Here is a 62911-nt window from a genome sequence, read left to right on the forward strand (position 1 = left end):
TCTATTTGTCCTACCATGCCCAATACGGTAGAGCTACTACTGAGACTATCATAAGAGATAGTTACCCTATAACAAACACACTGTGACAACACTTTATTGTTCCAATTTCAGTCGCAGATTTGCTTAATTTTATCAACTTTGCCTTTCCAGATTCAATTAACATCGTTTAGGTGTAACCAAAATGTGATCAAACTGTTTGTTCCCTCATAAGCTGTGCTAATGAACTTTTTTTTGGGTCCCCTTGGATTACTCCTTTTCGGGTTTATTTTAAAGCTTGACTGATATAAATGTTATGTAATTGAACTGAAAATGTTCGGTAGTTCATCTAAAAACTGTATTAAGACAGGAAGTTTTGTGCTGAAACACTTTATTTTTAATAGGACCTTATTTCGACCCATTTATCTAATGCCGTTTGTCAAATTAAACGACTAGTTTTCGGGTGTAACTTGTTAATACACTCATTATGTTTACCTACTGTCAGAAAAACATGTACTATTACGAAAGCCTGTCGCTAAAATATCATTTATAGAATAGTGCGTCAAATTTACAACGCAAATTGAAAATAACGCTTACTTTTAAAGCTCAATTTTGGTGTTTGGCATGCCAATTATAAATAATATATAATTTTATTGTATGCGTTGGAGTTGTATCTTTCATTTCTAGAAAAGTTCACTTGAAGAGATTGAAGAGAGTTATGAGGTTCGTTCCCACTTACCCCGTATTCCCATTTGCCCCGATGTACCTTATACTTTTACATTAAGTTAAATTCGGTACTACTCGGTTTGTTTGGATATGGCCATTTGAAAAAGAACTTTGGAAATATTGAATAACTTTGACAGCATTCATTGCCGCTCTTAGGTTACTTTGATCCTGTTGTCTCCATTTCTATTTTCTCGACGAGTCCAGTTGAATCTGCAGCGTCTTAGCGCGGTAAGCAATCACGCCGGGCACACACATCAAGCTACCGATCGCTCGCGACTACCGTAAGCCATCCTCGAAGTAGATCTCCCGCGCCAGTCCCAAAGTGTGCACTTTCCGAAATTTGCACTTTGGTGGTTCCTTCAAGCTGGGTCAAGCTGCTCTGCTCGCCTTTAAATTAGCATACAACGTATAATAATCTATTCAATTCCGAGCACAGCCATCTGTCCGGATGGATGGCTCCTCCGCCCCGCTGCGCCACCGTTCTTCTTCCACAAAAGTTTTCCGGCAATGAACGTCAGCAACGAACCGATTCCAGAGTGGCTTCGAACTGTGGCAGCAGACACGCAGCTGTTTCCAATCTCCTCTCTGCCATTCTTCTGTGTGTACTTCAGCCTCTCGGAGTACGTGTGTCTACCAACCTACCCGTGTACATACCTCTGTTTTAAACGTATTCCCCATTGCACTTTTTGTTCCCCTGTGCGATGTGTAGTACCCATAACCGATCAATACCTTCCACTGACTCTGCTCGCTTTGTTCCTAATTTATTCGGCTCTTCTATGCTGCCTTTTTCGCAGGAGAATCGAAGTAAGAAAGCCAAAGGACAGACAAACCGCGCTTATAGTTACGTACGTAAGTGGAGGAAAATCAATAACAATAAATGACGGTACGAACAAGTAATTACTTCTTCCTTCGTCGGCGGGTTTTACAATCGCCTGCCGCAGCGTACCCTTTCCCACCTCGCCGTGTTTCAGTGAAACCAGGTGCGTCGGAAGCTCTCAACACAAGCCAAATAAAACACAACATAAACTGAAGTTGAAAGATGAATCTACATCATCGGGTGTTAAGAGGTGTCATTAAAAAAACACTTTCTCTTTGACGCAAAATTGATGCTGTCCTCCATCATAAGCAAACATCCGATCAATCTACGCTGAAAGGATGCGAAAATCGTGTAGAACCATCAAACTGCATCCTTATATTCATTGCATTGACAAATTTGCCTCGTTAGGCTCGCACTAACCGGCTGCTGTCAGTTCAACGTCAACTAATTTTTTTTCTCTATTTCTCTCGTTACAGGTAAGAATTGACAACTGTAAACTTGAATCGTAGATCAACAATGTTGCACCAAACACCACCACCATGCACCTTCTCGCGGCTATTACTTCCTTCTAGCATCTATCGCGGCTGCCTACATCGTCAGGTCAGACCAAAACCTACCAAAGCATCATAACAAGAGGCTCCATTAGCATATACGATTCAGCATCCACAAACGATGGACAACAGTTAGACAAGCATACAGGATGATTGATCTACTTCTCGTGCCTCGTTTGTGAGCCGCGTGCTCGTTACGAGATGCCTTTTTGCGCTACCGGTATCTTCCGATGAGTCGCCGAAAAAAAAGAAGCAATTGGTAAAATACAAAACCTCAGTGGACACACAGAAACAACTGCCAAAATCGGGGTCGGTTGGTGCTATAATCCGAGCTCGCCAATACTTTAGGGGATAGAATTCTGCGCACGGTTCACGCAGTGGAAGAGGGTGCATCACGGCACGGCTAAGGGAGAGAGCATGTGCGCTTCTTACAAGCCACCAAATTTGTTCGAGCGGGGATGGTATGCGACGTAATGCGCTAACAAGGAGAGTGGCCACCGTTCGGTGCTTTGAGTGGCTTGGCCGACACTAAGACTACCACCCGAATGCACCGGAAGAGATTCGGGAAGCAGCGAGCCACCGAAACGGTTAGCAGCCGGTCATCATATACCAGCCAAGGAGGTCTATCTTCTCAAGAGGAAAACATAGAACTCGATTTTGATGGAACGAGAATGTTTCTGGTCAACTTTTGTACTGTGAAAGTTCATATTTGTCAAAGTAAGATTGAATTTTGTACAAATAGTTACTTTACGTGGGATAAAACGTTATCTTTCAGATTAGAACAAAAAAGATTTAATTAAGTTTTATCCGCTGGGACCAATTGTTTAATGCATTTTTGCACTTGGAAACTCCAGAAATCGCTTGGAAAACCCAGAATCACAAATGGGCGACTACTTTTCTAAGACTGAGGGGTCAGAATTCAACGAAATGCTTTTTAGTCGAGAAAATAGTTTCGGCGAGTTTCAGTCAATTTCGGTCTTTTGTGATTAAGCCCGCCGTGACCGACAGTTAGTTAAATTCAGTCATTTAGATTTCGGCCTTTTGTTATTCGGTAGGAAAGCGAAGTTTTGTAAATTATGCCTAACGTCCATTATGCCTAACGTCGATTATGCCAAAATTACACCCAAATTTTATTTTCAATTTGTAATGTTTAAAGAGCTCGCCAGTCAATGTTACATAAGAATACATTACAATATAAGAATCATTCAACGGGAAAAAAACAAAGTGCAAGGTGATGGTAGTCAAGAAAAAGCTCGTGGATGTGAAATGATACCAACCTCAACCATTGAGCAAATATATCTTGAGAGACACTCCTTCAAATATTTCGGGATGTGATTCTCGATGACCGTAAGTTCGTCTACAGATAATGTTTCCCCATTGGGGAATCATCAAAAATGATGACCTCAGATGCTCCAGTCATTTATGCGGGGATCTGTAGTCTCTTAACTCCAAGACTAAGACAATTTTTCTTTCTAATCTAATCTCACACTAACGCAGTCAATTCTAGAAATCATCCTGGAAAATGACGATTACTTGAACCAATAATTTTTTTTTGTCAACGGCCATCAGGCCAACTACGCAGCATGTACCGCAAAGAGAATGCCAAGTAATGAAGTGTAATCACCCAAGTAACACACAAAACAAGTTAGAAAACAATATTCGTGGAAAGTAGTCGTTTAGGAGTACTATAAACGTACTTTGAAAACATATGTCGTTATTATTCAGGTTTTGAGATGTTTTGGGATAACATGAATTTATTTGACAGCTCATATCAAATGTATAATGTTTGTTTTGTCAACATGTCAACACGAAGTTTTTATTATGTCTCCATTACTAAATTTAAACTACTGGAAAAACAAGTTGTAGCTTACGCTATAATAACGTTTTAAATTAGCATGAAATAACCTGATACATACTTCTTTCAATTCTTGTTTCATTAGACTTCAATTTTTTGCGCTTTTCAGGTAATAGAGAAGTTCTGACATATGTAATATTATACTGTTCTATAACAAGCTGTGTTGCTTGGGCAGAAATAATGCCTAATTCCATTAAACTCCTTGAAAAGGGGAAGGAAGAAAGCGTGGACCTCCCGTACCAAACGCCTTCCATATAGAGAATGATTTATTTACAGTCGTTGGGAGTATCTTTGCTAATAAAGGCTAAGTGACACTCCGGACCCTCGGGGATGAACTAATGGCATTTAGACCGGAAGCAAGGCTGCAATTGGCTAAGGATATAGTGCTTTATTTCGCTCTCTGTAAATAGATTAGTCTATCAAAAATATAAGTTTAACTAATATAATACTTGAAAATAAAGTCGTGCGGTTTAATGGTTGCCTAAAACTGTAGTTGTAAGGTTAGAAGCTGAAACCCTCACGCGTCCGGCCCTCCTAGCTTGGCTACTCAATTTTACAAATTGAAGTATTACCAGATAGAGCCACGTGGAGGCGCTAGGAAGGAGCTTGGGATGACTAGAGCTATGTTAGGCGCTTTTTCCTAGATGCCTTCCCCATTTCATACCCCAAGACCATTTTTCTTTCGTCAAAAAACTCGGAAAAAAGCGGTCACAAAAACCAATAGTTCCTGTTGAATGAAACTGGCGCAGTTCTGCTGAAAAATCGAATCATTATTGCCGAAAAGCTGTGAGGTCCAGGAGATTAATGACTTAGTAAGTAGCTTCTTATACACTACTTGGTTCACTTTCACCCCTTTCGCCATGAAAATCAAAAGGATTTTGATCCATTCGGACACCCTGTAGAATTCATCTAGAAATGTCGTGCAACACGTGCTGAACAATCTATTTTTAACGTAGTCGGTTGCTTGGTCGCGCAGTAGGCCATCATTTATAACATTTGACAGTGTCACAAGAGGCGAGGTTATCCACAATTTCACTAACTAATTTAACTACTGCCAAAAATCACCATGAAAAAACATTCATCTAAGAAATCGCTTCGCTATGTTATATATGATCAATGAAGGCAGCGTTCTACGTGTTATGTGATATTACTCTACTTAGTGGCATGTTTCGAAGTACACCACATGACGAGAAAAAACCTTTTCTTGCAAAACTATACCTATTGCCTTCTCCCTCTCTCTAACAACTAAACATAATCGAACCGTCTAATAATCAGGCCACGTTCATAATTACACCTTTCGCATCGTAAAGATCAGCAATATTCTTACACACACAGTCTATTTCCTGATTCATGCAAGAGGAAGCAGTTATCCGTCGACAACCACAAAAACAAAACAAAAGTTTAAAAAATCATGAAAGGAAATCCATCACAGTTGAAAGCAGCAAAAACAGAGCATGAAAGCAACATACCGCACATATGCGCTGCAAGCATAACCACCATCCTTACCATCATATTCCCCGGTCGTAGTCGTAGTCGTCGTCATCAGCCAGCGGCAGCATCACCACCATCATCATCATCATCATCTCATCTCATCTCCTTATAACACTCTCTCAAGCCGTTCGACGATCGTAGAATATGTATGTGCAATTTATTACACATAGAGGAACAAATTTCTGCGTGGACAACAGAGGAAGCGAAACTAAACAGGATTTATAATAGTGAGCTCCCTTCCGCTAGCCACTCGGACCGGTCAACCCGTTGCCTCTCTGCTCGACCCTGCTAATGCTAACATTTTTCTCCCACTAACCCTTGGCTGCCCTGGCGTTTCCTACTGATCATACCGTCGTGAGTCGGCACGCCGCCCGGGCAAGTGCAAATGATTGACGACCCGGTTTGGTCGGCGGAAGCAACCGGCTAAGTTTTCATTTTCGCTAAGATGCTAGAGCAGTGAATGCCGGTGGCGCGTTGGGACATGCAAGGGTTTTGCCGGTTTTTCGGAAGGTTCTTTTTTGCCATTTGCTCATTCAACTTTTGGTTAATTGTTCCTTCTATTCGAGCGAGCTCGCCCCATGCGTTGTGCGGTTCCCGCTACATACGTACATCGGCATGGATGTACATTCCGTTTAGATCTGCTTCTTGCTTCCAACTTTCGGGATAGATTGCCTCTTATTTTGTGCTTTCCTGTACTCTAAACTCTTGTTTTTCCACTTTGGTTTATTTAGAATTGTGTTGTTAATTTCGAGGGACTTAACGCAGTCTGATTTATTGAAAGAATATAATTAAAACTCTTTCATTCGGTGGTTGTGTTTTGCGAAATGATTTTGCTTTGAACGTTTATGAAATTATAGATTTACTGCATCTTGTTCCCAAACTTTGGGATAACTTGCTTGCATAAAGATCAACTGCTCAATCTGTTCACACAACCTAGTTTCACCTAGCCAAACGGCTACCCACCATATGAGATGTATAAAACGCTTACCAATTAACCAACCGCAGCCAATTTCCTGCTAGGTAAACACGTGCAGTTGCATTGCAAGCGATCAAAAACAGATTGACCACCTAGAAGTGACCTCCTCCCCTCAACCCTGTCTAGGCCAATGAAAATTGCACTTTTGCTGCACCAATACCATGACGCAATTGCAGCATGCATGCAACAGTTTTTTGTTTTCACTCTCTCGCTCTTAAATGCCAATTTCGTGTGCAAGTGCACTGAAAAAGGCTATAGCGGTAAACAGCAGCCGATGAGGGAGGGGAGGGGCGTATTTTTTTATTGCTACAACCACACGCAAACCGCGTCGGAGCTTTTTTTGCAGCCGCCTATGAATGAATATGTGGCAATCAGGTAGTGATAAAATGTAAACAATTTTTTACTACTTTCAACTGGGGAGATACGCGTTGGCTACCAACACAGTTGCAGCGACCGCGACCAGAGCGGTGGATGCACTTTTCGCGTGCATCCAGTTGATTCTTCATTGGTTGCGCACCGATTGCGAATTAACAACGTTGCCCTAGCTCGGGTTTCGTGACCTGCGATGCGGAAGATGCGCCTTCGCCAAAATCGGCCACTCGACAGAAGGGGGAGCCGCGTGGGTGGGGAAGTTTTCCCGGGGTTACAGGAAACGAGGGTGTGGCCACAAGCAACGGCAAGTGCATCCGGACGGCGATTTCGATGCCGACTTATTAAATTGTGCATCCGATAGTTTGTGATGAATTTTCAATAATTTTTGGTGTTTTATTTTTAGTTACGAACAAGAATACGCCTAAAAAATTTATTGCATAAATAATATCTCACTTACGTATACTTTAGCGATTTTATAAACTTTTTTGAGTAATTCGTCGGTTGCTACTATTATTTGAGAAATAGTTTTGCAGCTTTCTACATAATTTTGCTTTTTGAACTTTAATATAAATTCAACGTGCCACCTCTAAGAAACCGTTGTACACCGAAGCCTTCATTATTCTAACGCGAAAAATGAAAATGTTACAATTTTATTATCTGCTTCGTTGTGTCTGTGTCTGTGTGTTATTTATACTGATTTGAAAGCAGCATTTGATCAAGTCGACCATCAAATCCTTTTAGCCAAACTTGACAAATTGATAGTTTTATCCAGTATGCATCTTCGTAAATGCAAAATTGTCGTTAAACTCAGTTTTTGTCAATCACAGTGGTTTTGGAACGATTCCGTAGTACCACAAAGAAGCATTTTGAGATCTTTGCTGTCCTACCTATTAACCATACGCACTCTTTACTGTTCCTTGGTTCGATCCACTCTCGAAACAATCTTGTTTGGAATCCGCTATTTTTTTGGATTCTTCGTATAGAGCGGATACAAAAATATTTCATCCGTTGGACCTACCGAATGTTGCCTTGCAAAATCTCGGATGTCCATCCACCGTACGAGGATCTCTGTCAAATTGTTGGCTTTGCACCTCTTGCGTAGCGTTGCAATGATATCATGGCTAAGACTGCCAATAAGATTCTGTCGGGTTCGTATGATTACACTGCCCTCTTTGGCCGCAGCGAATCGTCAACTACTACGGCTCAGTTAGCACCGCACCAATTACAGCCTTCCCGAATCAATTCGTCAGATGACCCTGAAGTACAGTCGGCTTGAAAACAGTTTAATTTTTCAGTAATTTTGTGTGTGACTATGTGTTTATTGTGTTTTATGTGTTACTATTATTTATCTAAGCCCGATCAGATGATTCTAACAAAAATATTATAGAATTGTAGCTCCAGTTCATATTTCTATCAAAGTGTGTTATAAATGTGATAGCAAAACTTGCGACACAGGAAATGTTTACAAATAATCTATCTCATTCTACTACTTCTTCTGCTGGGCAGAATGTTGGTTATTGTTACTCATCTTAAAATAAACTTGCTCAAATTATATGATAATTTGATATAATTGTGATATGCCTAGAGCGGATCTTGTTACAATTTTTATTATTTTAACTACTTACTAACGAGACCAAGTTTATATCAAAACGCAAAGGAACTACTGAATATTTGTATTCAAGGGTTTTTAGGGCTGAATAGGTTCTTATGATCTCTTCCCCTCTGGAAGGAGGGCTCCCATACAAATGAAACACAAATTGCTGCATAACTCGAGAACTAATCAAGCAAATGGAACCAAACGTAAGGGTCTTTGGAGGAAGGAGCTTCTTCTGTGGTGGTTCGTGGTCCCTCCCTCTCTCTAGAAGGGGGAGGGGGGCTAACGATTATGAAATTCTAAATCCTTTCAGCCTATTTTGAGCAATAATTTAGAAAAATGTTAATGGATAATTAAATATCTTCTGTGAGATCTAGGTTTTGGTACTGTTATTTTTGATCAAAAAATCAAAAAGGCATCTTCTGGGTGACCAAGACTTGCACTGTACTAAATTTAGCAAAGTTAACCGCTTGTAAGCATATAAGAAACGCTTACAATTATTATTCGATGGCAGCAGCACATCGTTACCGTTTGCACCGTGTGTTGTACCTAGTTCCGAAAAAGCGCTCTCCTTACAAACCCCGCGCAAGTCATAATGATATTTTGGCATTTGTTGTTGTTCCATGCCTTTCCTTGCTGGCTCATCCATTAACGCCGGAGCCCGGTCGGTTCGATTCTCCGCGAACCGTCCGACGGCGCGTCTTCGGTTAACATTTCGGAGCACCATTTGTACGCGGTGTGGCGTTTCATTCATAACTCTTTTCGGTAGGTTCCTAACCCGCACCAACCGGGGTACCTCCTGCAGCAGCAGCGGTCGCAATCATATCTTCTGTAGAATTGATTGCGGCACAATAACGCCACCGTAAACCATCGGCACCGAATTTCACTCAAGCCGCGAGACTGATCGCGTCTTTTTGGAGCTTAAACCGGGACGAAATACCCCATTCATCGAGCCATAAAGAGAAGGATGGGTCCAGTTTGGCGGGGCGTTGCCCGGATCACCACCACCAGACCCACTCCTCCCGATTATTGGTACGAATCTGGTAAAAGCCATAATTAGAGCGAAAATGTTTCCTTTACCCCGGGCCCATCCATTCCGATTTGGCTCATCGAGCTGACCGGCAACAGGGACGTCGTTAGGACTAGTGTCAGAAAATATATCAAAATAAAATTACAACAGGTCTTCGAACCCGGCACCTTTACATACCATCTTCAGTACGCCACTGCTCGCTTATGAGCGAGGTGCAAGTCATTAACCTTTATGGCTCCTCGTCTGGAGTTTTTTTTTCGGAATCTACTGTGCACTCCACGGGAATTAATTGGCTATCGCACCGAACCGTAAAGTGAGCCAGCATTTCAATTACCTTTTCAGTCCAAAATTTATTTGCACTATAAAAGCAGTAGTTTGTAGTTGCTGTCTTTGCGATAACTGATCACGATAACTGTAACTCCCAGTTCATCTGTACGGTTCACGTGTCGCTCGCCTGCCTCCCTAATCCAGTGTCCAAAAGATTGAAACTCACGCAAACGTTTCGAACGATAATAATTAAGTCATGATCGAGTAGCACATTGAGAGCTTTCCGCCTCTCGCGCTACTTTCGATAGCGATGATTCAGTGCTTCCCCTGTGAAGTTCTTCGGCGTAAACCAGAAAAGCGAAAAACGGCAAAAACGGGTGGCAGAGGCTGAACTGAAGTCGCGTACTTTGTATGCAGGTTTGCGAACGTGATGTTATGCACTATTCTTCAACCCACACAACACTACGACCTACCGCGATCACAGCAGGAACGGCCGGAAAGCGAACCATACATGCTCCCCGGAAAGCTCGCCGCCCGCTGCTACTGCTGCTGCTGTATGTGTTTTGTCTGTGGTGCGCTCCTCTAGTGGTAGTAGATAGCAGAGCGTTGTTTGCTCGCGTTGCGACTTGCGAATGCAGAAATATGACACTTGCTTGCAGGTGAAGCTGTGTGCGCCCGGTTTGGTTTTGCAGTCGTTGCGGAAAGCTTCATTTATTTATTTTGCTGATGGATTCGAGAATTTGCTGCTCGTGGATTCACAAACAACGGCGAGCAAAAAAGGGAAGTCAGTCGGCTCGGGAAAACCGTGCGAGTGCGAGACGGTTCAGTTGATGAGAATATTCGCAACGCGAACGTATCGTCGATGTTGCATCTCTTTGACGTAATTTTCGGGTTCGGTAATATTAGACTTTTAAAGCTATTCCGGCGAATCCACAGTTGATTTTTTACATTACCAGTGCGCTGGATAGTAGTTAAATTGTCCCGGTTTAGCAGCTAAACTGAAATAGACCTTTTCTTGATTGGACTGATAGTGGTAATTCCAGAGCGTGTGAAAGCGATCCTACTTCAGTGCTAATGCGCTGATTTTACACTATTTTGTGTGCAGTGGTGTACCGTAAGCTTGTTTACTGTCTTTTACTGTATTGTCGAAGCATCGACTCTTTGATGAACGTCGCAGAAAGCCGAAGCGTAGTGTATGAAATCGGACAACTAGGTGACGATAGCAGAGAAACCACACGAACAAAGCGACAAACGTATAGGTCAATAAGCGAAACAGCATTCTAATGGTGTTAGTTGTTTTTTCGAAACAAGTGATTTTTTGTTTAGCATCTGTGGCCAGGTTTGGAGACGTCAAGCAGTCGTGCCGTCACATTCCGCAGCTGGAGAAAAGACGTACGAGGAACAGATAACACAGCTCATTGAACTCTTGTTGTAATCTCCCACAGAGTGTGAATGATTTCGTCGCAATGATTAGAACACCACGAAGCCATCAACGGTAGGTTCTCGTTCTCGTCCATACTGGCAGCACTGCAGTTGTAGTCAGAATGGCGCTAACTTATCACGCTCCTACGGTTGATCACGTTTCCCTGTGCACTAATCCTTCCGCTCTTGCTGCCTTCCCAATTCCTTCCGAGTCCTCAATCACAACACAGACCAGGAAAAGATAAACACCGAAAGCGTTGTTTACCATGTCTCACACTCGCTGGCTAGCACTGCTAGGTTAACCGAAGCTAACCGAATGCAGCCGAGTGATCGCTCGGAAATTTAATTACGATTTGTTATCAGCGTAAATAAAAACCTAAACTAAACATCATCAGAGTCAAGTACAAGAGCGGTTGTACTTATTCGCTGCTACTAACATTTTTATACGTTTATAGGTTATTTAGTGGCTAAACTACCGTCTAATTCATATTACTATTTATCAATGAAACGTCCGTCAATACGAATATTGACCAACGTGTAGCAAGCAGGAAAAATATCTTCATTTTCGTATCATTTCGGAATACCTCCACCTAGCTAAATCGTTGTTTATCAAGCATCAAAAGCGGCAAACCGAACCGATCAGCACCCAGAGAGCAATCCTTACCGGTTGCCCAACCCGACGGTAATGCGCGATCCGGAAGTCGCCGTGTCATTGACACTTTTTTCCTCCCGTGTATTGCACTCTGTGTCACACACGCGTCTGCGTGTTGACTTGACAGAAGACCCCACCCCGCGCTCCAGGCGCGTTTCGAGCAGTCAATTCCGAAGTAGGCCATGTGTTGACACTTTGTTTCCTCTATCGCGGCAGCAGTTAGTAAACAGGCAGCAGCATATCGGCCGAAGCTGCTGCATGGCCTGGGCAATACAGCCAGACCGTAGATTATTATGTTTGTTCCCTTCAACGTGCTCAGGGTTGTGCCCGTTGCAGGTAGAGGAGGAAATTTTCAATTGGAGAGTTGAGAAAATGGTTGCTTTACTTAGTAATATGCATATTTTCGAAGCACCATGAAAAGTCTATTTAAATTTACCATAATTATGGTACAAGCAATATGTTTTCAGTCAATTTCACTACCTTTATTGTAATTTTGACCTCGATTTTGTTGTCAATAACTAGATAGCAAAAACGATCCAACGAAAATTTGGCTTCCAGCGACAACCCTGTAGAGTTACAGTGAAGATAGTAGCAGCACTACCTACTACAAGCCTAGCGGCAGCCATTCCGACATGGTGTGTCATAAAGTAACACCTTGCCTCGAACCTAAAATCCCGAAATGGTCGCCGCTCCAAACGCAACCGGAACGGCACTGAGTCAATATGTTTCAACACAACAAACTTTTGTTATCAATATAATTCAAACAATTTCCGGGTAGAGTGTAAATTTTATTTTCATTCATAAAAATATCTGCGCGCCGTCGAACTAATGCAAAAGAGAACATCCGATTGATAGTGGAATCCGGAGGGGGGAAGTTGTGGTGGCCAAGCGCAGGGAACGGGTGACGGCTGGAGCAACAGAATTACCCGCTGTCGTACAGAACGGAGAGCAAGCATTGGGACTGTGCGCGAGATGTTGATAGTAGTACTACACATGCAATGCATGCGCATGTAGAATTTTAGCCGGTCGATCACCGTGCACCTCCATCAGCCGCCACTTCTGCCTGCGCCACGCTGCCGATCGTACCCAGTTCGCAGTTCGCATTAGTTTCATCTTTCTTCCTTCTTCTACGATCGGATTCTCGCGCCAGCGCCTCACTTCAACCCACACGATGCATTACTGCCCAACCCCTCCGCACGATCCACACGTTCGGTTCGCGTGAAAAGCCTCAAGAAGTCGACAAGATCTTTACGCGTTGCGCCGTCTCTTTTGGGATCATCTTCGCGCAGCATCCGTCCGCAGCGGCTGTGGATTGCTCAGCTCTCCCAGTACTTCTCTTCCACTTTATCCGCACCATTGGAGACCATTGGAATGTGCGCCTCACTGCTACACGATTCATATCGCAGAGACCGACCGAACTGTAGTGAACAAATGAGTCCTCCGAGACATTCTCATACCAACCGGTCGTGGGACGGGGAAGACGAAACTGTAGTCGTTTTACCACCGCGCGGCCACGACGACGTCCAATTCTCGGAAATACGGTTTATGAATGTGCCCCGGAATGCACACGAAGAAGCCTGTTTTAGCGAAGCAACGCAACGTGGCGCAGACTATGGCTTGCAATGTTTGGCAACACTGTCGCCACCACTTTAACCAGTTTTGCTGACCATCATCGTTGCCGTCGTCGTCGTCGTCGTCGTCGTTGTACTCGTTGCCGTCATTATTTGCACTCACTTCTGATGGAAACAAGTACTCGATGTTTGTAAACAAATCCTGCTTAACGAATAACTCTCTTCGGCAACAAACTGCATGCACACGAGTGTGTACGATACACAAATGTACTTTTTTCCATTTTCCATACAACCGATCAGAATGCTCAACAAGCAAAATGAAAGGTCGCAAATAACAGCAACCTCGAACAGAGTGTACCTACTACAACCTAAATGAAACAGCGTTGCTTCATGTGCTGCTAGAGAGGTGATTTTGCGCGCCGTTTCAAAGCCGTATTTGTCTGATGCACTTTTTCCTCCGCGTCGATGCTGCCACGGGACGAACCGCCACGTACAGCCGACGACCACGACATGTTCGAGGCTATTTATGGCGTCATTTGTCTTGGGATTGCCGATTGCAAGCAGCATTACGGTGGACTGGACGCACAGTGTCCGGTCTCCTACGCACAAATTGACCGGACTAAGTTATGAAGCGGTTTTTGCTCCTAATATGTATTCTGTGTTCGAATTTTTCACCGGTATAAATGATCTTGAGTAGATTTCGAACTACTTAGAATTTTAATTCTGAGGCAATTCTAACTGATTCTAATTTTTACTTTCTTCATTTTCTCTGTGAGAAGTTGGAGAAAATGTAAAGAAAAAAAAATAAAACAAATTACAAATCTTCACACAAAACTGTCACTTCATGTGTATAAACAACAACATCCATAGCCATCTAGATGTAAAAGGTTTTCGAAATATATTAGAATTGTGCTCATATCACGCCAAACTTGTGAAAAAGGCCTATTCACTAAATTCGTTTGTTTTTTTTTTTTTCAAATATAATCCTTAATCAATTCTAAATATTTTTCAAACATTGCTCGCTGGCACAGGGAATTGAAGTGCAAGGTAATTAAGCTTAATTCACTTAATTCAATGCCTCATGATTAACTATATCATTTACAGAAAGTCAAAACCACGGCAATTACTTTGTTATTTGTATATTTTTAGTTTTAACAAACTATACAGTTTTCCTACGATAATACTAATAAAAACCATCAAATTGCGTTAAATTTTTTCAGAATATTTTTGTTTAAATATTCGATTTCGATTCGAATCGAGTCTGCTCTGCATGGATTTACACGCAAATTTCTTATCGCAATCTCGCACGCACCTTTTCCTAGTTGGTGGAATATCGATGGAGAATCGATCATCTCTGGCAACCAACCGCGCAACCGCGGGACAACATGTAAAAGAGCTTCCACAGTATCAACGTGTACACATGCATTAGACCCCCCCCCCCCCCCTCCCCTCCTCTTCTCTTTTGGCTTCTACCTGCGTCATCTATGAGCCGAGCTTTAATAGTCCTCCACATTCATCATTTCACCTTTATGAGAGTGAGCGGGCCACACATTTCTAACGGTTTCTGCATACTTTCGGTCTCTCCTTTCTGCTGGGTGGCGCTGCCATTGCTGTTGCTTGCTGTCTACGTTTCTTCTTTTCGTGTGGCCTCCGGTCAGTTGTCAGTCCAAATTCGCAGCTAAACCTATTTTGCCATTACGAATTCCATGGGAAAATATTTCGCACACCGACTTGTGCTATATGCCACGTGCTGTGAGGCCTGTAATTTAAATTAGAAGTGCTTAGGCGCCATCGGTGGCCACCTATCATGATTGCAGCCTTATACTCGGCTGAGCAGCGTGACGAATCGATACGTCCGGAGCGATTTTATGAAACAGACTTCATTATAGAATAAATAAATAAACAAACAAATCAAGCTCCAGTCGCAGCGAGTGCCACACATTCGGCGTTATGCGATCAAATTCCCAAGAATCAAACTCGTTTTTCGGAGCCCAGCAATAATGCTTGATTTTTGAACGTGGCTCGATGGAACTGAATGTTGTACATTGCCCCATTTAAATTCTGTAACAACTCCTCTTACTGACACACTGGCTTGTATCAAAACGACCTTTCTGGGCTCGTCCTGACTGAAATGGTTGCAATTGGGGTCTTTTCATGACATGAAAAAGTCCAACCTCGCGTCCTTACCTTGCGTTTTTGTTCTTCTCAAATCAAATCATGAAAAGTAGTTTGGTTTTTAGCATTAATGACTCACTCATTTCTCAATCAGTTTAAAAGATTGTTATATCAATCGGTCAGAATTTTTTCTAGTAGAGCGAAAATAATGTATTTCTAGAGATTTACTCTTAATAAATGCATAAACGTCAAGCATTATCATAACTGATGAATCAACTTATCTCATATTGACACACTTTTGATCCCTATGCCCGGGATGACAACTGTACTCAGCTGTGATTTTATTTATTTCTATTTCAGTTCAGTTTGATAAACTGACTAAATCTCTCGTAAAATTGATTATGGACGTTTCATTTCATTAATCGCACCAATAGACAGAGTAAACTTGTCAGATACAACGAGATGATAAGCATGTGTTCAATCATGTTCTAATTCTGGGAAGACAATTGGCGGATGAAAAATTTCACCCCCCTATTTATATTCAACAGTGAAAATCACAGTGACGCCATTGTCGTTGTACCACTTCATTTCGTCGAATTTGTTGAGTAGCTATAGCTTGCCAAGTCGGACCGGGACCGCTCTCAAAGCATTCATGGCTTCACAAACTACCAAAGCGTCACTTTGCAGTGACCAGGAGCCGAACATTTGCATCCGGGGCACATTTTCGATCGAAATTTATGTCATGGAATTTTTCAGAAATCGACCTTGCAGTACATCTTATCATCCATAACAACGCAAAATAACGATTATCGTATCGCGTCCGCAAATTCTCGTGGAACAGATTCCTTCTTGAGCGTTTATTTGCTTCCATTTCGGTTTATGGCATGTAATGGTTCTGTGTCGATTCTGTAACGTCCACAAATTTTCATGCCCACAATTGTGAAGAGTAAAAAGTGCCAGAAAGAGGACAGAGATCGCGAAGAATTAGAGCAACTATTCCGAGCTGATGACACGCGTAAGTTTTACGGAAAAGTGAACTAAACTCGAAAGGACTACACACCAAAATCTGAGATTCACAAACGAACGTGAGGTGGCCGACAGGTGAAACCAATGGTGAAACTGCAGAAGGAGGCGTAACAGAAGCTAACCCAAGAGTGCCCATGGAAGATTTTAATGTTCCAGCACCTAGTCGGTTTGTTGAACGAAAAATCGGATTGTTGAACACGAACAAAGTTATAAACATGACCTAGAAACGCTGGCAACAGCTGTACACTAGGTTATTTCCAAAACTTGGGAGGAAGAAAAGCTACCGGAAGAATGGGTGAAATGAGCGGTTTGTCCCATCTACAAAAAAGCTCGACTGCTGCAACTATCACGGCAAAATGCTGGTCAATGCCGCCTCGAAATCAGCTATGACAAATACTGCACGAACAGGGCTTTTCGGACAAACTGACGCGACTGATCAGAGCTACATGGAATCGATTGATGTGTTTTGTGTGCATTTCTAGGACACTCTAGAGACTCTTTTTTGTCCGCAGCTGCAAATACCTTGCCAAATCATAAGCTTTCTGGAAAATTTATAGGTAACAGAGATTTTGAACTTGCTAGGGACCACATCGACTAGTGGTGTTATAGAACTTTTGTTGGAAAGCTACCTATAATCCATCTTCAATTATGTTTCGTCGTTCATGCGGGTACTGTGATGTTCTGCGGTTCACCATCTAACACAAACTGACTCATTTACCCCATTAACGCAAGAAACTGTCAACCTACGCTATCGACAACTACCCAAATAATGTGTCATTAACACACATTACCCATTCCAGGCAAATCCTTTGATATGTTATAAATACCAGCATGCCACATCCTCCCCCTGTATAAAATGAACAATACAATGTTCGATATTGTTTCAGGTCCATTATAAATTATTTACATTGGTGGTACAGTCTTCAAATTATTCTTGTTTATTAAATTGAGATTCGTTACCTCTCATATATAGTCTGTAGAAAAGTCGCTCAGTTTTCTAATGTGACGACCTAAACTAAGAAATTCTACTTGTCATCTTGTCATCTTTTATAAGACATGCCTAATAGTCCCAGTATCTACCGTATCTTGTCAGTGATGTTGTACGTCGATGAACCTTGCCTTCCTGAGGTAAATTATCATATTCTACCTATCCAACATTTTAGTATTTTCATAACAATGGCAACAACATTTGCCTCAGACTCATCTCGACCCTCTTGCCTGCTCAACTTTAGGGCTTTTCGCGGCTCAATTTTAATATACGTTCAACTCTATCTAATGGTAATTTCCACTACCACCCAATAGAAATTTTAACAGGTTTTATTCTACGACATAATAGAGCGCCTAGAATCATCATTTGAATCGTTGCGATTGCGTTGATAGTTTATGGATTAATAGTTTATAATAGTTTGTGGATTGCGTTGATAGTATATCTCAGTTACCCGACGCATTAGGGAATTTAACCTGTTATTGGCGAACAAAAACTAAAAGAACTATATCAATAAACTGTATTTCCCGATTAATCAACCTGTTTCGTTTGGTTCCGTAGATCAGCTCTAATTTATCTCGTTTCGTTTCGTTTTTATTTGTTAACGGAGACTTTAAATCTAAAGATTCATTCGTCTCCGGACTAATTTATCTGCCTGCTCAATTGTCAACATAGTCAGCTCTAGTCGATCGACTAAATATACTATCGAATCAGACACATTCCCGCGTTGCGGGATTGGACAAAGTCTCCGAAAGTATCGATAATTGAATATCAATATGAAATTCGCCGCTTTATCGATACTGTTGATATATCGTTCGTGAAGCATCGATATTAGATTTGTCGATACTATTTAAGGTGGCATTCTGGAATTACGAAATGCTACACAAAAAAAGGGATTCATAAAAATTAATCAATAAAAATCATGTTGAGCAAAGAGAGTCCTCCAAAACACGCACGCAACACATCACTCGCTCCAGTGCAGCTCTATTTCGGACACGTCGCATTGTACGGAAAGCCGCACCACTTACCACAGCTGTTCGCGCCCGACTGAATCGTATGCTGCCCCAGAATCCACAAAAATATGATGGATTGTACTCCCGATACATCTGGATGACCTGCCGAAGAGTAAAATTTTGATCCGTAGTGGCACGGGCCTCCATAAAGCCCACCTGGTACTACCCTACGAACTCTCCTGCCACCGGTGATAGACGACGCAACAAAATCTGTTAATGGCTTTAACCAGCGTAATGCTGCGGTAATTACAGCAATCTATCCGATCGCCCTTTCTGTAGATGGGTATCAGGTATCAGCATTTGTGGCTCGAGCAGCACGTTCTTCGTTCTTCTGTAGATGGGACAATCCTCAATCCACTCGTCCGGTAGCCCTCTCCCAAACCCCTGAAACCATCCAGTGATGTGTCGTTGCTGGCGGTTCTTGGCCATTCCTGCAGAGATCCGTCGGGAGTTGCTCCTTTCCGGCTCTAGCACTGCTCGATCTCTGTCCCACCTCTGCCACTTTCACCGCTATGATGGCGCGTCAAAAGCTGGAAAGTCTTTGTTAATGCCGTCAACTCCCAATACTACTCTCTGTGCTCTCTGGTCAGTTCTGAATTGCTGAAAATCGCATATCGTATGCAATTATTGTTCAATAAGCGTTAAACATGTAAGTTACATTGTTCAAGGTTTTGCATAAAGCCCTGTATAGAGTTCCGAGCGAAGTGAAAATCGCATACAAAACGTTCAACTTTTTCACTAGCGCAAAAGCTGCATTTCACTTCACTCGGAACTGTAAACAAACGTGATCCACCGAAATTAAAGATTGTGGATGACATCTTTTTCACTTGGGTACTTTTCTTTCACGCGCGCCTACGCTCGTGAACGAGGCTGCAGCTAGCGGAAACTCCAAACTTGACGTTTCAAGCCAATGAGTGTGTAAAGGTGTGGAAAAGAAAAATATTTATTAATATTGGCAAAAAAAACTTCATGACTCCAAAAACATATCGCAACGAGCAATGCGGATTTTTTGTAGAATTGGACGTCACGCCTAACCGTTATTACTGATTTTTCGGTTCCAAAAACGTATTGATAATATTTTACGCTACACTTAATTACTGCAGCGCCATTGCCCCACTTGTAAATACCGCATTGGCCTTAAATTTATTTTCGCTTCGCTCGATCTGTAAACCCTTCAATTCACTTCACATGAACTGTAAACCGAAAGCTCATGAAATTATGAAGAGATCCACAGTCTTTATTTCCCGCGAGCGAAAAGACACGCTTTTTCACTTGCTTCGATTTTCACTTCGCTTGGAACTGTATACTATGCTTAAGAGTCAATTTCAATTAAGTAAATTTGAGAATTAAGCTTAGTAGCTACCTGAAAAGAAAACAGCGCGAGAAACAATCCTTAAAATATTGCTTTCTTGAGCATTTCCTGGCCTAGTTTTAGCCTATATTTTTTCAGCTGCATATCCCGCTTTATCAAACAGTATCGGGATGAAATTATCGATTTAGCATAATATCGACGTCATAAGTATCGATGAAATATATCGAAATATCGGCCTTTGAGTGTCGATATCGCGGGTATCGATACGGTATCGCCCAATCCTAGCGGGTCACAATTAGCACCCATTGTTACCCTGTGAATCGCCTCCTGTTTCACTAATTTTTTGGCAAATAGCTTGTAAAATAATTGTTAAAATAGTACTGCATTTTCCACTAGAATGCCAGGGATTTAATGAAACAGGAACCGATCTGCATAGCAGGGATAGTGTCCCGTAACGCTGGAATGTGTCATCAGCAGATCCACCTTTTAATCACTCATAAGATTTGTTACAATAAACTGGCGATTCAGCCTACGCGAACCTGCTAAATAGGGGGAAACCCAGGAGCAATTTTTTATCGGGTATTTTTTTACTTTAAGCACAAATGGGGTCCAGCAAATCTCGTTTGTTATTACGACTGCAACCATCCACCTCTTTTCATGTAGAATGTAGATCGATGAACGCAACACGCCCAGCAACAAATGCCACCATCAAATGCCCAAACAAGCCCAGACAACGCTAACCGAAGCAAATCACCACTTTGTTATTTTCTTACACCATATTTTCATTCACCATATTTCTTACCTCAGATTTTACTTCTGAATCACACCAAAAGTTCAATTTGGCCAAAAGATCGCCAATGTGATGTCCTGCGTTTCACCATTTAACACAATCTCACCACTCATCCCATTTACTCTCTGTGCCAGTTATACGCTACCGGCAACTACCCGAATAATGGGTCATTAACACTCATTACCTCTAATCGTACTTTGTAAGAACCTCATTATACGACTTCTGGCACGTCTTTTGGCTACTAGGTTCTGCTTCAGTGTCCTGTTTGGTTTCTTACTTGCCCGAAAAGATCGAACACCTTCTCGCAGCGAAATCCTTTTGACGGTACTTTGGCTGGTATTGAATTTCTTAGCGATGTCATAATCCGACAGTCCTGGGTTTGCCCTAATCGTTCTCAACACCTTCAAATGCAGTTTTCTATCCTTAGTTCTACTACGGCGCTTGTTTTGATCCTGCCGATCGATAGTATGTCGCTCACAAAAATGTGTGAGAATGCTACGTTTTCGATTCGCGGTTTCTATCAAATCAAGTGGATAAAGAACGGATTAATCAGGGGTCGCCTATTTTAATCGGTTAAACATAAATGAGTTTAAAATGCAGTATTTTGTTCATGTTTTCAGAATCTTTTGATAAAAAACATTATCTTGACTCTCTTAACATACCATATTGTAGTAAGAAATGTGAACGCGTGCGTCATTTAATGGACTGCTTAAGAAAAAGCACCTTGGTGCTTAAAATGCGTCGAATCCAGCATATTAAATAACTTAGATGCCCAGCCGAGATTTAAACATACAACGGCTGGTTTGTTATTTAGACCAGCATCGTACATCGAAGCTAATTAGGTGATTAAAGTAAATTTAAGTGTGTTAAAATCATACTCTGCATTCGGTATTGTGCTGCTACGAAGAGACCCTAACAGTCTGAAGTTTTTTGTTTTTTTTTGTCGTTGGTTGGGCATTGTAGACAAAAGTTATTTCGTTCAGCTTATTTGCTAAATTTCAATTTCAAATGTTTGCTACGATCCAATAAAATATTTTAGAACTGACATCCTAGTGGAAAAATTATCGAAACTGCGATGAACCGTTACGTTGATTCGGAACTATGCTTGACCGAGATAACATTATGTAATAAAGCCTTTTCGAAATCTGTCTAATGTTCCATATATAACCAACAATTCCTGGAAATCACAAAATAAAGTTGGTCGGCAATGGTTATCAACATAAATTTTGATTTCCATTACATCATTGAAAACAAAAAACAACTCAAGTGCTAAAGTCCGTTTCTTCCGGACCTGATTTCACATAACCTATTATAATAGTAGCAACGTAGTACAGAAGAAGTTGTTTTGATTTGCTTTGTCGTTGTAGTCTGTTCAAGAAATTTGCAGCTTATAAAATTTATTTTGTATGGAAACATAATCCTGGACTGGTTGTACAAAATCCGATTGGAAGCAAATTGTTAGGATCTGACTGCGACCGCAATGCACCTGAACGCTCAGTTCTCCGAGTTCGATTCGCGTCATTGTGGATCGGTACTTGATAATATTGAATGCGAAATAGATGCCGTCATATGCCGATTGCCTTGACGATGCATGGTAACTGACGTTTGGAATGCGGAAATGTAAACACATAGCGGCACTAATCGCGCCTAGCCTATGCTACTTTGTTGCACTTTTACTACCATCCAAGTTATATTTAGCGGAGAGAGTAGAAGTAGGTACGTACATAAGCGGTAATAGAAGTTACTTAGTACATTAGTGTGGAACTGTAATTGCCCTAAGGGCGGAGTGGAATACTTTCAATGCTTGGTGGATTCGTCGTATTTAGAATTAGTTGAACTATTGGGAGGCAACCGTTTCATGGCTCATATTGTTCGATAGTTTGACTTAATTTCACTCGGTGCAAGTGTTAAGTAGAAATATTTCACTTCGTGGTATTTCAATGACCTTTCAGTCGGTTCCAAAATCAGAAAACACAGGCCAAACCAGCAGCGGCTTTACTTCCAAGTCAATGCACGAACTTGTTGCTCAGTTGACTGTTGCTAGTGCATGCATCATTAACAATTTTTGATTACTATACGGTGGAGCAGTACTTCTCCTGCCCGAACGCCGTCGCACTTTCGGCACATTCCGATTCTGCAAGTTTTGTGTCCGCTCCACAGCAGTAATGGGGCAGCATAAAGAACGCGAGCGGTGCCATGTGTGCGAGAGCGAGAGAGCGAGATAATGAGAAAGAGAGAACGCAGGAGGGAAAAAGCATAAATATGTACACATTTGCGGTTGTGCCCCGACACGTTCCGAGACTCCGGACGGCCGTGAAGACGTCATTGACCGCTCCGTGTGTTGCTGATGCACTCCAGCCTGGGCTGCCCGGGCGGCGGGAGATCATGACGATGACAAGCACGAAACGGCGCGGCGAATGGCACGGTGCGATGCAAGTTCGACAGACTATCGATGGCGGAAGAGAGGAAGATTTTTTCTCCCTGCGGTCGGTCTCCTCGCGAAGTTTGGCGCGTCCCGGCGTTGTAAACAAATATCCATGCGAAGCAGAATCGGTGGAAATATGCAAGCGGCTCCCAATAAGGCTGCGACCGGGAACCGAATAGCCCTTTCGAGTGATTTTGATTCAATCTGAAGAAAGTCGTTTCGGACTGCATCGTTACTTCGAAAGTCAATGTCCATTGCATCGATATTTAATAAAACAAGGGGAGTTTGGAAGTCCGAAAGTTATCAGCAACAGGGCGAACTGAAAAGCAAAGCTAGACTAAACTCAAACAGCGAACGGCAACGTCGTGTCACGGACCTCCCGCAAGCTATTTGATATTCTGATACAGTTCCAAATCCACAATGCGAAAAAACAACAACAAATATTCAACGGACTGCTCTAACCTTCCCTACACTATGCATCCCGGATTCGGGCGAGGTAACCGAGCCAACCGACACTACTCGAGCTAAGCGCAAAATCAATGTTTTGACGATCATGTTTGCCAAACGGGTTCTAAACTTTTTACAACCTCATTCTCGGAACAGTTAATCCACTATTTCCTTCTTCTCTGTCGCACCAACATCATTTCGCTTCGACGGGCCACAGCAACGCGGATTGTAGCGACTAACCAACGGCGACGACGACGACGACGACGACGGCAACGACGTCTAATTTAAGAATTTCATTCATAACTATTTCCATGTAAATTGGTATGATTCGTGATGTTCGTTACTGAGTTCTCCGAAAGGGAGGTGATGGTACGCAATCCGATTGCACATTCTAGTACTGCACTGTTGCACACACTCTTCTGCATTCCACCGATGCAGCGTCGATGCCACAGCGTCGCGCACGCTTGATGACTTGTTCCGGTCTGTTCCATTTGATACACGGTGCCAGACAGCACAATCAGTTGAAAAAAATAATAATAAATAAAAATAAAAGGGTCAACTGACGGTAGGCAGCCGATGACTCAATTTCCTCACACCCTTTGTCCGGTGCAATTTAGGTGTAGTTTCGTTCATCTAAACCAAACCTATTTCAATCATAAAACTAAACACGTTACAAGAATTAATTCGTTTTTTATTTCTTTTTTTTTTATTCCAGCAACATTGCCAAAATCGTTATCAGTGGCATACCGCAGCACGCGAAATTCGATGACATCGAGCCGCTGCTGAAGCCGTACGGCAAGGTCGAACACTGCGACGCAGTCACCAGCAAGGACCCAAACACGCAAACCGTCCATATCACGTTCGAGAGTCACGATCAGGCACAAAGGTGAGGCTTTCACGAGTTAGGCTTAGTTACTTATGGTTACAAAATCATTAGCATCCAATATCAAAAACAGAAACGAAACAACAAACACAACTATATTTGTGAATCAACCGAAAAACGAACGAACGAAATTTTATGTGCATTCGATCTGAGTTTCGCGGCAATTGCTTTTCACATTTTTTCGTAATCCGGATATATCTCAGAAGTCGCAAATCGCTTTCGACCTGGTCGAGCCATCGTGCACGTTGGGCTCCCCTGTTCCTGGTGCCGGTGGGGTTGTTGAAGAGGACAATTTTCGTCGCACTGTCGTCCGGCATCCTTACGACGTGTCCGGCCCACCGTAGCCTGCTAACTTTCGCTAGATTACGATGGGAGTCTCCCCAAGCAGTGCTTGTAACTCGTGATTCGTACGCCTCCGCCAATCTCCGCTTTCAGTTTGTACTCCGCCAAATATCGTCTGCAGCACTTTCCGCTCGAACACGGCAAGAGCGCGTATGTCCTCCGAGAACAGCGTCACGGCTTCAAGACCATAAAAAACCACCGGTCTAATAAGGGTTTTGTATATTGTTAGCTTCGTGCGGCGGTGTATGCTTCCTGATCGTTGCGTTTTACGATTTCCCGCTTGGATGCGCCGCTGGATCTCCTTACTAGTGTTGTTGTCCGCGGTCACCAGCGATCCCAAATACATAAAGCCTAGAAGTTGGCTACCGGCTCACCGTAGTCTTCCAACTTTCGCAAGGTGTACGAGTAGTGCCTGCAACTCGTGGTTCATACGCCTATGCCACTCTTCGCTATCCGTTTGTACTCCGCCAAAAACAGTCCGCAACACCTTTCGTTCAAATACGGCAAGTGCACTTATGTCTACCGTAAGCAAAGTTACTGTCTCAAGACGGTGGAGGACTACCGCCCAAGTAGCACACTTTAGGTTCATTTAGTTGAAGCAACCGAATTACGACTGAAATTAGTCATAATTCGGTTACCACAACTACTTTGTAACAACCGTGCTAGTAGGGCGTTCTGATTAGCGATTTGTACATCGTCAGCTTTGTGCGCCGGCGTATGCTCCTTAATCGAAGCATCTTGCGGAGGGAAAAGTAGATTTGACTTCCAACTTGAATGCGTCGTTGAATCTCCTTACTTGTATTGTTATCGGCGGCGGTCGCCGCCCGTACAAGTTGGGGCAAACCAACTATCCGCTGAAAGCACCATTAAAAAGTAAATAAATAAATAAACTGTCCATGGGAGGCAAACGTTACCTTCTCTGGAGCCTCTTTCTATCATATATTTGGTTTACGACGCATTGATTTGAAGCCATCCGTTTTTAGTCTGGCGTAGATTGCCTCCACCGTCCCAAAGTTTCTAGTGACGATGTGTAGGTCATCTGCGAAAACTAAGAATCGGTTACTCTTGCTGAAGATCGTTCCTCTCGTTTCGACGCCCGCTCGCCGGATCATACCTTCAATGGCGATATTGAATACCATACAGGTCCATCCCCTTTCCGCAACCCTCCGGATTGTCCGGAAAACCGTACTCGTGCATTATCTGCCACAGCTGTTCGCGTTCAACTGTATCATATGCTACCCTGAAATCCACGAAATTATGATGCATGGGCACGTAACACTCCCGACATTTCTGGAGGATTTGTCGGAGAGTAAAAATTTGATCCGTAGTAGCACGCCCCCATTAAGTCCGCCTGTTACTGCCCTGCGATTTCTCTTACTATTGGGGGTAGACGGCATACGGCATACGGACACTAGGCACAAAATATATTAGACATAATGGACTATAGGCATAATATTCAGGAAGCATAATGTATGGTAGACACAATAGACGTTAGGTAATCTGCCTTTAAAGAGGTCCAATCGATTTAGTTTAAAAATGCATTAGATAGAAATGCATTCGTCCGAAACTCAAATGGACGAAACAACAAATGGCCGAATGGCCGAAACACACAAGACCAAATTACCGAATGTCAAATATCAAATGGCCGAATGTCAGAAGAAATATTCGTCGCCTTCGACCTGCTCAAATGTTGCGTATATACTGTCCTCTTACTCTTTCGGACTGAATTAAGGGATAACCACTGCTAGTAAACAATGCCAGGTCTCACTCTAAATCATCTATGAAAAGTCATTAAATATTTTTTACGAAATTATACCAAAAAGTCGTGCCAAATGTTTTTATGGCGAACGACGTTATGTTAAACAGCTTCATGCTAAATGAATTTATGTTAAATCGACGGCCATGGTCCTCATTGTATTGTGACGGAGCGATTATTGGCGCCTGAAGTGCGTTCGTTTGTCTAACGTCGCACACTCTCCAAAAATCTACTGTTATGTCCAAAATCAAGATTAGGCTCCATAAAAATTGCTCCCAATTTAACATTTTTACTAATTCAGAGCTGCACAAATGTTGTCAGAAAAAATATTTTTCGTTGGTGGCAATATAGTTGCCACTGATTTAACTAGACATTTATGGAGTGTATTTTACGAAAATTATCTTATGATTGATATGAAATTAAAGTATAAAAGACTTGAAATACTGTTTCAATCTTTTCTTAAATAGCAATCTACTGTTGATTAGTGTAAAGTGCTGTGGAATTTTATTATACACAGAAGGATCATAAAATGATAGGTATTCGAGTTTGACCAAGGGTACTGAGAGCTCGAGATCTTCCCAAGTTATTAGCATACCTTGTGTATTGATCATGAGTCCTAGCCGGCAGAATAATGTTGCGATGCCTGTTTGAATTTTTCTTAGCATCATAGATAAATAAACAGGATTGCAACGAGCACAACCCTAGTATTGGTAAGGCGTTATGCATGAACTTCTTTCATAAGTCGAGAGTCGAGTATAACATTGGTAATGCATAAATTATTTAGAGTCATATGTTCTGTTCAAAACTTGCGCTTTTTTAAACTTAGATTTGCAGATTTGTCCCCCACAAACGACAACTAGTTACTGCAGGTGAGAATGACGCCACCCAAAATAAAATGTGAGCAGTGCATGCCGCGGAAAAAATGGTCTAGCTCGATACAATAACCCACAAAGAGATGATATTTATTGTGAATATGATCTATTTGACTCCCCCAAAAAAGCTTAGGGTCTAAAACCAAGTCGAGATATTTGAAAGTTTGTACTTCGTCAATAATTATCTGTCCAACACACGGATTTATGTTTGCGAATATATTTGTTCTCGGCGAGCGGAACGACATGTATTTAGTTTTTCCCAAATTTGAAGATAAAAGATATTTGCAGATATTTAAAGATAAAATAATATTTGCAGAGAACTTCGCGGGTCTTCAATTGCTACCGCACTGAGTCCCGTTTAAGAACCCGAGCCTTATATAAAGACATAGCAAGTCTATCGATTCCCTAGAGATCCTATCACTGTCACTTCCTGTCGTTCTTCATCAGAATTTCCGTCGAAAGCCTTTGAACGAAGCGAAAATAGTTCCTTAATTCCTCTTTTTCGCCTCTTTCCCAGAGCGGTATCCGGCCTGAACGGGATCGACTTCGAGGGCTCCAAGCTGCTGGTTGAACTGTTCGAAAGTAAAGCAAACCGGCGCAGCCAACGGGCTCGTTCGCAGTACGGCGGAATGTCCGGCGGTGGTCCAGGACGTCAAACCGACTTCCCGCTACGGTTGCTGGTATCCAGCGAGATGGTCGGCGCCATCATTGGTCGCCAGGGCAGCACGATACGACAGATCACTCAGAACAGCCGGGCGCGTGTCGATGTACACCGGAAGGACAACGTCGGCTCGCTGGAGAAGGCGATCACAATCTACGGCAATCCGGAAAATTGTACCAGCGCCTGCAAACGAATCCTAGAGGTGATGCAGCAGGAGGCCAACAGTACAAACAAAGGGTAAGTCAAAATTATTAAATAAAACCGTTACCGTTAGAATATGGCAGCGAACGTTCTTCGAATTCCAGGGAAATTTGCTTGAAAATTCTTGCTCATAACAATCTGATTGGTCGCATCATTGGCAAAAGCGGGAACACCATCAAGCGAATAATGCAGGATACCGACACAAAGATCACAGTTAGTTCGATAAACGATATCAACAGCTTTAACCTGGAGCGCATCATCACCGTCAAGGGTTCGATCGATAACATGTCCAAAGCCGAAAGTCAGGTCAGTGCTAAACTGCGCCAGAGCTACGAGAACGATCTTCAAGCCTTGGCACCACAGAGTATAATGTTCCCGGGTTTGCACCCAATGGCGATGATGTCGACGGCCGGCAATGGCATGGGCTTTGCTGGACGATCCGGTATGTACCCGGGCTCAAACTATCCAATGTACCAACCGTCGACCGCTCCGGGAGCGCCGTCTGGATCTAGCGAAGTCCAGGAAACTACCTACCTGTATATTCCAAATAATGCCGTTGGTGCTATAATCGGAACCAAAGGATCGCATATTCGTAATATTATAAGATTTTCCGGTGCTTCCGTTAAGATTGCTCCGCTAGAAGCGGACAAGCCTCCCGAGCAGCAAACCGAACGAAAAGTTACCATTGTGGGAACACCGGAAGCCCAGTGGAAGGCACAGTATCTGATTTTCGAGAAGATGCGGGAGGAAGGTTTCGTTTCCGGCACGGATGACGTGAGATTAACCGTCGAGATCCTAGTACCGAGTTTGCAGGTGAGTTTCGATGCTCCAGTCCGAGGATAGCAAAAGTGTAATATTCTTCTGACGTTTTCAAAACTGCTAGGTTGGGCGCATCATTGGCAAGGGCGGACAGAACGTGCGAGAACTACAGCGAGTGACCGGCAGCATAATTAAACTACCCGAGCACACTGCCAACACGCCGGTGGATGAGGAAACTACCGTGCATATTATTGGTCCTTTCTTCAGTGTTCAGGTAAGTCTGCAAAGGTGGCTTCCTTTCGGAGCGGACGCTCGACAAATTTTTTTTGCTCATTTACAGTCGGCACAGCGACGTATCCGTACGATGATGTTGGCCACGAATCCCCCGCCACCTACGAATCGGCAGAAGGCGCAAAAATCGAAGGAACCTTCGTCGACCTCTCCGACTCCGGCAGGTGCTGCACAGCCTCCGTCGTCTAGTACAAGTGCATAATCAAAATCTGAAATCGTCGCTGTTGATGAAGAACTGCTGCCGCCAACACCATCACCATTACCACCACATCCACAATCGAAACAGCAGCAACAAGAGCAGCAGCAGCAGCAACATCAACGCCAGCCGAGGTCCCTATCAGTAAGATCGAACCATCAATATCTATTGCAACTGCAGATCATAGAACGAATCCCATTTATTAGGGAGGTAAAACATGTAAAACCTCAGGAAGTATCTAATCTAACTAATATTTGAAGTAGAGCCAACGTATCGCACCTCAGGTCAACAAACCTATCAAGCAGCCAGAGTTTACAAAAAAAACATACAAAAACACATACACACACATACATGCACACACGAGTACCCGTCAGCGATGGTGCATGTGTGTATGAATGTCGTCCAATTATTACCAATTTGGTTCCAACCCTCTCGGACCGTAAAGTTGTTAGTTTCCTAAATAAATTCCAAGCGTATTTATTCGTAAGCACAAAATTCGAAATTTACATTCCTATCAACTCATTTACACGAATGCTACTCTTGTTTTTTTGGCAATTTTTTCTTGCTGTTTGAATTAATTACGATACCAACAAGGCGGTTATACATTTGCTCTACTATAATGAAGAACGGAAAAATGTATATATGTGCCAGTGGTCCGGTTTGCGATTACTGGATCCGCGTGGTTTTCGGAAACCACTAGGAAATAGAAGCAAATCAAAGATTTACCATCTCAGAGAGCTAGAAAGAACCAAGCGCGAAAATTTTGTGTCCAGTACTTGTACATATTAAGCTATAGGTTGTAAAATTCATTGAACCCTGCAACAACAACAAAAATACATTGCTCCGGGGATTGTTAAAACTTGCTCTCGTCTATATCCGTCGATGTCCTCGGAACAGCCGGTAGCGGTAGACGAAAGCGAGAGGTTCAAAAGTTCCTCTTTGCGTTGGCGCATGCAAGTAATATTTAACGAAAATGCCGATTGAAAGTGACCGATCGGAGGGAGGGCGGAACGAGACGATTGTTTTAAGGATTTTGAATGTTTTTTTCTGATTTATTTTTGTGTGTAAGCATTCGATACCGCACGCGCAATGAGAGAGATTTAGACTAACGGAAGTTAAAGGGCGTATGAAGGGAGAGTAACTGCGGCAGTTTTATTAGTGTGTAGAGAGATGGAAAATCGTTCGACGAATTATATTTGAGAAGTAATTGCGTGTTGATACTTCGGATAGGAGGTGGAGGAGCAGCAGCGATCAAAGCATGCGAGCATTTTTCAGTCGGTTGTGTTGCCATAGAAAAGCAGTTGCAGCGGACGAAAGATGCTTGCTTTGTTGCAGCGCTTTGAGGTCTACTATCGAAGTGTTAGAGGACCGTCGGTTGCCTTAGATTTCGGTGCTGAATGTGTGACATGCGAAGCTAACGTTGTAAATCTTATTGCGCAAACGTAGAACGTTAGAAGATAAAGCAATCCACAGTATCATCTCCGTTGATTTGTGCGGCAAAGTTTCACAGTCAAAATTAAACCGTTTCGGAAGCAAAGAACATTCAAAAACAAATCTCTTCGGTTCGAATAACATATAAAACAATACCTCAACGCAGTGCAGTTGTCCTGCCACTGGCGTACGGATAACAGAGTGGAACAAGCCGTGGAGAAAGCCTGTATTCTAGGATAGCCAATAAATGATCAATCAACGAACGCTGCGCACCCCTGGCTGCAGCTTTTGTTTATTTGTTTCTATCAAAGCACAGATTAACAAGTTTTATGCTGTTTCCACATTAACACACTTAATCATGCGGTAAGCAAAACAAAAGCAAAGAGATTTATGTTCAAACTTTACTTATTGATGGTGCATTAATCAATTTTTATTAACTTGTTGTTGAGCATACTTGTTGAAACCTATATTTTCCTACACGCTATTTTCCCAGTCCCCAGCAACTGTTGTTTAATTAACTTGTTTTTGTTTATATCTTACTAGTAGAAAAAAAAATCATCCTTCCACAGCGACAAAAACACAATCGAACATAGAACAATCAACAATAATATATAATAGAAAAGTACCTCAAACATGCAAACAGAATCAAAATAGTTTACTTGTCCGACCATTTTACCTAATCCATTCTTGTAAACAGTAGAAAACAGATAACAATAGTCAAACCATAGTTTAACGCAGGTCAAGTCATAAAGCACAACTCGTAACACATGAAAAAGCTTCCTTTTCCACATTTTTCAGCCATAGTCAATAGAACAGTTATGTTATTGTGTAGAAAAGCTCTTTGCAAAAAACATGCAATGCTATCAGAACGCATCTAAACAATTAAAGAGAAATTAAAGAAAAACCTCAAAACTAGACCATCTTTCTGGGTCAACATTTACGAAGGTCACTCATCCGAGTAGCAGACGAGACGATGTATAGTTGATCTAGAGAGTAGAGATAGAGAGGAAATTGTGCACCGATTTACCGGTGTGCAGGCGACTCGTGTCTTCCGGAAATAACACCCGCTCACCGTCAGGAGGATTTGCGACCAAGAGATCGCCAAAGGAACACAACCAAGTGAGCGTAAGCCTAGCAGTAGGGGCAGAATTAGTAGTATACGTAATATTTCGTTTTGTTTTTCGACATTTTTGGCTAGCGAAACAAAAAAAAAATCAGCAGATGAATTTTAGGCTTTCAAAACGATCCTATAGAATATTACTCTCGGCAGCGCAAAATTTCACCACCACAGTCTCTCGCACCCTAGCCTTAATCTTAGGAGGGTTCGGAGGGGGTCATCTTATTTGACAAGAGGAATCAAAATTCGGACAAACACACAAATACATACACATAAACAATGGGAACACCCCGGAACACACGGTGCGTGAACCAAACCAACAACAAAAACAAAGCAACCTTGCAAAAAAGAAAAGAACCTAAACAACTTGTGAAGCGATTCAAAATTCAAAATTTCACCGATATTGACAACAAAAAAAAAGTTGACTGCATTTTCGAGCAACCTGGACTGAAGCAAAATTAAATTTAAACAAAAAAAAATGATAAGAAAAAAATACTAATCCCAGCCATATGATTCGCATGATATTTGTGCGAAGTGTGGGTAACATTATTTGACAAGTTTATTGTCGGGGAAAAGCGCGATACTAAAGAAATGTAAGGAAACTAAACAAACAAAGCAAACAAAAAAACAAAATCGCGAGTGAAACAGAAGAAAAAAAAAACCAAGTGAGGTTATCTTTTAAGGCGTACAACCAGAAGCAAGTTTTGGAGGTAAAATCAATTGTTAGATTTTTTTATTATATATATTATATTGAAAATATACTATATATATTTAAAATTGTGAAGAAAAAGAAAAAAAGAAGAAAAAAGATATTTAGCTAACAAATTTAATATTTATTAAATACTAGAGGCTATAATATCGTTGAATATTTGTATAAAAGGGAATGAACCTTGAAGGAGATAAGAAGGGAGAGAAAGAGAAGAAAGGTCAAATTTGAATTTAACTTAAGAAGTATATTATTTTTTCTATGTTATTTTATTTGCGTAATTTCTGTTTAGGTTTTGTTGTTTACTTTTTGTAAAAAAGTGAAGGCGAAAGCTCGAGGTTAATGCGTTATTTAGTTGTGCCAAGCAGAGAGAAAAAGAAGCAGACAACAGCAACGAATGGATTTTTAGGTTGTATTTCGAGCAAACCAAATGACATGGAGGAAAAACAAATCAGAATCACATCGTTATTAAGGAATTAGGCCCGTACCACTTCCCGCACAAATATCTGACAGCCAGTACCGCAGATTGGTACGTTGGTTCACAAAGGTCTTAGCCACTTCGTGGACCACTTCTACCAGCTAGGATTTGATCTATTTTTTCAAGTAAATTTTTTCACCGCCTTTTTCAAAACAAAATTTTAGAAAAGAACAAATTTTCAGGAGAGAATGTGACGGATGCACTGTTGTCAACAATAAAAGGGCGGCTTACTATGATTGCCTGCAGTCGAAAAATATTTTTTGCTAATTAATTCAAAACCGTATCAAGTACCAATTCAGGAATATGTTTCAGAAATTTATTTCCAAATGCAAAATACCACATGAATAGGAAATAGGCTTATATGCTTCCATTCATTCGAACTGGTAACTGTTCTCCTTAGTGACAGAAATCGTGCAACTGATAGATACAAAAAAATCAACAAAACTATTACCAGATTCAAAATAAGTACTAAACAAATGTACTCTTTCAGTTTTTAGTTTGGTTTTCAAAGCATGATCAAAAGATTGAATGACAAAAAAACTGAACAGCAGTATTTTGGGTACAAACTGAGAAGTACAAACGTGCGTTAGAGGACTGGAGAAAAATTAATTCAAAGATGCATCCGGCAATTACGTTTGATGATTTATCTGAAATATCCATTCAATCTTTCAACCATCAGTAGCGGAAAGAAATAGCTATATGGCGATATCGCAACGGCAAACCCAGACGCATACAACCAGAAACTCAGAGACCAGCAAGTTCGAAGATAGCGAGAAATGACATAAAATAAACAACAAAACATAGCCACATTACAACAAAAATCTAACAATGATAAAAGAACGATTATTCCCCGCACAATAAGATAACCAAGAACTGTAAGCAAAATCGCAATACCTCTGGAAATCGAAGAACTACAGATAGACAAGTAGCGAAAGATATATCTAGAATTCAAAACAACCGAATACGAAGTAATCATCCAACTCCAAGGAGTAAAATGATCAGCATACTTTGGCGAACAAACAATTGCGTAAACACTCACTTCACAACGTTGACTAGAAGAGAAAATATAACAAAAAAAAACCTAAATATCTATACAAGTAAAAGTAGCAAGTTTGGACTTTATTTGCACGTTTTTAGATTAAACCGCGCAGACGATAGTCGCTTTTAACATATGGCAACACAAATCACATTCGCATCTGTAGCAAAATAATTGGAATAAACACAGACACATAACCTGCAGCATAGAGCAGAGCAGAGTGGGCAAGGTGATCGCTAGATAACTAATTGTTTATAGAGTCCAAACCTGAAATTAAGCAAAACATCGTTAGTAGACAGATCAAACTTTTAGAGGACAATTAATTTGAAAGATAAAAATTGAAAAAAAATCTGAAAATTGATATATGATCATGAAAAATCCCAATACAGATAAGCAGTAGCATTAATTCTTAGATTGCATAACCTCAAAAGAAAAACATACATTTTATCACAATGAAAAAATAACAAAAAAAAAATGCAAGCAAAAACATGATTGATAGTTGTAGGATTATTTTGGCGTGTTTCCTCAGGATAAAGCAAAACTATAGAAACCACGGATGAAGCCAGCATAGCAACATGATATACATATAACATAACTAAAGGTCACCTTGTCGCTTGAGAGAGATCCAGGTCAAACAAAATTAACAAAAAAAAAAGATACCGGTTTCCTCAGCAGCACATTACCCTAGGCAAACCCAAATGAACTTACTTACATATTTGGAGCAAATAAATATAATAGATGAAACACTCTTACCTCATATTGATGACTATTTAGGATTATGAAGCAAAACAAAATGCCGCATTTATTGAAACAAATTGAAGAAAAAAATACAAATGAAATAAAAATAAAAGAGAGACAGATATAAAACATATAATTGGATTTAAATAAACCATGATTCAAAATTCAAAACGTAAACGTAAAATAGCTTTAGTTCGGTACTGATTGGTACTTCATGTTTGACAGATCAAAAATTACGTGTTTCTTTTTTCTTTTCTTTTTTTTTGAGTTTTGAGCATCCAAGAAAGTGAAATGAAGTAATATTTAGTTTTGACAGCGAAAGTAGAGAGGCTGCTGAAATCCTCTAAAAAAACAACAACAAAAAATAAAACATAAACGAGAAATGGATGAAATCATTTGCTTAAGTTCGATGAAAATAACAAACAAACCTATTCGAATAATTGATCACAACCCTTAATTTGTAGAAAACAAACATCGTAGATAACGCGAACTATAATATTTGGACATATAATAAAGAAAAAAAAGGAAATCAAGGAGCGAGTTTAGGATTTGATTATTAATACTACTACTTCTACTACTACTACTACTACTACTATTTAATACTACTTCTACTACTACTACTACTACTACTAAAAATGAAAATCGTGAATTCTACAACATACGTTTTGTTCTATTAAAAAGTACATTTGTTTCTTTAATTTTCGTTTAATTTGAAATAGAGCTGTAAGGATTTTTGAAACTATATAAAGAAATAAAACTAAATTATAAACTAAAAGAACGGCAAAACATCGAAACTGATAATGCTAAAGGACACGTAAATTTTAAGTTTAGGTAAAAAGAAAAAGAAAACTAATGCTTAAAGATAACCAACTACAAATAGGCAACACCGATCCAGTAATATTTTTTTTTGTAGTTTGTATGCAAACTTCCTACCTACCCAGCCCCGTCGACCGCTCCTTTGACGGCCCTTTTCATGAACGGGAACCATAAAAAACAAAAAAAAAACAAACAGAAATCAAACAGAATCAACAGTGTAACAACAAGCATAAAAGTCAAAATAACCACAATCGACGGTATGCTGGCCTGCGTCGAAAGCACAACTCCTTCCGAAAACAGCGCCACCACCACGGGAATAGTAACAGACTTCCCATTCAACCTAACATCCTTTCTTCGTCCACCACACACATCCCTGTGCCACAACTCTGTATCAGGAAATTTAATTTTATGCTGTCTTACGCACGCTTGTGGATTTATACATACATAAATATATATGAATACAAAACAGTATAGATTATAGGAACACTTTTTCTCCGTTTATCGTATAAGCACATTCTACATCCTACACCTTGTTCATCCGACTTCACTAAGGTTCGAACTTCGAATCGCCAGCAGTACAACTGAGGAGACTGAATTACATCGTAACGGAAACACTGTTGGCGGTTCGTCCCGCTGTTCCCTTCCATCCCGTTCGCATTCCTTCCCACTAAAACCAGCACAGCAGCAATTTTTCCTTTTTTTGTTGTATTTGCTAACATTTCATCAAGAAATTGTAGCACATATTTTCCGGGAAATTGTTCGGTAATAGGTCTATTTAAATTGTTTTTTTTTTAACGCAAACCAAAACACAAGATACGAAGTGCTTTTCCCGGGGCCTGCTACGATTCAGCAGGCCAGGCAAACCGGTTGCACTTTGTGCCACACCAACACACTCATACACAGAACACATATAACAGCAAATGATGCCGTAACGTAACTGATACCGACAAATGAATTGAAACTGCGAAATCACCCGAATAGTAGAATCATTTAATTACAGATTACAACACACCGATGAATTATTCAAGACCATTATGTTCTCATGAAAGAAGTGGTAATTATTAGGATCCAGTAACTTATATTATATATTTTTATTTTTTTATTATTTTTTGACAATGTTTAAATAGAGCCCATAATTACGATAGGGATGTTAGGTATGAGTAAGGATATAATGCAAATATTGACATGCCTGTGTGATAATAGTTTATATTCCTGTCATTATCTGTATTTATATCTCCCTCAAAAAGAATGAAGCGATAGATTTGTAAAAATACGTTAATTAATGAAAGTGAACCAATATTAGTGGATAAAGAATATATTTTTATAACTTTTTTATTCTTATTTCTACTGACATATGCAACAACCAGTTTCATTAGCCCCCATTTACTCCATAAGCAAAAGCGAGAGTTCAATATGGTAACAATTCTTTCGCCGACAATAGCCAAGCAAATCAAAATAGCCTTAATATTTTCTTTCAATTCAAAAAAAAACCTGCACACAGCAAAGCCAGTTCATTTTGATCTTTTTGTTTTTTCAAAATTATCCATACAACGATCTCGAAGTACATATTCTTCCGAAGTCTTCATATGCAATAGTCATTTAAAAACCAAGCCGCAAACCATACAAACAACACTACAATACAAACAATTTATATATTCGTATATACACACACACACACCACATCCCGTCAAGCTGTACCAGCAAAATTGAAACACAAACCTTACCTTTACATTGAACACAACCGAACAGAAAATTTCCATTTTGACGATAGAAAAGAAGGAAATATGAGTAGAAAATAATATGTAATACCAAGTTATAATCGAACCAAGTAAATATCGTACAGATTGATCCAAATATAACTGAAATAAAGAAAAATAAAAGGTAAACAAAAACAAACGCAACTAAATGGTATATTTAAGAAGGAGCATACTTTGTTTTTTTTATAGCTAGAAGAGTGAAGAAGTGAAAGCCGAAGTTCACAAAACAGAACATCTTCTCATACGCGAACGCATGCAACTGTTTTACAAGGAAAGAGTAAACAACAAGAAAGAAAACTACCTCAATATTTCTATTATAAAATGAAAATACTTGATTAATTTAAAGGTAACGCGTAATAAGTATAAAAGAAAAACAAATGAGTTTAAAATGGCGCGTGAAAGATGGAAACTATGTATTAAATGTAGTTTGTATTTATATAAAACGAGTACATAAGATCACACAATTGAAGGGGAAACGAATACCAATACTGTAAAACCATCCTTTATTGTTTGGAAGTTTTCCACTGCTCTGCCAGCCGAACACCACAAAATTGAGCAGCAAGCAGAAAAGGGGGGGAGAAAGTTAAGTAATCTATTCTGAATAGTAGCAATTTCCTTACTGCATTTAGCATTTTTCTTGCTTTGTCGAATTCGCAGCGCGTCGACAAAAAAAAGCTAATCGCAACTGGAAACTTCTCAAGTCAGTTCAAGAAAAACCCAAATCCCAACTGCATAGAGGAGAAACATGTTCTTAGAGAAAGCCCAGAGAATGAGCAGTCAAAAAACAATGGCTGTCGTCACAGCTGATGGACATGAAAATGCGCATAAATCCAACACTGATCAATTTATTTAGTTTTCTAAAATACATAACCGAATAGAAGAAAGTAAAAAAAATTCAATCTATCAATACACCAACCACCAATAAATTCAGATTCTCACAGTAGCATGTGAAAAATAAGAAAAAAAATCAAAAAAAATCGTAAAACTACGGAAAAATTAAAAAATCTGTTGATATCTAGGATTGAGGCCCGTTCCAGCAAAAAACAAATACCAAACACACGTCCGCACTGTACGCCTGTTTCTTTCGTTTCGTTTCATAACAAAAAAAAACAACTAAACAAAAAAACAGTCTAGCACTTTATACACACACTTACAAAAAAAAACATTAAAAAAAGAAACACTATTCACAAGAATATAATAGAAGAAGAAAACAGCAGCACCAAGGTGAGTTAAAATAGGTGATCTAGTTTTCACAGTTTGTAGAACAGAAGTGCGCGGAACGATTGGTTAGCAACCGTCGACATTGTTTAAACATTCAACAGTTTCCGCTTTGAAAATTTCGGTGATCGTCAAGGGAAACCCAGCGGGGGTGAAACACAAATTTGAACATAAGAAAACCTCTCTTGACTAACCTTGAGCAGCACCATACAAGCTAGGGCGTCGCAGTTGGCCGCGGTACGGCAAGCCCCCGTGTGACTGCCTCATCAGCTTGTTTTTTTTCTTCACTCTAGAATCATGGTGAAGCAAGGCGTGATGTGAGGAAGAGCCGAATGTGTTAACCTAGTTGAGAATAATGGGAAACTATACAGAAATGCCAGCAAAACAAAATATAAAACCATACAATTCGAGAAATATATACACATAAATGCATATATATGTAACCGATGCCCACTATAATGTCAAAACAAAATGATTTTTTTAATTTTTCTGAATAAATTTAATTTTTGAAAAATGCATGCTTGTTTTTTTATTTTTCTCTGTGTTGTTATTGAAAGTCCACACCATTTTCTATTTCGGAAAACATGACTGGGAGATTTTTCTCTATGGTCAAATCTTTACATTCACGCAATGACGAAACTATGCTTTTATTTTTAAACATACTACTGAAGTTATAAAATTTGAATTACCGTCCTCTCTTGCAAGGCCCAAAATATTGGCTATTGGCGATAATCGATGAAAGATGACTTGGGACAGCACTTTGTAGACGGCATTCAGGATAGTGATTGCTCGATAGTTCTCACAATCCAGCTTATTACCTTTCTTGTAGATAGGCCAGATAACGTCTTTCCATTTCTCCGGTAGTCGTTCCGTATCCCAAATCTTGACAATCAGTTGATGCAGACAGCCGGCCAACTTGTTCGGGCCCATTTTAATAAGTTCCGCTCCAATGCCATCCTTTCCCGCTGCTTTGTTGTTCTTCAGCCGCTGGATGGCTTCTTTAACTTCCCTTATCGATGGGAGTGGCACATCTTCGTTGCTTGCTACACCAATGTGGTCACGTCCTCCGCTATCACGGTCTTCCGCCTGCACGTCATTCAGGTGTTCATCGCATTGCTGCTTCCACCTTTCGATAACCGCACGGTCGTCAGTCAAGATACCTCCATCTTTATCTCTGCACATTATCTCTGCACAGATTCGTTGAGTCTCCGATAGAACTTCCGTATGTCGTGAAAGCGATACAGCTGTTCGAGTTCTTCGCACTCTTTCTCCTCTTGGTGGCGTTTCTTCTCTTTGAAGAGTCGGGTTTGCTGCCTCCGCTTCTGTTTGTATCGCTCCACATTCTGACGGGTGGCTCTACGCAGCATTTGTACCCGCGCTGCGTTCTTCTCAGCATTCCTCGTCAAACCATTGGTTCCGTCGATTTGGTGCCACACGGCCTAGGACGTTCTCCGCTACGTTGTTAATGGCTGTTTTCACGGCATTCCAACAGTCCTCAAGAGGGGCTTCATCCAGCTCACTCTTTTCCGGCAGCGCGGTTTCGAGAGATAACGCGTAGTTTTTGGCGACCTCTGGTTGCTTCAGTCGCCCTAGATTATACCGTGGCGGGTAGCGGTATCGTATGTTGTTCACAACAAATAGTTTTTGACGTATCCTTACCATCACTAGGTAGTGACCCGAATCAATGTTAGCGCCCGGATAGGTTCTGACGTCGATAATGTCTGAAAAGTGCCAACCATCTATCAGAACGTGGTCGATTTGTGATTCTGTCTGGTTGGGTGATCTCCAGGTGTACCGATGGTAGAGGTTATGCTGGAAGAAGGTACTACGTATGGCCATGTTCTTGGAGGCGGCGAAGTCAACAAGTCTTAGGCCGTTTTCGTTCGTTTGAGGGTGAGCGCTGAACCGTCCAATCACCGTTTTGAATTCCTCCTCCTGACCAGCCTGAGCATTAATAATTTTGACATCATGTCTTGGGCAACGGTCGTATTCACGCTCCAACTGCGCGTAGAATTCGTCTTTGTCATCATCGATACTTCCGAGTATTACCGCAGCTCTGATAGATGGTATGACCATCTCTATACGTACGTACCATCGTTCCTTTCCAGCATACCTCCTGCAGCGCTACGATGTCGAACTTGCGGCTCTTCACTTCTTTAGAAACCACTTGGGTACATCCGAGGAAATTTAGAGACCGGCAGTTCCATGTTCCTAATTTCCAATCGTTAGTCCGTTTTCGTCGCCTGGGTCTTTGCCGATTGTTCCGATTAGACTGAAGTTTTTGGAGCGTCTTAGTAGAATACGAAACCTGAAAATAAAAAATAAGAAAACTTATCCAATTTACACATACACATAGTAGAATTAAATTGGATAAGTTTTCTTATTTTTTATTTTTAGGTTCCGATTAGAGTTATACTTACGGAGTCCATTGCTTTGATTTTTTTAGTGGTTCAGGCTTGCAAAGCTCGCAACCAACTCACAGTATCGCCGAAGGGCCAACGTAACTCGAAGGAGCCTTCCTCCCCTGTCAGCATACGACCGGTTTCCACCGGGGTTGGTCACCCGATCTCCACCGAGGTTCCTCGTATCCCGGCTGGTACCACGAGGAGGTAGGGGTAGGAGTTGCTAGGTAAGAGGCTGTCTACCACTGTGGGGTCTATTTTATGCCCAGTGCACAAGGCACCGATGGTACGCATTACCAAGCCATTTACCAGCCGTTTCGTTTTTTATTATCATCTTTTCGTCGTTTTTTGTCATCGTTTCGCCGTTTTTTGTTGCCTTTTCGTCTGTTTTAGCGATTTCCTCGTCGTTCTGTTTGTTGTTGAGACGACAAAAACGCTCTCATTTACTACCTCGTCATTATTTCAACGTCGTTCGTTCGTATATTTGGGCTTCAAATGGTGAGTTGACAACCTGGAAGGAGCGTCAAACACAGCTCTGGTCCTCACAAGCTCCCGCCTCACGCCTCCACGAGTCATATGATACCAAATGCGGCGTAGCCTGGGCAATGTTGTCAATCTGACAATAGCGAAGTGAGGAGGTGCGAAGCGAATACTGGCGCGGTAACCATAGCATGGTGGTAGAGGAAATGCTTCGTCAAACACGAGCGTCTGTTCACCAAGGAGGTGCGGCTCAAACAGCGTCTGTTCCCCATGTTAGGGGCGGCTGATTATTATACTCGTCCTTATGCCAGCAGGGACTCTAAACAGTGCTGTGCACGATGGTCCTCCGGCGAGACAGGGGGTTAGGGGCAGGCCCAACAAGCCGCCCTGGAAAACTAAAAGTTACCAACAACGAAGAAGAAAATAGGGATCGGAACAATCGGCGTCGACCCACGCGACGAAATAAGGACTACGATTGGAAACTCGGGACATGGAATTGCAAATCGCTCGGCTTCCCGGGTTGCGATAGGATAATATATGATGAATTACATCCCCGAAACTTCGAAGTCGTAGCACTGCAGGAACTTTGCTGGACAGGACAGAAGGTATGGAAAAGCGGGCATCGAGCGGCTACTTTCTATCAGAGCTGTGGCACCACCAACGAGCTGGGAACCGGCTTTATAGTACTGGGAAAGATGCGCCAGCGTGTGATTGGTTGGCAACCGATCAACGCAAGGATGTGCAAGTTGAGGATTAAGGGCCGTTTCTTCAATTACAGTATCATCAATGTGCATTGCCCACACGAAGGGAGACCCGATGATGAGAAGGAGGCGTTCTATGCGCAGCTGGAGCAGGTGTATGATGGCTGTCCGCGACGGGACGTGAAAATCGTCATCGGTGACATGAACGCGCAGGTAGGACGGGAAGCTATATATAGACCAGTAATCGGGCCAAACAGCCTGCATGCCGCAACGAACGACAACGGCCAACGATGCGTAAATTTTGCAGCTTCCCGCGGAATGGTAGTCCGAAGTACCTTCTTCCCCCGCAAAGATATCCACAAGGCCACCTGGAGATCACCAGACCAACGAATAGAAAACCAAATTGACCATATTCTAATCGACGGTAAATTCTTCTCTGATGTTATAAACGTTCGCACCTACCGCAGTGCGAATATAGATTCGGATCATTTCCTAGTTGCAGTTTGCATGCGCTCAAAACTCTCGACGGTGCATAACACGCGTCGAAGTCGTACGCCGCGACCCAACATCGAGCAGCTACGAGTCACCGGAGTTGCCCAGGAATACGCGCGGCAGCTGGAAGCAGCGCTACCAACGGAAGAGCAACTTGGCGCAGCAACTCTTGAAGATGGTTGGAAAGGCATTAAGACCGCCATCGGTAGCACTGCACTAGCGGCACTAGGTACAATGAATCCGAACCGAAGAAACGATTGGTTCGACGGCGAATGCGAGCAATTAGTGCAGGAGAAGAATGCAGCACGTGCGAGGATGCTGCAATACCGTACGAGGGCGAATGTGGATCGATATAAACAAGCACGAAACAGGCAAAACTCGGTCTTCCGGAGGAAAAAGCGCCAACAGGAAGATCGGGATCGCGAGGCGATGGAAGAACTGTACCGTGCTAACGATAAACGGAGGTTCTACGAGAAGTTAAACCGCTCGCACAAAGGCCATGTGCCGCAGGCCGATATGTGTCGAGACTCAGACGGTAATCTTCTCACGAACGAACGTGAGGTGATCGAGAGGTGGAAGCAGTATTATGACGAGCGCCTTAACAGCGATGTAGCTGAACATGGAGGTGACGATATGGCAATAGATCTTGGAGCACGTGCAGAAGACGACAGAATACCAGCCCCTGACCTCCAGGAGGTAGCAGAAGAGATCGGTCGGCTGAAGAACAATAAAGCGGGTGTGGCTGATCAGCTACCCGGCGAGCTGCTGAAATACGGTGGTGACGCACTGGCTAGAGCGCTGCACGGGGTCATTGTCAAGATTTGGGAGGATGAGCTACTACCGGAGGAGTGGACGGAAGGCATCGTGTGTCCGATCTACAAAAAGGGCGACAAGTTGGATTGTTGCAATTACCGCGCAATCACATTGTTGAACGCCGCCTACAAGGTACTCTCCCAACTTTTATGTCGTCGACTATCACCATTTGCAAAGGAGTTCGTGAGGCAATATCAAACGGGATTCATGGGTACCCGTGCCACCACGGGCCAGATTTTCGCGCTTCGGCAAGTGTTGCAGAAATGTCGCGAATACAACGTGCCCACGCATCATTTATTCATCGACTTCAAATCGGCGTACGACACGATCGATCGAGATCAGCTATGGCAGATTATGCACTACTACGGATTTCCGGATAAACTAACGCGATTGGTCAAGGCGACGATGGATCGAGTAATGTGTGTTGTTCGAGTATCAGGGGCAGTCTCGAGTCCCTTTGGATCTCGAAGAGGGTTACGGCAAGGTGATGGGCTTTCATGTTTGCTGTTTAACATCGCTTTGGAGGGTGTGATAAGAAGAGCGGGTATAGACACAAGTGGCACGATATTCACGAAGTCCGTCCAGCTTCTTGGTTTCGCTGACGACGTTGACATCATTACACGTACCTTTGAGAGGATGGCGGAAACGTACATCGGACTGAAAGCTGAAGCCAAACGGATAGGACTTGTCATTAATGTATCGAAAACAAAATACATGAAAGGAAGAGGTTCTAAAGAAGTGAATGCTGACCTCCCTCCCCGGATTCATTTAGACGGTGATGAAATCGAGGTGGTAGAAGAGTTCGTGTATCTGGGCTCACTGGTTACCGCAGACAACGACACCAGCAGAGAAATACAAAGACGCATTATGGCAGGAAATCGTGCCTACTTTGGACTCCGTAGGACGCTGCGATCGAACAAAATTCGCCACCGCACGAAGTTAACAATCTACAAGACGCTGATTAGACCGGTAGTCCTTTACGGCCATGAGACATGGACTATGCTCGTGGAGGACCAACGCGCCCTTAGTGTTTTCGAACGGAAGGTGTTGCGCACCATCTACGGCGGAGTGCAGATGGAAGACGGAACGTGGAGGAGGCGAATGAACCATGAATTGCATCAGCTGCTTAGAGAACCACCCATCGCTGCCACTGCAAAAATCGGTCGCCTGCGATGGGCTGGGCATGTCGTGAGGATGTCGGACGACTGCCCGGTTAAAAAAGTTCTCAATAACGATCCGACTGGAACGAGACGGCGGGGCGCGCAGCGAGCAAGATGGATCGATCAAGTGGAAGGCGACCTGCGGACCCTACGTAGACTACGTGGCTGGCGAATTGCGGCCATGGACCGAGTAGAATGGAGACGACTTCTTCGTACAGCAGAGGAAACCACGGCCTGGAGCTGATTAAGTAAGTAAGTAAGTCGTTCGTATATTCGCCATCTTTTCATTATCTTTTTTGCGTGTTTTGTCGCATTTTTGAAGCGTTTTCATTGTTTTTGTTTCTCGTCTCTTTGTCACCTTTTCTACATCTATTTATAGCGATTTCGTTGCTTCATATTGTCATTTTTGGCGTTTTTTATCGTTTTTTCGCCACCTCTTCATCGTTTTTCGTCCTTCTATTGTTGTCTTTTCGATAACATTTCGCCGTTCTTTTCTCATCTCTCTTTCGACTTCTTTTCGTATGCGTCGTCTTTTTGTCATCGCTCTGCCGTATTCCTATTGACTGTTCATAGTCTTTTTGCCATCATTTCAACGCATTTGTCTGTTTGTCGATTTTTGAAGTCTTTGGCATTTTTTGTCGCTTTTTTATTCTGACGCATTTTTGACACTTTCAACCTTCTTTTTATCGTGTTCTTAGTTGTTGACAGCTTCATCTTGTTCACCATTGAACAGCATTTCTAATTTTTATTTAACTACTTAGCTACTACATTTGTCGTTGCACATAATTGGTACGGTCCGGTTTCTGATTCTGTTGATCGTTTGAATGAAGCTTCTCGTATTATTTTATCGAGCATTAATGAGTGAAAAACAAATTTACTGCGTATTTACGACAAATATTTTCAAAGATTTCCGGAGTGGTTTACTCACACCGACATTAGTTTGACTGTCCGACTGTCAAGTCAAAATTCGACAATCGGGCATGAATTAGCGGGGTGATAGGTTTATTTCTATTTCCCGTCGTAGTAAGTGAAGCCATTCTAATTTTCATCATTTTATTGGATGGATCTAATGAATACGCCAAAAGTTGTTGTGCTGATTTGAATAAAACCCTTCCGATCCGTGAACTTTGAAATCACTGAAAAGCATATTATTGAAATCACGCAACTGACTTTATTTCTTAAATTCGCTGTACCGTTTTAAAATCCGTCCATAAAAATTTTTCATCGTCCGAACTAAAAATCACAACAATGTTTACGAAGCTAACGCGCATGTATTTGTGTAGGACGGCATGACAAATGTTATTCTGCAAAATTTCTGCAGGTCAGGCAAGTTTTCGGAATGACGGAAATTAAAACGATTAGTCGTCATTTTCTTCTTCGTCACACGAAAAAAAAAGTAGGAAATTTGGCTGGTAGGACTTCTCTAATGATAAAAAGCATTTAAATAGAACTTAGCTCACTTTGATTGATCGCATATGATAGACAACAAACTAAAATATTAGGGAATAACTAGTTTTGCATCGTGTGTCACAAAAATGTTGATATTTTTAATAATTTGTGTTGGGTAGGACGAGAATAGGCAATTACAACGAAGCAGCAACATGTACCCTACTGTATTTCCAAGACGTCCACCTTTTGGTTCGAATTTCAAGTAGTTTTGTATTCGAGTAGTAGTCGAAATTTTCGGAGAAATCTGGCATCTCTGAATGTTATGTCGTCGAGTCGATGACGACGACTCGACGTAACGTCGTTACTCTTTTTAGGTGCTTTGCTTCGGGCTTCGGCAATTTCAATCTTGTATACGGTAAATATCCTGAATAAAACAACAATAATTACAAATATTAAATAATATAATGTTTCTTTAGAACCACCCGAACAGAATGCAGTTTGAAACATACGGTTATAAGCATACTTGTAGACGTAGTGTAATAGGTTGTAACAATTGAGTGAATGAAGTATATAAGCAGTCGCGACTATTTTCAACGAAACATGACAAAAAATACGCTTAAAAATTTGGCGCCTATGAATCGCTGCATAATTATGCAAAATAACATCGAAATCTAGATCTGGAAATCTGCTAGATATGAAAACGGATGAAGATCAGAATCAAGATTGACCGATCGATCGGAAGCAACTATTTAGTAGCCAAAGGCTTAAAAAGCATTTACAGAATTTGTCAAGGCATTACATTTATGATTTTTAAAGGACAACATAATTTTTTTGTAGAAAATAGGTACCTTTGGATGAAAGCATTCGGGTTGCACTGCGCCTGTTAACGATTCCGTAGTGTTCGTTGCTCAACGAAGTAATCATAAAACACGACGATTGCACGGTCCAATAATCACACCTCAATAAAATACATGTGTCCAATAAATTTCTCGGACACTGGCACGGAAACTGTTATGTCGAGTTGAGGTAAGTGCTTGACAAATCATAAAATTAACCAGTAATTCAAAACTGAGGCTATAGAAGCAAAAAATAAATTTGGATCTTGTAAAGCTTTGAAGCAACCATTCTACCGTTATGAAGATTTCGATAAAGAAAAATGTGGCAAATAAAAATAGTGCACTGTGGTTCATAGGCTGTTTTCAAAATCTCAGTGTTTATACTAAAAAATTTGAAATAAGCACCTGCGGATGACATACACTTTCACAATTTATCGAGTCAAATAAAATTTAAATAGATTTTATATAGAATGTCCTCGCATAGCAAATCTGTTCCCGAACAAACAACCAAATTACCCAGATGCGTATTTCGGCCATTCCCGATAACTTTCATCCGCTATTTACTGCACTTTCTCACAACCGAAATACGTATCTGCGTAAATTGTTTTTGTGCTTGGTACCTACCAGAATCAAAAAGTGAGCTCGTTAATGTCTAGCAAGAAAAAGAAAACGTTGATTGATGACGTTGATGACCGCCGGCTAACGTTGGGAAATAACAGACTGATGTTGCATAGCAGATTGCACATTTTGTACAAAAGTTGTTTTTATTGAAAACGTTTATCGAATTCAAAAAAGCTTGCATTTAGCCTTTCAAATTACTATTAACATTGTCAAAGATTTAAAATTTTAATTCGATATCTAAGCTAATTTCAAAAGGCTGGCGCCTAAACAGAAAATACGAGTAAAAAAATCTGTGAAAAACTATCCTTTGAGCCTCATTACAATTTAAAAATCTATTCGTTCTTAACTCCTGAATTAATAACCATTGCAACTTTTGAGCAAACCAGCAACGACCTGCATTTTAATAAATAGTAAATTAATTAGTAACTTTCCACAAACCATTCGGAGGTTTATTTTGTCTTCTTTTCCGAAACCGGTGCCGGTTGGGTGCCCATTGCTAACCGAACCTTATCGATCACTTCGGTGAAAATAATCGTACCGGTGAATACTAGAATCGTTCCAATCCAGTGGTAGATAGTGAAGGGATTGCTGAAATAGACAATCGAGAACAGCAACGAGACAAACTTTCTCAGCGTGACTACGAGGGTCACTGTCAGCGAGGAGCATTCCGTCGTCAGCACGTACACCGAACTGATACACACATACTGTGTCAGAACATTACCCAGCAGGTACAACCAGGTGATTGGGATTGCGATATTGAGCACCGGTACGTCGTAAAGCGGGCTAGCATTGGCCAGCTTGATATGTTCCCAGATATTACCAGTAAGTAGTAGGAAAAAAGGTAGCGGTAGCAGATGCGTGTAGAATAAGGCTTCCTTTGGGTGTTTTCCGTAGCGTTTGTAAAGCACCTCCTGGTACAGTCCCATCCTAGCTGACACGAACAACGCCAGGGTAAGCAGAGAAATTCCAAGTGTCCACCAGAAAAATACCGTCATTGGATCTTCTTCAGCCGTCTCAGTAACCTGAGTGCTTTTGACATCCGAGCCGGATACAATCGTACAAATAACGATTCCCATCGTAATCATCCCGACGGACAGATACTTGGACAATACGTAGCGCTTCCGGAGTATGATAATTCCCATAATCATATTGGCTATCAGTGATCCTGCCCGAAAGATCATATGCAGTGGCATCGGGATGTTGAAATCGAACGCATAGTTATTGCACACGCTGGACACGAAGAACATTATCACCAGAATGGTGTAGTCTTTCAGACCTATCCGTGGCTTCACCGTACCGCATTTTGACGTGAACAGGAAACCTTCGAGCGAGATGAACAGGAACTGCAGGAAGGTTATCAGATTGCCCGATCCGGGGTCGATCCTAGACGAAAAGTGGGAAGGTATCTATTTTAATACAATGTTATGCTTCTAAACTCAAGACCCAAAATTCAAGCACGAGCCAGTGTGCTGTATCATTCAGCTTTATACTTTTTCACACACAAGTTACTCAGTGATTAATCAATTTTGAAATTAGATTTGATTGACAAAAAGCAAATGTCACGATGGAATTAAGCATAAACCCTTACTTTCATTCATTAGTTTTATACCGCATAGCCTGCTTATACGATGTCATAGTCCTTGCTTATTTGACAGGTGTAACCCAATTTCCACTTACTTGACCAATAGCTCCAGGAACACCACATTGCTGCAGCATCCCACGAAGACCATTACGATCGCTAGTGCAGCGTTCATTGTTTACGTAACTTGAGCTGTAATTAGCTGAACTAGACAACCACTAATTAACTCTAGGTCTAGCTATTAGAAAATGCAGCAGGGAGCACCAAATACAGGATAACGCCACACGCACGAAATCACCGCAGCCTACGGAATAACAAAACTGGTTGTAACAATTCAATGGCAAGTTCAAGTGGTCGGACGATTGCGGATATTTACTGACATTAGGAGCAAAGCAATGTCACTGTTTTTACTGCTCGAGACGGTCGAAGCACAACACATACTGTCCGTGCCCAAACTGCTGCTACCTGTCAGAGTATGTAGGTTTCGAATGTACACATCTCACTTCACTTATGCTCATTGATATAAACCTGCATCGTAGGTATGAGTTCAGTCAACAAAATTCTTTTTCTGCTATTCGTCGAACGTAACGAGGCTACGGCTGGTAGTCGGCTGAATGGTTATAGATCACCGAAAATAACTGCAAATCACGGCCAGTTAGGCAAAACTGCAAAGTCACTCTTAGTCACAATTGATAAGATACATACTATACTATACATCACTATTGTTGGCAAAAAAATGCCTTCATACCATTCATGCGAACCAGGGTGTAGTGTTTTGCTACATTTGCTACTCTCAAGACACCCTGTTGAACCACTACATTCACAACAAAACCGATCACAATAATGTGTGTTTTGTGTGCCCGTGTAAACAGAAAACTTTACATACCATTGATCAAATGGTGTCTGTATGTCCAGCTGTATGTTTTATGCTATGGTTACAAATATATTTTCGAACAGAGTGAATCGTATACACTAAAGTTACTTTTTGCATGGTTTGTTTTATAATACGCGACTGTTTTTACGCTTATTTCGGAATTAACTCGGTTTATTACGTGACTTTCAGACTTAACGCGGTTTTTTATACGATTTTCGGAAATAACGCGGAAATGATCTATTTTTTTACGTCAATTTTTACGTTTATTTTTGGATTTTAGGTGGTTTTTTAATGCGAATTTTGGATTTTGCGAGTTTTTTTTTCACGCGAAATTCAAAACTTACGCTGTTTGACCCGAATAGCAGAATTTACACGATATTTTTACGTAAATTTCAAAATTCACGCATTTTTACACGAATTTTAAAATTTACGAAATTTTTTAAGCGGTTTTGTGTATTTTGTGAACTGAGTGTGTATTTTGTGAACTTTATGGTAAAATCAAATGTTCGGGTCTAGTTCAGATTATATAACGTTCTGCTTAAAATATATTCGTTACCTTATTCGGATGTTGCCTCCCAGTTGGCTTCGAGGTATGACGCTGGTCTAATAAGCCAGTCGTCGTATGTTCGAATCTCGACTGGGAGAGGTTGTTAGAGCCAATAGAGCTTTCTGACAGCTCAAGCATGCACCCACACTAGCGAACACGAAATACGCGTGTATATACATGATGTTTACCTCATTTTGGGGAACAGCTGATGCTGGAGGGACATACCGAAAAACAGCGATTACTAGTTGTGTTTCTACGTCTGATTTTCCATCCTTATTACGGACCTGAATGAATAAATCTATTTAAAGGGTCGTAAATAATAAAAAAAAATTCCATCCTGTTCCAAATTCAAGCACATATTTTGAAAATTTGCTGGTATTTAAGCCAACGGAAGATGAAATTGATTCTGTAGCTTGGTGACAAAGGAATGCATATCTTTTGTTCACTGTTGTTGTTTGCCTCATTTTCAAGCACCAATACACACATAACTGGAAAGCTCTATAGGATCATAGCAACTGGCCCTTCAATTGTGCAATTCGGAAATTGTCGGGCTTACTTTGCTTGCTTTAGCAGCCGAGAGCCGTAGAGGCTCTTGCCGTATCAAGCATTCCTCTCCATTATACTCGGTCCTGGGCTACTTGTCGCCAATTCGTTGCGCGTCTCGATACACGCAAGTCGGCTTCAACCTGGGGTGATTGCGATTCTCGTTACGAGTGATTTTGGTTCGTTTCGCCCATTTGTTTAACGTGGTCGAAACGAACCAAAATCACTCGAAACGAGAATCGCAATGTCACCCCTGGTCGAGCCATCTAGTACGTAGGGCCTCTCTATTTCTGATGCCGGTGGGTTCTTGAAGAGAAAGGATTTCACTGTACAGTCGTCCGGCATCCTTGCGACGTGGCCGTCCCATCGGAGTCTCCCTACTGTAACCGTTTGTTACAGTGAGATTTCAACTCCGCCAAAATTATACTATTGTCCAGAGTTGCGCAGTTTTATTCCTACATCCTAAGTCCACCTCGGAGCAAACTTTGACAGAAGAAGTGATAGCTCTCCAAGTCTTTTAGGCGGACGGGTCACTCCTTGAGTAAAGTTTTCTCAAAAGTAGATTTCTGGCAAAAGCATCCCGGGAACCGGGAGAGCTGTCAACGGTGATAACCTTCCAAGTCCACGGACGGATGGGCGACTCACGTAGAATAGCTTTACGGAGAGGTAGAATGCAGATGGCTGTATGGGTGATAGCACACCAAACCTAGCGCGGTTTGCGTGTTAATTCTATTTTTAGACGTAAAAAGAGAGGACGTTAATTCAAATTCTGGACGTAATTGGCGTAAAAGCAAATCACGTAAAATGAATGGACGTAAAAAGAGATTCTAGTGTACCTCCGCCGCTCTCCGCTTCTAGCTTTTGTTCCGTCAAATAACGTCCGCAAGCGCGGGCATGTCCTCCGTGAGCATCGTCAAATCAATAAAAACTACTTTAATAAGGGATGTACTTTGTCAACATCGTACGGTGGCTATCGTTTGCTAGTGGATGGATGCGTTTTGCGAAGGGCAAAGTAGACTCGATTTCCTGCTTGAATGCGCCACAAGATCTCCTTATTTATGTTATCCGCGGCCACCAGCGATCCCAAATACACAAACCCATCCTCCGCTTCTGGCTCGCTATCGTCAACGATTACCGTCCACGAAAAGTGCACGTTCGTCTCTTTGAGCCTCTACCAGTCGTGTATTTAGTCTGCGACGCATTTACTTTTAGCCCAATCCTACTAACCTCCGCTCTAGCGCAGATGGCCTCCGACGTTGCGAAGTTTCGGCTTCCAACATCAAAGTCATCTGCGTAGCCAAGAAGCTTACCGGATCATCTTCTCAAGGGCGATGTTGAAAAGCATGCAGGTTGAGCTGTCAACTTGTCTCGACTTTTGCTGCGCCTGGTAGGGACTCGATCCTATTGGCTCTAATCGTCTCTCCCAGCCGAGATTTGAATATACCACGTATCACGAGGCCAACTGGGAAGCGCAACCTCCTTTTTTGTCATTCGATTTTTTTTTTGTCAAATGTAGAACCCTGAGTATAAACCAAAATAGCTTATGATGATTGAAAATTATTGTCAGATTTTTGACGTAGGACTACGTCTTACGGCAAGTTTTGAGATAGGGTGTCATTCCAAAAAATCGAAAAAGGCGAGCGTCACGAAAAATGAAAGGTTTTGAGCGCTAATAGCTCAGCGGTTTTCCGATCGATTTTCAATATTCTTACACCAATTGATCGGAAAATCTTCTAAGAATTGACCCAAATAAAGAAAAATATGGATTCTTGATGTTGAACTATTGAAAAATTGAAAATAATGAACCTATGTTTTACCAGAATTCTCGCTTCGTGATTGGTTGAAAGATTCTTTACGATGATCTAAACCTATACCAACTTGATATCTGTGCTTGGGAAGTAAGCCAAAACAAGTGACAAAGTCTCCTCATTTCAACAAGATTTCTCAACACCGCGATTAAACCTAGACCATTTTGATGTCCTTGCTTGGGAAGTACGCCAGAGAGAGTGACAAAGCCCCCTCGCGCCAACAGATTTCTTACGAAAGCGTTTAAACCTAGTCCAATTTGATGTCTGTGTTAGGGAAGTATGCCAGAATAAATAACACAAGTTCGTTATCCCAACAGAACGCAAATTCTTTACTGCGAGACGATTAAACCTAGGCAAATTTGATATCTGTGTTGGAAAAATGTGCTACAGCTGTAGTGTTCGGTTAAAATACGGCTCTGTATGAATACGCATACTTGCCGTTTCATTAGAAGTGTAGTGAAAAGATGTGCTGTTGATAAAATAGGATTGAATTGGTAAAATCCTTTCAACATGGGAAACCATGGATAATAAAAACAATCTTTAATTTCAGTAAGGTAGCAGGAAAGTAATAGTTTGTGTTCTTGATTTTGTTAAATTGTTTTCAAATGCACAATCTTTTGAGAATTGAACGTATGCAATGTTACTACTTTGATAAATGTTACATACAACGCATGTAGCATGTATATATGCTGCATATAGCATGTATACATGAAGAATCGAATGATTACAAGCATGAATACATGCTACTATCATTATAAGGAGACTTACGTAGTCCTGCGTCACCTATATATGCGGTCGTGTCTTGTACACAACCCCTCTGATTTTTTTTTGTGAACCACCCCCTAAGAAAATTTTCTAGATGACTGGCACCTTTAACTCTCTCAAACTCATATGGAATATCTAAACTGCTTTCTGAAGAAATTTTGATTGTTTCTCACGGTAATGCTTTGCTGAACGTGGATTCTCCATAAACAATAATTATCTCGTGATAAGTCAGCTCGAGCAAAGTTCGATAGCATATGGTATATCGGCAGAACAAAATGATGAAACTCCCGGCGGTTACCCGTCATGGGTTTCACATGCCGTCAGGACCGGTTTTCGTCAACAACCCGAATGTTGTTAACTAAGCTGCGTTTACATGAGCCTCTGAATTTGCCTATTTTTCATTGTCCTTGCATATTCCAGTCGAGTGATGCTCTGCAGATCTCATTCGCTTCAGTTTCACTTACGTTTTCGAGTTTCTGTTGCTATCGGACTGTTGCCATCGGACATCGACGATGAAGTTCTTCGTTGGATAGCCAGTTGTTAAGCCATTAGGCACGAATTATAACTATTCGCAGTTGTTGCGTTGTCTCACTGACGCACCACGTTTTGCGGGCGTACTGCAATAGCGGATTCAATGTTCGATGCACAAGTATCCCTGGTCCAAGTGGTTGGATCAGTCTTGGTGCCATTATTGGGCGTTGTCTCGCTATCAAGTTATTGGAAGGCTTCAATCTGCCCCACTGTTTATAGCTGCAACTAGTATCTCATTCGTAATGATGAGAAAAAACAGCAGTCATAATATACGGTCGAACAAAACCCCAACAATATGTGCAACATCTTATACTAGAACGCCTCATACTGAGCCTACCAGAGATAATTTGCTTATGGGCCCTATTCTGTAAGTCACGTCGAGTGTCACTTTGCTCGACTAGTCGACTTTTGGTATTATGTAAGTCACATGCGACCCGATTTTGTCGAGTAACTCGACTGAGTCCACCGCCAAAAAGCTAGTGACTAAACGGTTAGCAAGTCACGCTTGAGCTAGCTTTGTTTTGGTACTGCATTGAGCCGCTATGCTGCCCGTTCTTCTTGCACTCGACAGTGACTGAGTCGAGCCGAGTTGCTCGACGTGACTTACAGAATAGGGCCCTATCTAGAACTTCTCTACGCCTAAGTGCGCCCTGGATGTTTTCGTGGTTGAATAGATCAAACGCTTTTTCAAAGTCAATGAACATTAGTCCTGCAATCTTGGACTACGGTAATCTGCTCAAATGTAATGCAAAGCGTTCTGATATTGTCTATACACGATCGATCAGCACGGAATCTGCCACCGGAGAGTAGCATCGTTCTCTTCCTAGATCCGGCTGAGGATTATCTTACAAAGTACTTTAAGAGTAGTACAACAGAGTAACATGATAGTACGGGGGGCTCCGTAGCCGCAAGGTTACCGAGTCTGCTTTGACAAGCGAGTGGTCGTGGATTCGAATCTTAATAGAATCATACCATTCGATGTCCAGTGACTTTAGCATTATTTATTCTCAGCCCCCCCCCCCTACCTCATTTACTTTTCCTTCATGCTGAGTTCTAAATTTACCCACTCTTCACAGTGCAAAAGTCCCTCCTATAGTTAAGTGTACTGATCAGAGGAACGAATGAGTCCTCGGACGGCTATAATATGGGATAGTACTGACAGTGAGGAATAAATGGGTAAAGTAGATCAAGCTTTGAAGGAAGGGTAAACCCCACAATACACACAAGCACGCATAAAATTTAATAAGCATATCGCCCATTCAATAGCGATTCTAGCAAAAAGAAATGTAGTGCAGGGCATACAGTAAACACCCGGGTGATATCACAATAGATCAACTATACTGGTCGCAGTGATGAGTCCACACAGGAAAAAACATGATAGCACGCCAGTTACCGCGTTCAGTTAGGTCTCCTTTTTAGGGACCTTGACCAATATGCCCAGCATCCGATCCATCGGAAAAGTTGCGATTTCCCAAATATTGCTGAATAGCTGGTACATCATCTGTGTTGATAAAGATTTTGCGGGCGATTTATTATTTTTCATACTTTTGACTGCTACTTAAATTAACTCGATTATTACGACGAACTATAGGCATTCTGCGCTGCTTCTTTTGTTAGACTCTGACATTTGATATTCGAAAGAGTTGTTCAAAATGTGCATTCCATCGTTTAAGCTGTACAAAACTGACAACAAAAGGAAAACGGTGAAAAAACTATAAGAGGCGTCCAGAACGATAAACGTTTTAGAGAAGCAAAAAGCTAAATTTGTTGCAGAAGAAAATCTCAATGCTTGATAAAAAATCAACTTGTTGAACATGTTTTATTGTTTTACAACTTCATGTGTCATGTTGATTATGACATTTGTTTAACTTGCACGTCGTGCAAACCAGCGGGTTTCAATATAACAAGTGTTCAGATTAAAAACAGTCAAACGAATGGGGGTCCAAGGTACCGTCGAAGATATAAGAAGAGTCCAGTACGTCCAGTACCTTACCAAAGTGTAAACAACACACTGAGAAAGAAACGTTAGACATTTTTTCTTGGTGTGTCATGTTTGGTCGCAATAAAAAATGTCAAATGTACGCAAATTTGTGTCACCAACCAGTACACTGCCCATAAATGAGAAATTGGTTAATATATCATTTTTTCCAAAATTGAGTTCATAATATCACATGATAGTATACACCCCCAATTACGTCCCCACAGAAGCCGGTTATAAAAACTTGCATTTCCGGAGGCACACGACGTGAAACAATTTTGGCAGCAACCGATGTGTTGTCATTTCGCATTTTTTCATCACATATTCAAGCGGATCATTTGGTGTGGTGATTTCAGGCGTAGGCCTAGTAATCGCTATGTTTTTGGATCGAATCTCGTTATTTATTTATTTTTTTCATTGACACGACAGCCTACATGGCAGGATTCGCAGCTCGTATTAACGACGGTATGATGCAGCTGCTTCTACCTTCTAATTTCAAGCACTTGAACCTCACGCTTCGTTGGCAACTTCTTCGGGTGCACGGATTAAATGTTTCATCATCCATATCGTATTCACTTATGCTTTCGTACTGTTTTAAATAGTTTAAAACCATTTTGAAGACCCGCCAGCATAAGATAATTGACAACGTATGCACGTTAGCCAAATTTTTCTCTGGATTGTCAACTCTCCTTGGGTTAATAAACGAAAAAATGGCTACTGCGTTAAAAACGTGCCCCGGAAGGCTTTTGGCCACAGGTATCGCTGTTTCACGGCATGACTCCGGCATGTATGACGGGTAATATGCATAATAAACAGGTTGCCATTACCGCGTAAAACCTCTTTGATAGACAAAAGTAATACAATTACATTTTTCTCAATTTCATGTTCGTGGCATATTAGCCAATTCTTCATTTATGGGCAGTACAGCTTACGAAATAAAAGTGTTATAAGCGTTCAAAACCTGATCACTTTCACAATATTTACCATTCGTTAGACGCAGTCCTACGTCATAAATTAACAAATGGGTAAATTAGGAAGCCTGCAAGTAGATGACGGAATACGTCTAAATCAACGTAATAATTTAATAGCGGATGTAAAGATGATCATTCAAATGCACTGATAAGAATCGAACGCACAACATTCACACGTGCAGTTTCGGATCTTCTCTATCGCGCTAAGTTGGTCTATAATCGTTGAGTTGTATTTGGCTAAAAACTTATAAGAATAAAACTCGGAAATATTTACATTTTGGGATATGCTGTTCATAAAGGTATGTTATCACTGTTAAAATTATTCCTAATGCTGATAGGTTACTTTTGGTGAGAATGACCCATGATCATCTTAAACGCCGCGATCGTTTTCTACGTGCGCTAGTGCAAACCAGCGTCGCCAGCGTAACACAGCCAAGTCCTGCAGCTGTTCCACAGGCGTATGCTAGGACACTTCGGTAATAATCTGGACAATCGTTACGATCGTGACATTTCCTGAAATATGCAAATAGTTATAGAATATTATTACCGTTCTAATTGAATCTGATTAAACACTCACATAGATTCAATAATTACCACTACCACGCCAGTGATAAGCTTATCAGTAAACGTGACGGCCGAATAGATGAATCCACCCTGATCGGCATGTTTGCCGATCATATCAGCGGTAATACAAAGACTGCTGATCATGGTAATCGAACTGCCTGCACCGAAAAGCGACGCTATGGCCATTAGCTGGATGGTGCTAAAGGTGGCCGATCCTTCTGAAAGAGCTATCCAAGTGCACACGCTCAAACTAATGGCCGAGCCGAGGAAATACACCAAACTGTTGCCCACATATTTGTTGGTATATTTCAGTACTAACGATGCTATGAAGGAAGCTAAGAATGACACCAACGGAACAGTGGCTAGATGCTCTACACTAGCATTCTGGATCGGATCGGGCTGAAAGGCACGTTCGTCTAGCCACAACGGCATGTAGACTAGCGAAGTAGTCATGAATAAGCGTGAGAACACGTAACTGAAAAAAAAATTTAATAGCATAAAATTATCGCAATAATGATTAATAATCGCCTCTATTCATACCGATCGGACCCGGATCCGATCAAACATTTCGCTTCGTTCAGATCAGAATACAACGTAAACGTTTGCTATAACATACGTCGATCCGGATTCGGAATATGGTTTCTGATCGAAACGGGCCCGTTCGGAATGTAAAATCGTGGTGAATAACTTACAGCAATGCATTCTGATACAGCAACGGAGATTTGAAGAAGTTTTTCTTCGGTTTTCTGAAAACAATTTCATCTTTGGCCCCAACGGTACCGTTAGCCACTAAACTCGAGGGTCCGGCAACATCTGCGCCCGTTATTTCCTGTTCGGAATGTAGAAGAGTTTGTCTTTCCGGGTCGCGGCTTCGTTGGCTGCCGGCACTTTTGATAATGTTATGCTGCAATGCTGTGTGCCTGCGGTTCTCGTAACCGGTAAAGGTAAGCGAGAAGTTGAACAGAACGGACATAGAAACGCCGACTAGACTTAATATTAGCGCAATATCCTGCGCGTTCGGTGTAACATGAGATGGAACGAAAACAAATGGAAATGTGACGAAAATGGTTAGCAATGAAGTGTAGCGAAAAAAAAATACTTGGAAAGCCTTAAAAATGTTAACTTACTCGGAATCGGTACGCATCGCCGGCCCCAATCTGGTTGTCTGCAGTCGTACGGCTTCGGAGTACTGCCCAGGTCACAATGTATACCACAACGTTGGAAACGATGGAGACCGAGTAACGAACGGCTGTCAGATCCGATCGATCTTTCTGAGACTTTGAAAGTTCCGGTATCATGGCAAGATGTGTTATTTGGACGATTGGCCAACCAAACTGGAACAGCAATATCACAATGGTAAAGTAGACAATCTCCCACCAGTGCGGGGCTACATCACACCACGGGCACAGGGAGAATATCATGGGAAAAGTGATGAATACTATGAAGGTTCCTGCTATGTGCCATTGCCTTTTGGTTCCATATTTATCTGTTAAAAATCCCACAATTGGCGTCGCGACAGCATCGCCGACCTGCCCGAGCATGACCAGAGCACCGGCTTCTGCTGCTGGCATTCCGAGGGCACCTTGCATAAACAGTAACGTGTAACTGAACCATACTCCGGCACACAAATCATTGTACACGTGTCCCAAGCCAAAGCCAATTTTCTCGAAGATTTTTAACGTCGAACGTTTTTCCATTTGTGAATCGGCTGTCGGAGGAGGATCTTCCCCAGATCCACCCGGTAGGGGACTTTCAGCAGCAGAGCCGAGCGTCGTTATTTCATCAGTTGCACCATATGAATGTGTTACGACTGTTCCATTCTGTGACCGGTTCCTGTCGACCAGGACCGATTTATCTGTCATTTCCTAACCAATTCAACAATATGTTGTCTATGTTATGTTGTTATTATGTTGTTATTTTTCCTTGCTCACAACAGCATCTAGTAGGCTGAAAACGCACAATGAAATTAAGTCATGCAAAAATGTTGAGCATTTTAGTTACCAAAAGTTGGTGACTTTTAAGTAAAGCACTTCACACAATTTCAGCACTTATTTTCTTTTTTTCCAAAATATTTGTGTACGTTAGGTGTCTGTTCGAAATGCTAATAATTTTGAAACGCTAAATGAAATCCCATCTCATCTCAATTCGAAAGCGTTAATCATTATTTTGGTATTTTTACACAGATCCCAAAGTAACCTTTACACTGAATAAATTAACACCTCACACAATATCTCGACAAATGTTCCGAAAATGATGCACTTACATTCGCAAGGTTATTTGCAATTCCAATACTTATTAATACTCAGCTGACACGTGTACCCTTTTATCCGCCTGCTTATCCACAGTATAACTCATCGGAAGCTGCTACATCCGTAGCCACATTTCGAGCAGTTAAAAATTCTTTGTCGATGACTATTCTAATTGTCTGCTGAAAGGTGCTAGAGAACTTTGCAACAGCATTCAATCCAGGTATTTTTCAATGTTATCTCGTACAATAGCTGCAGTCGCAGATGTTTTGAACAGAACTATCCCCACTTGTTTAATAAACAACTCACGAGAAACCAATCCAGACAGGAGTTTCACTGTTTCCATTCACACTATGAAACGTCACGCGCAGCTTGTTATCATTATTTCGAGTGTTGCCCCACTACATCCAACGCCACCCAACATTACCCCACTCGTCGCCGTTTGGATACCAACCCTACACGATACACGGTTGTATTGGTCTCAAACTAGCATTCTCCCCAGCAAGCTCCAAACTAAACTACCACCACGGGATGATGAGAAGAGTGTGGTCACTCTACTGTAAACACAACATTACTGTACGAGCTCCAAAGTCAAACTGAAGCCACATGGCTTCAGTCGGACAGGCAGCAGTGCTGGGCTAATCTATGCACCCGGGAAAGGGCGTCACCACACACCGGTTATGGTACTTTTACAACTTCCCTCCCGAGCCCTGTGGCTGGCATGACGATGCGGCAGATTGGCGATTTGACAAGCTTGATTCAAATTCGAATTGGTCTTGTTTCATTGTGTCTGCTTGAAATATTTTTTTCCACGACGTCTTCTAGACTATCGGTAATTCGATATCTACCACCACCGGGTTCAATGGATCGAAGTAGTCCGCTCAGTCACGTGTAAATTTCACCGATTTAGCAAAACCTGCTCCAGATATTTGTGGTTGATTATGCATAATGTCAAAGGAGTTGTGTTGCCTAATGTAGGCTCTCTGATTGATTGTCTGCAATTTATATTTTTATATTATTCTGTATCTGCAACAACGATGCTAAAAAGAAAGCATTGTACCCTACAACTGCCAGGACTATTGAACCTAGCGCTAATTACACGCGATAGGCGCGACTCTTTGTGCTAACGGGTTCTGGGTTACATGCTTCACTTGTTTCGCACCATCGGAAGCTAATATTCCAATAATACAGCTGTAGAGCACAACTGATAATACAGCTCATCTCTTCAGCAGTTGTGCCAGTCGTACCGGGTTATGACTAACCCGGCTAGACAAAGATGTAACGCAAATGCATGATGCATGATTACTTTTCTTTTCGTGTTAGGTAGTATGTTTGGTGACAAACTTTGCTTTACACGCAGAACTCTCCGTTCGACGAAACCCATCTTACCCGTCTATCTTACACTACAGGAAGAAAAAATCTAAAAATGCAATCGTTATGAAAAGTCAATTCTTGGCAAATGCACAGATTTTTTTTTTTTTTTGTAGAAATTGCCTTACATATTTAACTCGAATTTAACTAACGAGATTTTTTTTCAAATTTTCCGTTGATAAATCGTTTAATACTAACAGCCAAACATGTGAGCAAACATGTGAGCTTCCGGGAAATTAGCAGTCATTAACTTTTGGTCGGTGAGCCTAATTTCGGAAGCAGTTTTTGGGCCCAAACGCGGGGTTCTGTTTGAAAAAAATGTAAATACTGCCTTCTTCTTGTCAATCTGAACTCAGCGAATATATTTTCATAAACAGAATTTTAGTTTCAAACAAAAAAAACTGCTTTTGAAATTGGCAGAATCGATGACTGCTAATTTCACCTTAAGATGCATAGACTTGATGCCTTGGTGCTGTCTTCGGGATGGAATTTCGAAATTGTTTTTGAGCAACTTGTGCAAAATTTCTTTTGCTGACTGCTTTCATTTACCGAGGAGTAAAATCTATGTTCATACTTCTCCAACGCCGAGATTTCGAATCGTTATCAAGCAGAGCGGTTTCGTTCATTGTGAACATGCAACTTTCCCATAGAGTTGTCTATGTCCAACTGAAAAACGTAGTTGAATTTAGGACGAGGCACTCTTCAGTGCTCCTGACAGTATCGCTTTTGTCACGAGAAAACAATAAACTTCGGTTAGATCTGTTTGCTGGATGATTTAATTCTACAATCACACTTGAGATTCACAGTTAAATGTGGTTAAATCATTCTTTATTTCAAATCTAGCTGCAAAAAACCTGACGCCTGGTGTATGACAACCAGTTGTTTCGATTTTTTTCATAAGATCAACCGTCTGCTATGAAAACATTAGACTTCAAAAAGTCATTACAGATACATCATAAAACTGTTGAGTGCTACCCTGTACCAACATCACCGGTTGCTAAAGCAATGCTACGCTAGCAACATTGATTATTACCTTAGTAACCAAAGTTGTTAATTATTTCTAATAAAGAGAAAATTATTTAATTCGTTACCAGTTGCTTGAGCATACTAGAAGCATTCTTCAATTCCTCCGAAATCCATTCCGGTCCAAACTCAATTCCCGCTAACAAAAACTCATTTCATATGAAACTAGCTGACCCGACAAACTTCGTATTGCCACAAATTAAACTGTGTTGTACATAAATCCTAAATCTCGGATGACCTTTATCACAATCTCGAGTTTTGCAAGTTTCTGAGTTCATGGGTGTTTTAATATACAAATTTTCCTCACAGTAAAATAGAAAACAACTCCCCCCATTGCTTCTTAGCCTGATAAAATAAAGCGGATAGCATTTAAATATTCGCCATCATTACAAACCATTTTGCGAAATACCATTTTGCGGAACACCAATTCTCGGTTGACCATAACGCGGTATATGGAGTTTCGCAGAATACCATTTCGCGAAAAACCTTACGCGGGATGTACCATTTCACGGAAAATCTTTTCGTAGAAAGTACCATTTCGCAGGA

The 62911-nt window shown here is 41.4% G+C and overlaps 3 protein-coding genes across 6 annotated transcripts; 1 reads left to right on the forward strand and 2 right to left on the reverse strand.

Annotated features, from left to right (window-relative positions):
* The first annotated feature begins 10500 nt into the window (after positions 1 to 10500).
* On the forward strand, positions 10501 to 39138 carry LOC128738693 (insulin-like growth factor 2 mRNA-binding protein 3). The gene is made up of 6 exons (XM_053834016.1): positions 10501 to 11150; positions 24129 to 24299; positions 27784 to 28164; positions 28233 to 28941; positions 29012 to 29161; positions 29228 to 39138. The coding sequence occupies exons 1-6, from the start codon at positions 11122 to 11124 to the stop codon at positions 29378 to 29380; spliced, it is 1593 nt and encodes a 530-aa protein (XP_053689991.1). The 5' UTR covers positions 10501 to 11121; the 3' UTR covers positions 29381 to 39138.
* An 8541-nt stretch (positions 39139 to 47679) lies between these two features.
* Positions 47680 to 49898, reverse strand: LOC128734158 (UDP-xylose and UDP-N-acetylglucosamine transporter). 2 transcript variants are annotated; one of them, XM_053828198.1, is made up of 3 exons: positions 49525 to 49898; positions 49243 to 49448; positions 47680 to 48948 (listed from the first exon to the last, which is right to left on the reverse strand). In XM_053828198.1, exons 2-3 carry the CDS (start codon positions 49317 to 49319, stop codon positions 48015 to 48017), a joined length of 1011 nt encoding a protein of 336 aa, XP_053684173.1. In that variant the 5' UTR covers positions 49320 to 49448; positions 49525 to 49898; the 3' UTR covers positions 47680 to 48014. The 2 variants fall into 2 exon arrangements, with proteins under 2 accessions (XP_053684173.1, XP_053684174.1); XM_053828199.1 differs by having other exon boundaries at positions 49521 to 49898.
* A 7477-nt stretch (positions 49899 to 57375) lies between these two features.
* LOC128733874 (major facilitator superfamily domain-containing protein 12-like) lies at positions 57376 to 60736 on the reverse strand. Of its 3 annotated transcripts, none has more exons than XM_053827719.1 (5): positions 60426 to 60736; positions 58853 to 59672; positions 58418 to 58734; positions 57739 to 58200; positions 57376 to 57674 (listed from the first exon to the last, which is right to left on the reverse strand). In XM_053827719.1, exons 2-5 carry the CDS (start codon positions 59585 to 59587, stop codon positions 57527 to 57529), a joined length of 1662 nt encoding a protein of 553 aa, XP_053683694.1. In that variant the 5' UTR covers positions 59588 to 59672; positions 60426 to 60736; the 3' UTR covers positions 57376 to 57526. The 3 variants fall into 3 exon arrangements, with proteins under 3 accessions (XP_053683694.1, XP_053683692.1, XP_053683691.1); XM_053827717.1 differs by having other exon boundaries at positions 59989 to 60736; XM_053827716.1 differs by having other exon boundaries at positions 59727 to 60736.
* Between the last annotated feature and the right edge of the window lie 2175 nt (positions 60737 to 62911).

Source organism: Sabethes cyaneus, chromosome 2 (genome assembly GCF_943734655.1).
Source record: "Sabethes cyaneus chromosome 2, idSabCyanKW18_F2, whole genome shotgun sequence".
Lineage (NCBI taxonomy): Eukaryota > Metazoa > Arthropoda > Insecta > Diptera > Culicidae > Sabethes > Sabethes cyaneus.

Excerpts from the sequence above, each read along its gene's own strand:
- LOC128738693 (XM_053834016.1), top strand. The coding sequence starts at position 11,122 with ATGATTAGAACACCACGAAGCCATCAACG. Across the intron at positions 11,151-24,128 it reads ACACCACGAAGCCATCAACG|CAACATTGCCAAAATCGTTA; the intron begins GTAGGTTCTCGT and ends TTTTTATTCCAG. Across the intron at positions 29,162-29,227 it reads GTCCTTTCTTCAGTGTTCAG|TCGGCACAGCGACGTATCCG; the intron begins GTAAGTCTGCAA and ends GCTCATTTACAG.
- LOC128734158 (XM_053828198.1), bottom strand. The coding sequence starts at position 49,319 with ATGAACGCTGCACTAGCGATCGTAATGGTCTTCGTGGGATGCTGCAGC. Across the intron at positions 48,949-49,242 it reads TTCCTGGAGCTATTGGTCAA|GATCGACCCCGGATCGGGCA; the intron begins GTAAGTGGAAAT and ends CTTTTCGTCTAG.
- LOC128733874 (XM_053827719.1), bottom strand. The coding sequence starts at position 59,587 with ATGACAGATAAATCGGTCCTGGTCGACAGGAACCGGTCACAGAATGGA. Across the intron at positions 58,201-58,417 it reads CTGTATCAGAATGCATTGCT|TTACGTGTTCTCACGCTTAT; the intron begins GTAAGTTATTCA and ends TTTTTTTTTCAG. Across the intron at positions 57,675-57,738 it reads GTGGTAATTATTGAATCTAT|GAAATGTCACGATCGTAACG; the intron begins GTGAGTGTTTAA and ends TGCATATTTCAG.